The sequence below is a fragment of the Ornithodoros turicata genome, chromosome 2 (assembly GCF_037126465.1).
Source record: "Ornithodoros turicata isolate Travis chromosome 2, ASM3712646v1, whole genome shotgun sequence".
NCBI classification, from domain to species: Eukaryota; Metazoa; Arthropoda; class Arachnida; order Ixodida; family Argasidae; genus Ornithodoros; species Ornithodoros turicata.
Window position 1 is genome coordinate 73,468,746 of NC_088202.1, and position 71,376 is coordinate 73,540,121.

General features: G+C 44.3%; 2 protein-coding genes across 6 annotated transcripts; one reads left to right on the forward strand and one right to left on the reverse strand.

The window, feature by feature from the left end:
* Positions 1-7,137: 7,137 nt before the first annotated feature.
* Positions 7,138-51,030, reverse strand: LOC135385563 (SWI/SNF complex subunit SMARCC2-like). Of its 5 annotated transcripts, none has more exons than XM_064614953.1 (26): positions 50,882-51,030; positions 50,260-50,379; positions 50,040-50,125; positions 49,720-49,843; positions 49,533-49,656; positions 48,276-48,345; positions 45,481-45,556; positions 45,310-45,393; positions 45,204-45,245; positions 45,042-45,136; positions 44,834-44,949; positions 41,934-42,025; positions 40,668-40,810; positions 40,448-40,519; positions 40,238-40,351; positions 39,985-40,141; positions 35,103-35,246; positions 34,316-34,523; positions 34,067-34,189; positions 33,848-34,003; positions 33,085-33,176; positions 32,778-33,002; positions 29,069-29,203; positions 28,584-29,004; positions 12,468-12,584; positions 7,138-7,537 (listed from the first exon to the last, which is right to left on the reverse strand). In XM_064614953.1, exons 1-26 carry the CDS (start codon positions 50,996-50,998, stop codon positions 7,434-7,436), a joined length of 3,357 nt encoding a protein of 1,118 aa, XP_064471023.1. In that variant the 5' UTR covers positions 50,999-51,030; the 3' UTR covers positions 7,138-7,433. The 5 variants fall into 5 exon arrangements, with proteins under 5 accessions (XP_064471023.1, XP_064471021.1, XP_064471022.1 ...); XM_064614951.1 differs by having other exon boundaries at positions 12,468-12,581; positions 44,834-44,958; positions 50,882-51,029; XM_064614952.1 differs by having other exon boundaries at positions 7,138-7,534; positions 44,834-44,958; positions 50,882-51,029.
* Positions 51,031-51,357: 327 nt separating this feature from the next.
* Positions 51,358-58,159, forward strand: LOC135385564 (coatomer subunit zeta-1-like). Its single transcript, XM_064614955.1, has 7 exons — positions 51,358-51,411; positions 51,657-51,725; positions 53,192-53,273; positions 53,386-53,477; positions 54,696-54,829; positions 55,171-55,261; positions 58,037-58,159. Exons 1-7 carry the CDS (start codon positions 51,367-51,369, stop codon positions 58,082-58,084), a joined length of 561 nt encoding a protein of 186 aa, XP_064471025.1. The 5' UTR covers positions 51,358-51,366; the 3' UTR covers positions 58,085-58,159.
* The last annotated feature ends 13,217 nt before the right edge of the window (positions 58,160-71,376 follow it).

The following is a 71,376-nucleotide window of genomic DNA, read 5'->3' on the forward strand; positions in this document are numbered from 1 at the left end:
ACCCTACTGGAAAGGCACTGTGCCCTGCGTACAAGAAGGTTCTTTGATATCCCTATGTTGCCTATTGCTTTATATGAACGTGTACACCCATCGGTTACCATTGCGCATGATACAGCGGTACCAGTTTTTGAACCATCTGTATAAAAAGCTCTGTGTTCACCAAGACTTCATTTTAGGGACTCGAACTCCTGCTTCCTCCACTTCGTCAATGTGCAATTAAAATGTGGAGGAGACTGCCACGGCGGAATACGTGAGCTAGCCTGTACTACCGTGGAATCGCAATGAGGAAGTTGTAAGCCTCACATCCCTGAAGGACACGCATGCTGAATGGAGGGACAACGTTGTGTTTATTTAGGAAAAGCTGTTTGTTGGATGTGTCTTCGACACAGGGAATGGCTGGGTTATGGGTGTATCCCTTTACCCTCAAGAAGTATTGGATGGACAGGTAGAACCTCCTCTTTTCTAGTGACCATTCGTTGCTTTCAACATACAGGCTTTCCACTGGTGATGTGCGGAAAGCCCCAAGAGCCAGACGCAGGCCTAACTGATGCACCGGATCAAGGGCCCTAAGCACAGATTGGCGAGCTGAACCATAAACAACACACCCGTAATCAAGTTTGGACCGGATTGTTGAGGCATAGACTCTGTTAAGGGGTCTGGCGGTCCGCACCCCACGATCTGTGGGACAAGATTTTTAAGATATTCATAGATTTTGTGCATTTGACTTTTAGGTGTTTGATGTGGGCCAGAAATGTAAGCTTCGTGTCAAAGATGACTCCGAGGAACTTGTGCTGGTCTTTTACCTGGAGGTCACACCCATTTAACTTAAGTGAGAGTGAGGGAAATAATCCTCGAACCCTTGAAAAAAGAACGGAGATAGTTTTCTCGGTTGAGAAGCTGAACCCATTTTGAGTTGCCCATCTACTCAGCTTGTTTATAGCGACCTGCAGCTGCCTCTCACACACTGTTAAATTCGCCGAGGAGCAACACATTTGAATGTCGTCTACGTATAAAGAGTACGTTATGGAAGGTGGGATAACTTGTGCGACAGAATTTATTTTCACAAGGAACAGGGTGACACTGAGAACGGAGCCCTGTGGGACTCCATTTTCTTGCATAAATGGACGAGAGAGAAGTTTGCCAAGGCGGACTCTAAATGATCTATCCTGCAGAAAGTTAGCGATACATCTCAGAAGGCGACCACGTATTCCAAGGGAATAAAGATCTTGCAGGATACCATACCGCCACGTGGTATCATAAGCTTTTTCAAGATCAAACAAAACTGATGCACAGTGGCGCCTTCTGACAAAAGCTTCCCGAATGGTTGTTTCCAAACGAATGAGATGATCGGTTGTTGAGCATCCAATTCAAAACCCACACTGAAATTGCGACAAGCAGTTATTCTCCTCCAGATAGTGCACAAGACGGTTGTTAACAATTCGTTCAAATGTCTTTCCAATGCAGCTCGTGAGGGCGATCGGCATGTAACTACTTGGCGTTGAGGAATCCTTTCCAGGTTTCAGGATTGGGATGATGGTAGCAGTCTTCCAAGCAGATGGCATTGTGCTCTTGGACCAAACTTTGTTAAAGAACTCGAGTAGAGAAATTTTAGACTGTTCTGATAAGTGTTGTAGCATTCAGTAGGTGACCCTGTCTGGTCCTGGGGATGTGACGTTTCGAAATGATAAAGGTCTGAGAAGCTCCACCATTGTAAAGGGCTGGTTATACAAAAGCTCTTCACCACCATTCATTGGAATTACTCGTTTTTCTGCGTTGGATTTTATTGTTCTGAATTCCCTGGAATAATGTGATGAGCTTGAGACATTTTCAAAGTGTTCTCCGAGAGCATTGGCCTGTTCTTCTAGGCTGTTGTTTGATTGGCCATTAATACGTACAAGAGGGATGCAGTAACCGATATGCTGTCCCTTGATCTTTCGGATCCTATCCCAAACAATTTTGGATGGGGTATGACCAGCTAAGGATGACACGAAACCGCGCCAAGATGTCCGCTTTGCTTGTTTGCGTGTCCATCTTGCTTTGACCCTCGCTTTTTTTAAAAAACAGGAGGTTATTTGCGGTTGGATATCTTCGGAATACCCCCCAAGCACGGTTTTGAAGTTTGCGCGTCTCCTCACATTCGGCCGTCCACCAAGGCTTTGGGCGCTTGGGCAGGCGGCCAGAAGACTGTGAAATGCTTTCAGTTGCTGCTTGTATGATAACATTTGTGATGAGGTCGTTAGCATTCTCAATTGCTACATGGTTCAATGGGATCAGACTGAGGTCGCACTTCTCACTAAAACAACTCCAGTCAGCGTCCTGGAGTCCCCATCTCGGAGGACGTGTTGTGAGTGTATTAGCTACTGGAAGATATTTCAAGATCACTGGGAAGTGGTCGCTTCCAAAGGGGTTTGCCTCAACTGTCCATTCTACATCCTGGAAAAGTGATGGGCTGCAGAAGGACAGGTCTAAAGCAGAGAAAGTCTGAGTTGGAGTATGTGTTCAAGAGGCAAATCATAGATGATGAGAGGACTGCTTCCAGCATCTGTCCCCTGCAGTCGACCCTTATGCTGCCCCAAAGAGGATTATGGGCATTAAAATCACCTAAAAGTAGAAAAGGCTGTGGCAACTGACTATATAAACTTTCTATGTCTATTTGTGTGACAGTTGCTGCTGGTGGCAAGTAAACTGAGCATACTGTCACAACTTTATCGAGACAGACCTGCACAGCCACAGCCTCCAACTCTGTCACTAATTGTACTTGCTTAGTTGGAAAAGATCCTCGTGTGACGATCGCTACGCCGCCACATGCACGTGCTGCGCCTGTTAGATCTCTTCTGAAGACGTTATGTCTGCGAAGTGGGTTCAAAGTGTTCGTGTTTAGATAAGTCTCCTGCAGACAGAAACATGCCGCATTGTATCGGTCGAAAAGATCATTGACGTCATCCAGATTTGACAGCATTCCACGGCAGTACCACTGAATGAAACTTCCCATCATAATAAATGAAATAAAGATGGGGAGCGCAGTACAAAGAAAGATAGAGACATTAAAAACTCTACTGTGCAGCTTGGGAACCGAGAATTGCATTTAGGGGGCTTGAACTCTCCGCAGTTGTTGTTTCTGCTGTTCATTTGCTTTCGCGCCCCTGCCTCTACCACTTGTCCTCTCAGGTTTCTCTTTCGCTTGGGAGAAAGTGCTTGGAAGACTCGATGACGACTTCTGCGATGCGCGGTCATCATCATCGACCTCCATGTTTACTGTGCTTGTCTGGGAGGGATCCTTGGTAACCCCATCCCAAACTGAAAGGGAGCCACCAGCCTCTGAAGAGGTTGTGGCTGCATTATGAGGGCTGGCTTTTAGGCCAACCGAAGCAACCAGAGAGAACACTTGTGTCTCTCTCTGTTCTGGTTCGGGAGTGTGGAGCGGAGGCCCAGGAGTCTGGGTCTCCACGGATACTCTAAGTAGTGCCACTCCCCTACGCACCACCTCAGAAAACATTCCTTTCTTTTGAAAGTTCAGCTGTGCTTTCGCTGCCTTATATGTCAGTTTTTGTTCGGTACTGATTCTGAGTATATCTTTTTCGTCTTTCCAGCGTGGGCATGACCTCGAATATGTTGGATGGCCGCCTTGACAATTTACACAGTGAAATTCTTTGTTACATGACTCCGGTGGGTGGTCATTACCGGCACACTTTGGGCAAACTTGTTGTCCACGACACATCTGGGAGCTATGGCCGAAACGTTGGCATTTAAAGCATCGTCTGGGGTTTGGAATGAATGGTCGTACATGACAGTTAATGTAGCCAGCCTTGATCTCTGGCGGGAGTGTGTGTAACTGAAAGGAGAGTATTACGTGCTTTGTTTGGACTTCCTTACCATCCCTTCTCATCACAATGCGCTTTGCACATACGACCCCTTGATCCTTCAATCCTTCCTCGATCTCTGCTTCAGAACAAGAAAGGAGTTCATCCTCGGAGATCACGCCTTTCACTATGGTGCGGTGTGTTGTGACCGTAACTTTGATGTCACCAACCTGTTTCACTGCTTGGAGTGCGGTACTCTGTTGTTTTGTGTGGACTTCAACCTGAAGATCCCCAAGTGTTTAGCTTTTTAGCATTGTAAGCCTAGAAGCCTGTTGCCTAGAAGTTTCTCAAGTTCCTTTGCTACTAGAAATGGTGATACTTTCGCAAGTGGTTTGGATTCGTTGTCAGATTTTATCACAAGTACTTTGGGGAACCAGGGTTCCGGGTTTAAACCTACGACATCAAGTCTAATTCTATCGGTGCGACCCCTTTTCAAGGGTCGATCATGATTTTTTGTGCTGGCTGAATCCGTAAAGATATGTATGTAATTCAGTGCAGTGGGGTGCCGCCCACCACCGAGCCCAACCAGGGGAACGTACGGTCTGCACGTTAACACTTCCCCTGCACTATACCCTACTGCAGCTTCTGGAGAGTGAAAGACTGCTCAAGGTTGACCCTTGCCGCCAAAGAAGGTGAAAAGAGGAAAAGGAGAGAAGGAAGGAGACCAAGGAAGAGAAAGTAATGAAAAGGGAGATGGCGACTAGCTGAATAATCCTGGCCGGGCCTCCCAGGACCACCCGACTATGGGAAGCAGGGGCCAATAAGCGGTGTATTGCTTTCCCGGAGGGGCCCCGAAGAGTCCGAAACAACCTCCGGGTCCACTCAACCGCCAGGATTCCCTTTTCCCCAGACACGGGAAAGCCACGCACAGCTATACGTGGGGGTCTCCCTCCTGCGGCGACCCAACCGTTGGTGCAGGAGGGGGCTACTGCGGCTGCTGCCGGGCGATGGGGGCGCCAAGTTCCCGACGCCTGGGTACTGCACTCTGCAGCGGCTCTCCAGTGTTCGGATTGTTCGCTTGGTATGGTCAGAACGAAAAGCAAACTTTCCTAGAGAGTGTTGTTATCTAGTTTGTAGGACTGTAACGTAAAGTTATTGTCTGTCCAAAGGGGACTACCTCCATAGGTGACTCTCCTGCTTGATGACAATACACACGCGGTGGAGGGGCCAAAAAGAGAGCCTGTGTCTCATATAGTGAAAGGCGAAACCTCATTTACTATCGCGCGGTCTGTATTGGTCATGGATTATGGCCGAAAGTTGATCCCTCAACAAGTTGGGTGTGCTGTCAAAAGTAGATGCCTTTTTGTTTAATTAGTGTGTGCAGCATTCATTTGCTATAGCAATCAATCACTATCAATTTCAAATTGATTTCAACACAAGAATAGCATAACATCCAAAATGGATGTCTAGATGTTCTGGGATGGGAAAACAGTAGGAATCTGGCAGTCGCATGGATGTACTTTCTACGTAAACGGGCTCTCTGTGAAGCCCCCATGGATATCGTAACATCCAAATTGCGATATCGCCAGGATGTACCTGAGATGCATATGGTTTGCTGCTGTACAGTGCTGGTGTGGTGACGTTTGGGACTAGTAAACGCATGTCATGTACTACGTGCAGCCAAAGAGCTTCGGCTACTCCCCCCCCCCCCCAACCTGAAAATGTACTTCACTGGCTTTGCACTGGGCTTTCAGTGGTGAGTCTCTCACCCTGATGGAAGGACATCACGTTCCACGTGGCCTTCTGACGCCACCCACGCAAACGTTGTCCACCTGCGCACTGCTGTAGAGGCCCAAGAAGGCCGAAACAGCTGTACAGTGCTGGTGTGGCGACGTTTGGGACTTGTAAACTCAGAGTATACGTGATCATTACAGGATTTTTTATACGAGGGTGACTCTAAGCAATGACTGGTTCCAACGCTACTACCTCAAATTTCCCCCGAAGCTCCTAACTACAACGTTAACCAATCTTAGGCAATTAGTCATACAGCAATCACTCTCTTCGACAGAATGTCCGCCTGGCCGTATTACCCACCTGAAACGGCATCAGGCGCGGATCTAGGGGGGGGGGGAGGCTCCAGACTTGAACATAGGGTTCAAAGGACCAATCCCAGCATGCACGTTGCACTTGTCCATAGCAGACAGCCCCCCCCCCCCTCGGGAAAGTCCTAGATCCGCCCCTGAACGGTATCTATGATGCTCTCATAGCTTTTCAATAAAAAATACCTGCATCGAATAAAACAAACAAAAGCACCCTGTAAAGGCAGCACAGTATGATTCAGGTCTATGATTAGACAGTCCCATGTAATGGAGTTTATTCACTGACGTCACCTCGCCGCCATACTGTAGGTCCCTCTAAGTTATGTTCCCGCATTCGTTCGCTGCCATATGCTTTTTGGATGACTATTAACGTCGAAAACATAGAAATTACTTGGATATGCTACAAATCACACAGCACAATAATTTTGAAATGCCAAATACACGGTGACTGCGATATGGGTAATGACCTGGATGGGACCTACAATATGGCGGCCGATGGCAGCACATCTGCTTGCTAGCAACAGTGGCAGTCTCCTACGGATGACGTCATGTGAATAAACCCTATACGCTACGAGTTCGTCTGCACAGGGAAGGGGAGACTGGGTAAAGCTGGAGAAACCACGTGACAAAGTGTCTGTGGTGCACGTGCGCTTCACCTTGAAATACTGCTGAGGGAAACTGGGCAGCTGCGAGGACAGCTCACCTTAGTCACAAAATAGGCTTCGCTTCTGAGTAGCGACACTGTGTTCCAAGAGCGAACAGGAGGCCACTTTGTTTCCATGCCACGCTAACGCCACCTAACAGCGCTCACGATGCCTATCAAGCGCGCTCCAAAATGTTGTTCCTGCTGCGAGCAGCTCACCATGGTAGATACTTTGGTAGCCTTGAAACCTCCTCTTGACAATCTGGACAAAACAGATAATGCCGCACGACAATCACAAAGAATTCCCTCATCTATGGCGAGCATTATGTTAGCTGTCTCTGCTGCTCAACTGATGCTGATGCCGGTGAGGAGTGGAAACATGGCTTCACTGCTCGCCTGTGGAGCTCAGTGTCTCTACTCTGAACCAAAGCTTAGTGACTCCAGACCTACAAACATAGCGTATTACAAAACCTTAACCAACCTGCGTCAAAAGTGTCACTGACAAGTTTTTGTCACAGATCATCTTTACTACATACTACAGAAGCTGAACAGCAGTATGTGTCAATGCGCTGCATGTCGCTAGAAAACACAGGAATGTTGCACAATACTTTATTAATACAACAGTACACCAATTATGATATGACATGAAAAGAACTCTGTGTAGAATTTACGCCAAAAGTCACCAGAGAGGAAGTATAGTGACAACAATAATGCTAACAAAGTTATTATGAATATGTTAGAAAAACGGTGCAATGGCATGCTGCAGGGGGTCGCCACTGTGGACACACAGCTGAAGATGAAACAATTTACACAAAATGGAGGATGAGTCAATATGGACATGAACTGGTGACTTTGCTGCTGGAGCAGAACAGTGACCTCAGCCAGCTGGAGCTACTGGCATCCCATTCCTGGTGGTGTTGGTGCAGCAGCTTGAATAGGAGCAGGAGGAGCTTGGCCATGTTCTATGGCTGTGGAAGCCGGTGGCTCACATTCTGCTGCACAGAAAAGGGATCCAGTTTGAGTGAGGTATGAATAACCTTTATCAGCATATCTACAGCTTAGTTTTACAAACAGTGTTAAAGGGACAGTCGCATCCGTTCCAGTCGATCACGAAACTAGAGTGTCATTTCATTTATCCTGGGGCCCTATCCTCATCAAAGTAATCGACCTCGATTGCTTTGTGTCTCGCCTGTCATTGGTCGTCACGCTTTCTTCACATAACAACCAATGACAGGCAAAGACAAAGTAATCGAGGTCGATTACTTTGACAAGAACAGGGCCCCTGGACCACTGACCATGGTATCGAAAATTCCAGGCAAAACAGTGGCGTAGTTTGAGTGTTATTCGATGGAATACACAACAAGAACAACCGACGGATATTGGGGGTATGCCTGAATTCTCTCTGGAAAAACGAGAAAACGTCACTCTCTAAGGACAAATGAGGGCGCGACCTTGAGAAAAGCAGTCGTCTTATAGAGTTACGGGGCGTCTGGATGGCGCCTTTGCTCCTCTGTGCGCTGCACTCTCTCTCCGCTTAGGGAGAGATGTCACGCCGTCGGAGCCTCTGTGGCCGCTGAAGCAGTGCTGATCTTTAAAATTTGCATAATGTAAAAACCCCCGAGACTAGGGAACACGAATGAACAGACACAACACGAAGTGTCAAACACAGCTGAAAATTTTACTTCACAAAACAAGAAATATATACAAACAGAAGGGAAGGAAACACCAGTTGAGAACAAAACAGGAGGTCATTTCGGGGGAACGAGCAGTCTGTTCAAGGCCGGACCGAGGATTACGGAAGGTTTGCTGACACAGTTCCCACAAGAAGTTATGAAAAGGGTCTCTCTCAAAAGCCTTCTGTGAGGGTCCAATTTGGATACCTTTACAATTGTTTCATCCCATAGAGAGAAGCAATCTGAGCATTCTTCCAAATGTTTTGCAATTTCAGAGTTTGAAGCTTTATTTTTTACTTTTAATGAATGCTCTCTCAAACGATCATTTAAGCAACGTTTTGTCTGGCCAATATAACAGAAACCACAAGCTAAGGGGATCTGGTCATAGAAACTTTACGGAGAGAGGCTAGAAGGAAAGCCGGGGAGGAGGATCGGATGAGAGCAAAGCACTTGAACGGGGCTCTTCCCTCTCTCAATGTATTTGCTCGGAGGCAGCCATATTGAATCAGCCGAGGAAACGTCGTGTATTTCCAGCCCGTGAAAGCAGCCACAGTTCCAAAAACTGTTGCAACATGTGCTCGGTTGCTCCTCTGCTTCCGTCAGCTACATATTTTGTCAGTGTCCGCCCCTATCCAGGCTTGTAGTCAAGGCTGGTTGAGTCAGCGGCGGAGACGCCGTCCCCATGTGGCGTCCGTGTCGTGTCTGTTTCTTCGTGTGTGTGTGTACGTGTTTTCATATATCTTACGGTTTGATGGGTTACTGTTGGTGTTACTGTTCCAAAAACATTTTTGGCGTTATGTTTGCTGTATATGCTTACTGGATTCCTTTGTTTGCATGAGCCGCGGCAACAGTAGCTGATTCAATATGGCGCTCCCCTCGCCCGTACGACCCAGTTTCTGAGGTTTCCTTCTAGCATACTCAAGATACTTAAGATTTCTATGGATCTGGTAAACCTGGGATGGTGGCTGGTATCTGGTGGCCCGTTTGCATAAAAGTTGAGTACGAGTTCCGGACTCATTCTCAATAGCTTTGGCAGCGCTTTTTGCACGAGCAGCGAGCCCATACTCACTGCACAGCCAAGGTTATTGAGATTGAGTCTGAGACTCGTGCTAAACTTTTATGCAAATGGGACCATTGTTGTGTGTGCTGATGTCATGGAGTTATAGGACTGGGACGAGCAGGTAAGCGAGGGATGCACCCTCGAGATCCAATATTGCGCTTCGGGGAATGGAGTCATCAAAATACAAAAATGAAACGAAGTCACTCAAATGTCATCGCACAAAAGGAATAGCCATTACCCGAATCCAATACTGGACGATAATTTTTGTTTCCGTTTCTGTTTCCGGTAATGGAGGACCGCAGTGTGCGTTTCTCCCTACCATCTCCAATTTCGGTAATATACCGTTTCTGTTACCATTACCATTCCCTGCTCTGGACTATACAGGGTGTTTCACGAAAAATGAGCCAAAGTGTTTAAAAAAAATGGTTCATCACACACCAAAAAGACGGACTGCGTAGTGTTACCTGTGGTGTGAGGATACTCAAACTATTTTTTGTTTTTTAATTAACTAACTAATTAAGTGAAATTAATTAGTCAGTTTTTTAAATGATAAGGATTAGAGCCAAAATCTCAATGAGAATGTTGTACTGGGCGATACAATGACACGAAACCCATTGATTGCAACTTTGTACCTCTAACGGATCATTTTTTACCGGCTCCAAAGACTACAAAGACTTCAGGTTGGCAAAAAACCAACACAGGATCTCTCACAAACGCACGAGGGTCGACGGATCACAGCGATCTCGAGAGTCCTGTTATTGAACAAAGACTAAGTCACAGTTCTCATTGACATTTTGGCTTGACATTGACTCCTCACGCGTCTGCGACAGGTCCCGCGTCGATTTTTTGCCAACCCAAAAGTTAGACTTTGGAGCCAGGAAAAAAGGATCCGTTAGAGGTACAAAGTTGCAATCAACAGGTTTCATGCCATCGTATCGCCCGCTACAACTTTCTCATTGACATTTTGGCTAAACTGACTACTCAATTTCACTTAATTAATTATAAAACAATAGTAGTTTTAATGTCCTCATACCACTGGTAACACTATGCAGTTCGTCTTTTTGGTGTGTGATGAACCTTTATTTTTTAAAACGTTGGCTCATTTTTCGTGAAACTGCTTGTATATCTTGCCCACACCAAGCTATCAACTTTTTCACTTTAGGTCATAGCCCTGGTCCTGCTCTGCTTGTTCTGCGGAGACGAGCTCGCTTGCAATGACTCCAATAGACGACTTCAGAATATTCCAGGAAGCTTAGCGCCTGTTTGAACTATGGGAATTTGCTTATCAGAAAGGAGGAGGTCTCCAAACTGTTTTGATTTCTCCTCTCTCTGCCCATTGTCCACGAGGTGCAGGGTTGTTAAGTAACTGAGTACTTGTATTTAGATACTTTTTGTGTATCTTTAGTAAAATATTGGATACATTGTTATGAACGTACTTGTAACTATAACTGAGTTACTTTTAGAGGTATCTTTAACTCTTTTTTGAGTACATTTTTGAGTACTTTTGAATGAGGAAATGACAGACAGTAGGCATAAACAGCGTGAGTTAAGTGGGGACACGAGTGATGCAGCGCGCAACCCAGTGAAGCTCGATAAGCTGTAGACAATCCAGTTCGTCGAACCCACCCAATCAGCGCAGCCACTGCTTATTCACTTGCAACCGAAGCACTTCAAATTTGTTTCCAAAAAAGGGAAACGGTAACCTTGAATTGAAGTGTGTGCTCTGTGTACTCGATGCCTTGAAGACTCTTCATGCAGTATCACAGAAGGATGCAGAAACGACAACATTGAAGGAGCCTTGCAGCCAGAGGTGGGGAAATTACTTTTAGTTTGTAATGCATTACCATTACTCATTACTTTTTCAGAAGTAATGCATTACATTACTGACTACCTTTTTGTGCTTAGTAATGCATTACTAATGCCATTACTGTCATCAAGTAATGGCATTATTCTCCCAGAAGCGTCTAATAAGGCCCTGCTCACTAACCACATAACCATAAGGCCCTGCATTATAGGTATCAGTTACTCGAGTAATCCTCAAATAAGCACTAGTGAATTTGTGCATACATGCATAAAGTATAAAGAAGATTTATTGTAGTGCAGAGATAGTAAGTGCTCAGTGAAAGACAAAAACAACCCATCACATGTTACTTGTCAGTTGTTACAGATGCAGAGGCTTCTTTTTTCTCTTTTTTTTCCGTTCATTCTTCTTTGACCGAAAAGCGGAAAATAATGATGATGATGATGATTGGAGTTTTAATGGGATACGGTCAACTAAGGTCAGAAAAGCGTTAGAGGAGAAAAAGGGTGATGACGGAGAATACCACGCACTTGGTTCTCCTCCTGGTCATTGTGCAAGATGGGTTGGAAAAACCAGTAATTTTCCATGCCTCGACACAGTGAATTTTTAAGTGTTTGCATTAGACAGTGCCAGAACATTCAGTCCAAGTAATGAGTAATGCCACGACACATTACTCGGTCAAAATGTGATGCATTACCATCACCTGTTCCCAAATTGCAATGCACTACCATTACTCATTACCCAAATGTAATGCATTACCGGTAATACATTAGTTTGTAATGCATTACTCCGCACCTTTGCTTGCAGTCTTTCTCCAAGTACTCAAGCCTGTATTTTTGATGTACAACACTAGACAGCCAAGCAGTGCCACAGTTGAGGGAGGCTTTTAGTTGGGGCAGCTTGTGACTATGAATCTCCGACCCCTCATGAATGGTAGTAATTTTGAAATGGCTGTGCTCCTTCGAGCAAACAAAAGATACAAAAATGCCAGTAAATACAGATCAAGATCTATGATAAGCTGATAATTAATTTCACAATGAGCTATCGACTTATCATAGCTTTCCAATGCCGCATTGGCCCGCATTGCTTGCCAGTCCAGTACTACGCACTATCAGTCATGTGCTATAAGTCAGTGCTTGTCAGTGCTATCTAGTCAGTGTACACCCAATCCACAGAAATAGGCAGCAGACTGGAAGGAAAAGTGGTAGCAGTTGGACAAATTAATTCAATTGGTAAAATGTAGAAAATAACTCTAAAAGTACTGAGTATATTTTTTGAGGCAGCTGTAATTCAGCTACTCATGACAGTAATATCCCAGGATGCAACAGGTATACAAGGAGCACTGGGATTTCCTGAAATTGTCTATTGGCACGGTTAAAGAATGCACTTACCAGGACCAGGAGTGGCATTTGGTGGACATGGGTTGTGCGGTGGTTGCTGCTCCACTGTGGCAGGGTTGGAGGGTGCCGAAGACATGGCCAGTCCTCCATTCATTGCAGGAAGTCCTGCTGCCCCATAGACACGTAACAGAGTAGGGAGTGGAAGAGACAAGGACAGTGCAAAGTGGTTAGGACATTACAAAGGGTTCCAATACAAGAGGTTGACAGCACACATCACGAGACAACATGGCATTTTTTAGTGACCATCTTTGCAAAATTTTATGACTTCCCATAGCGGAGAACGTTGCATAAATGTGTCAGTGGAACTGAAACTCATGGGTGAGCCAAACAAGTGTTTGGTCTACAAACACACATCTAAAACAGACAATGACACACAGTGAGAACAAAGGACTGAGTAACGATGCTGCCCTTGCAGCGAACATGTCAATAGATCAATAGAACATAATTTGTAGGCCTAATTATGGCAAAAATTTTTTGCAACAAGACCTAAAATGCTGCAAACATGGTTGACATTACTTCCAAGCGTCAGCTTAGCTAAAATGTCATGTTGAATGCCATAACGCATGACTTGTGCATTTTCAGTACAGTGTGCGGCCAGAAAGGCTTGCATGGCGTCTCCACATTCAGCTTCAGATCGCCGAGTAGGAAAAAAGTATTGTAAGCTAAGCTTGAGGCATGTTCTCATAGCAAACAATTACTGGTTCAGGGTACTGACACCCCTGTGGCACAGCAGCTGGGCTTGTTTACTGGTTTGGGAGTGACTATTACTCTAGCACGCAGTTACTATTAAGAGGTGCATGTGGTTCATTATACACAAAATGATTGGTCTTAAAATGTAATGGGCGATGCGCAGGTTGTCAATATAGTATCAAACAAATCTGGTACTGACAAAGCTATTGTGACACGTACTGTAGAAGGAAAATGGAATAAACAACAACTGTAATCATGCCAAGGTACTATTAGTCATCAAATGCTTCAGTTCTTGGAAGTGCTATTTAATAATATTTCAGATGTATTTTCATACATTTTTGGCCAGGCCAAACACAGCAAAGTAGTCATGGTCAGCAATTTTACACGACTTGGTAGTACACTTGTTTTTGTGTATCATGGCAATCAAGTATGAAATAAACTGAAGACTGCATTGCTTTACTTTCTTGGTGGGTCCTAATTGACTACTTGCTAAGCTATAAAATTATGTGTTAATTTATGTGTTAATGCTGTGCATGTTTGACATGAAACAAGGCTGAGCAAGGATTCTAAACTTGTGTGCAACCAGGCACTTTCCCCAATAAAATACTAATTTGCACACCAGTGCATCGCCGCACAACATAATCAGCCACAACCACGGCACAGTCACAAACATCACATGTTAAAAGAGTTCTGGAAGGGATGGCAGGGCAGGGAGAACCCTAGGGCAATGGGGAAAAGATAAATAGCAAGGTTAATACACATATATTACACATATATTAAATAAAGACTATAACAGCAATCGCATTGATAAAAAAAGAGATGCGCTTCAAGAATGAATTGTACAAAAGTACTGTTAGAAGAAGCATGATCGTACGACAGAGTGACAAGTTGTAAATGGCAATGTGTAGGTTACATTTGTAATAAGAAAGCATGCAGGGCAAAATAAATTACGAAGTGCAATCATTTGGAAGGAAGCAAAGCACATCACAATCAAAGCTGAATCAACACAGCAAATTTAAAACAGAAAATTAAGTGCATGCATGTGCATCCATACAGATTTGGGCACATATAACTTAAGGAAATTATTACTGCATTTTGTTGCAAAGTAAGAAAGTAAGTCTCAAGCTGGAGATTACTTCAAAAAATTCACCCAAAAGCTGAGATGCAACAGCTACTGTAAAACCCTTTATGTATGCGAGCTCCTAATTTTCGCGAACAGAAAATTTGTGAATTTTAAGGTCACGTGGAAATTTAGATGAAAGCTAAGCTGCAATAGGAAACTTCTTCACAGGTGGTTGCACAAGTTATTAGCATTTGAATTACTTTGCGGCACAAGCATGTGTAGTGCCGCTTAAATGAGGTAGGGCAACCTCGGGCTTATGAAGAACGAAGCAAACGAAACAAACAACAAATAATCCTCAAAATATATACTGGCCACAAATATGTGCCGTGCCCGATTCACGAGAAATTACAGGGTTTTGCAGCTTCGCGAGATTCCGATACGGCTCATCCGGTACTTCACAAGGCACTCCAAGCATAACAACAGGATAGGACTGTGGATAATATCGACTAGGGGTGTGCGAATATTCGAGTTCTCGAATTCGAATCGAATATCAAACGTTCGAACTATTCGATTCGCGAATCGAATATCCAATATTCAATTTTTCGAATATTCGAGTATTCTACGAATGCGTATACGAAGAGGGGAGTCAAGTCCTGTAGATCACATAAACTTCAGTGTCGGCTTCTGTATTTTGTTTATATTCTACGAATGTGAACGACACAACCCGAAAGTGGGCTTCACCTGATGCTTCCGTGCATGAGGTGAAGCCTGCTTTACGAAATTGCCCTTGCTGCAGGACCAACACAGGCCGGATTGTGTTTAGTTTAAGATAACGTTATCCAAACTTAGTTTTGTAGACATCGTGTGTGGAAGGGATGGCGCCCCTCCCACATACAGTTTAGCGGTACCGACGGGGGACTTTAATTTGATGCTTGTGAGGTTGCCTTTAAAAAGTTAGGACTCTTGAGTAATGACTACAGCCCACAAACAAGAAGGGTGTTTTAAAGATGTCCTTTATGTAAAAAATTTCAGCAGTGCCACTTCCTCGGGTGAGAGCACAGAAACTAAAAGGTGTTCATGGCAAAGCTGAGGCAGGATGCCAATTCGTTTGTTTCACAAATGGCCTGTGGTTGTGTGAAACAATTACAGCCTCATCCGTATAACATGCTACTGCCTGACATAAAATTTTGAAATTAAGGTAACCACTCCAGTGATCGGCAGCACTTGAAGTACCAAGTAACCCAGTAGTACTTTAAGTACATTTTAAATCGTGTACTTTGTACTGTACTTAAAGTACTTTTTTCCGAGTACTTTCCCATCAAGTACTCAAGTACCCAAACTTGGACTCCAGACAAAAAATCACAAAAGAGTATAAAAAATGCATCCTACTAAAAGCGCTAAAATAACGGCAAGAAAACGTCATTTTAGCGCTTTTAGTGGGATGCAGTACCAAGAGTCCCGGTCTGACCCTTGTACCAAAAAGGTTTTTTGTGCTGTTAAAGAGCATATTTGCAGAAGCAAATTTATTGTTGAGAAGCTTGAAATGTTGAAAAAGTATCGACGCTTTTGATTATGTAAAACGAATGGAATGCAAAGACACGCCCACATTATGACACTGCGACCTGCAGCACAATGACTTGGTCAATTGTCATTTCAATTCTCCTAATGCAGGGTTATATGCCTTTTTTATATTGTTCAATTCATTGGCAATTAATAATCATTTGATATCACAATATGTGACTGCATTACATGATGAACACTCTGAAAGACACACGTTTTTATTTTTACATTTTACGTTTTCTTAATTGGTCACATGGATTATATTGCTGCAGATCACAGTCCTATAAAAATGATGGCTTACATTGTGCTTCATCCTTTTTTACTTTCTTCATATTCTTTTTTTTAACATGTTGTATTTCAAAAAGCAGCATGGAATGCCCAGAAATATATAATCTCCGTTGGCTTTTACTTTTTCCCCTTGAAATTTCCCAGCCTGTTATAGCAGAAAATTAGTACCGGAACACCACACTAGGGCAGGTGATCTTAGATCAGTCAGGGTATAATACATAATCACAGCACAGCTGACGGATTACCTCTCAACGTGTACCTGCAAATTATGTCATCTGATTAAGTTCATATTCACCAGTTAGCACTTAACAACCTAGGACTTTATGGCTTTAGAGGATTTGTCAAGAAGGCTCACTAAGGTTCTGCCAAAAAACCAAGACATAGATACTAAAGTGATAGTGAAATGCAAAATGATACAAATTAAATTTGCAATGTACTTGATGAATACTTGAAGTACTTTGCCTAGTACTTTGTACTGTACTTGAAGTACTAATGACCCCAGGTACTTGGTACTTTACTTTAAGTATAATTTTGAGGTACTTTGCCCATCACTGCTACTGCAGTAAGTGTAGGCTCACCTGAAAAGCAGGAAGCACTCTGATGTAAAATTAAAGAGTAGTAGGGGCTTTAAACAGAAGAATTGCATGTCTCTCTGGTGACAGTTAATGCCAGAAAAGTTACACTAAAGCCATGGGCCACAAAATGGAAACTTTTAGTGTGAAAGTCGCATATTGTAAATTTTGCACGAATACTCGATGCTCGATTCTGTATTCGAAATTTTTTCTCCCATTCGATTTGACATTCGATTAGACTTAAAATATTCTGATTCGCACACCCCTAATATCGACCAACCTAGGGGTCTCTAACGTGCACCAGAAACCTCCTACACACAGTGTTTACCTTCCCCCCAAAGTTGCTGTTCCACTGATGATTTCTAGTGTAGTTCTATGCATGCATATATGAAGAATGTCTTAAACGCCTTCATGTAACACACTACACTGCTCTTGGTAATCTTGGTCTAGTATTGGTAACATTTCTTAATGGCACACTGTGAAACAAGCATGGGCAGGGAGGCAGTGAAATGAGCTATTTACTTCAAATAGGACACCTCGTTGGGCCTGTTGGTAATGAATACTGGAGTAAAGGAGTGCTTTGGTGCGTGCTTCGTTGGTTCCTGTCTCGTTTTTAGCACTTTTACTCCAGTATTTCTTCAAGCTTAACAGCAGTAATATTAACACTGTAAAACAGTAATCGTCATGGGCATGCTGCGTGTGCGCTCGAGGGTTTCGTCGTCCTTGCTTTTTGGTGGCGCGGGGACATCCTAGTTTGCTTGCTTGTAAGTCTTGCTGACCGCATGGTCATTAAAGTTTGTTCCGACTAAGACGTGACCGTAACAAGTCCTCTTCCTTGATGGGTCATAGCTCATGGTAACTCACTGCTGCTAGTTTCTGCTAGTTACTGGTGCCAAAACCCGCGAGACCTGACATCAACAAGCAGTCTACAGCGATGGAACATGTCAAGCAGACACGCATATCAAGGAGGCAAAATGTCACCAAGGTGGTCGGCGAAGTATCAGCAGCTATCATAAGCGAGAGGCCAGATCGCATGTTGCTCGAGAATTTGCCAGAAAGGTTGCGGTAAGCCACGAAGAACTCAGTCTGCTGAACAAAGAGTTTGGAGATTATCTGGGAGGCGATGATCTGCAGCCGAAGTTGGACAGTGCACTGGAATACGAGGACAAGGCCATCACAGCTATGGCAAATCTGCGGACAATGATCTCGACCCTTGGAAGTACTACTTCAGCTACAGTTACGCCAATGACTACCCAGCAAGTTTCGTCGTCCCCACATGCGACTAACGTGGCAAGGTCGAATGGCATTCGACTTCCCAAACTACAGCTTATGAGATTTTTTGGGACGTTTTGGGGACAATTTAAGGGCGCTATCCACGACGACGTCCCTCTCTATGGCGGAGAAGTTCCACTACCTACATTAATTACTTGATCATCCAGCGGCTGCAGCAATTTCTGGTGTTCAAGCAATGGAGGAATGCTACGCAGATGCCATCGAGCTACTTACCGAGCACATCAGGGTCAAGAAGAGGATAGAACAGGAGCATTTGTCGAAGCTCCGAATGCTACTGCACGTGAAGTCATCACGGGATGTACACTGGCTGAAAAAGCTATACGATCATGTACAGGCCTGCGCTTGTTGACTGAGAGCACTGGGCATGTCCGACAGACATATGCGTCAATGATGTCTGAAATCCTGCTGTCAAGCTTGCCCGCAGGTACCGTTATCGGTTACCAACGTCATAAGAAGGGACCTCGGTTGCATGGTGCAACAAGTAACGCGGACACAACAGAGTCACCTAGTCCTTCTGATGCTGGAGGAGAAAAGACCGACGAGATGAAAAACATTATCGACTTCATCCGCATACAGATCGAGACGATGGAAGAAGTCACTCTTCACGAGAAAAGCAGAGACAACCGTGACGAGCAAAACAGGGACGCCAACCAAGCAGCTCGTCCACCATCGTCCCATGTGTTCTACAACGACAGCAGGAAGGGCACAGGTGAATGTATCTTCTGCGATTCTCGGCAACATAACACAGTCCACTGTAGCGGCTCAACGTCGCTAGGCGTGTGGAAAAAGCAGGCTCACGAAGGACCGACAATGTTTCAGATGCACCAAGAAAGGGCATCTTCCACGGGAGTGTCACTCCAGAACAATGTGCGGCATCTACAGTGGAAGGCATGCAACTGCATTATGTGATCCTGACTGGCGAAATTCGTCCAAGGATGAAGAGAAAAGAGAGACCACTACTATGACTAACTTATTATCGACGAGCACCGTTACGTCGATCAGTGACCAGGAGGTGATGCTTCAGACTTTCCCGAGCATTCGCCATCAACGACAAACACAACTTTTATTTTCGCGGCATCTTAGATGGCTGGAGCCAAAGGACATTTATGCGCGAGGATCTCTCAAAGCTGCTCAAACTTGAAGTGGTGGGCACTAGCAAGATACGTTTAACATGTTTGCCATCACTTCATCTGGAAACGTGAAGAAACGTAACGTCGTCAGGGTACATGTGAGAAGCCAGCATAGTACCACCGAATCAACCCTGGAAGCTGTTGCGGTACCCTTCATCTGCAACAACTTGAAGGCAGCAGTTGTCAAGGCCGATCTCGTCAAGCAGCTTCACCTGGGCGGATTATGCCATGGACCCAAAAGGGCCGTCAATCAACGGCATAAGTGTGCTCATTGGCTCAGACCAAATGTGACGCCTGCTTACTGGCCAAGTGAGAAGGCGCAAGACAGACGAGCGCCTGGTAGCCATGAAATCAATTTTCGGATGGGCACTGCAAGGTCCCACTTCAACGAAGATCACCTTTTGTGAAGATGCTGTGCGCATCGTCTCAGCATTGACAGTGGCAATGAAAAAACGGCTAGGAAGCAAGCGAGCTGGTGAAGATGATGCATGTATTGAGACTTCGTGTTTGTGTCTGTCCTTCCATGTTCTCTAGTCTCGGGGTTTTACATTATGCAGCACTGACAGTGGATTCAACGAAGAGTGAGATGTGCCTGACAAAGTTTTGGGGCCTCGAAGCAATCGGGATCACAGACGTTTGCAAACCTACTAAAGAATGTGACGATGAGGTCTTAAAGCATTTCACTGACACAATCAGACAGAATAATGGTCACTATATTGTTTCTTCACCGTGGAAGGAAACCTCTGAGCATCTAACCAGATAACCATGAGGTCACAGCCAAAAGACTGATGCATTTGACAAGAGTGCTGCTAAGAGACAACGTAGTCGACGGCTATGACTCGGCGATCCGAACGTACCTCACGGACGGACATGCCGAGAAGGTTCCTCATGAGGCAGCTATATCCCAACACCCAGTGTACTACGTGCCGCACTGAGGTGTTGTACGGGAAAGTTCCAGGACAACGAGGCTATGCATCGTATTCGATGCGTCGTCGCATGCTGAGGGGTAGACCTCACTCAACGAACATCTAGAAAAGGGCCCTAAGATGAACTGTGATCTGTTATCTGTCCTCTTGCACTTCCGTACACTCCGCATCGCTCTCAGCGCAGACATACGGAAGGCATTTCTGCAGATTGAAGTCAATGAAGAGGATTGTGACATCCTACGATTCCAGTGGTTTGAGCAGAAACCGGAAGCTGGCAAACCGCTCCCTCAGGCCTAGGAACGGAGGATGATGCACATTCCCTTCAGGACAATGGTCAGTTCGTTTCTGCTAGGTGCGACCGTTGGACATAACCTCAGCACCACCAGTCAGGAGGATCAGGATATCGCACAGAAGTTGAAAACATCGTTTGACTGGGGCTGACAACGATTGCAAAGCTGAAAATGTTTACAAAACAGCTTCCAGCTTCTCAAAGAAGCAAGAATGGAACTACAAAAATGCGCCTCCAACTCACCTGTACTGGAGGACCTGTTTCTAAGGGACAACGACAATACGATTAAAGCACAGTCTGCTTAACGACAATGATGCAACAAAGGTCCTTGCCCTCATGTGGAACTAGAATGATGACGGCCTAAGGTTCCAGGTTGCACCGTGCAGGAAGTCGTCGCAACTTCAGCGAACACTAAGCGCGTTGTCTTACAAGTATGCTCGCGGCTGTTCGATTCATTAGGGCTTCTAGCCCTATATATGATTCGTACCAAGATCATCTTCCACACGGTATGGGAACTCTGTGCTGGAACTCACCGCTTCTGGAGTCTACATCGCAAGAGTGGAGCAAGTGGTGCAACGAAGTGCTACGACTCGGTCGCATGTCTGTGGATCGCTATATAATACATGGAGCAGCAGGTGCACAAGAGGTTGCAACGACACACATTCACGGATGCTAGCCCTTTAGCATATGGGGCTTGTATTTATCTATGGGCTGTGGCGATAACAAAGGTGCCTTATCTGGTGACGCGACTTGAAACAGACGAGGACACGCCAAAGTGCCAAGCGATGCGAGGGGGGTGGAGCGGCGTTCCTGGAAGCTTTAAGAGATGTGTAAGCGACGGCACCAGGCCTTTCTCCTGACTATCAGCCAGACCGAGCGGAGCTGGGGCTCTCTTTCTTGCAACTGGTATGTAATAAATGGCTTTTTGTTGTGTGCTTCTCCCCTGTTGATGAGCGAACGAGGATGGCCCCGAGAGTGGGATAGCCTGTGTTACGGCAGGGAACAAGTTGCTCCCACAGGGCGGAGGACCACGATGGCAAGATCAGCATGTCGTTGCTGCTCTCCGAAGTATGAGTAACGCCACTGAAGAAGCTCTCCCTTCCCAGGCTAGAGCTAATGGCTGCTGTGATAGGAGCGTGACTTGCGAAATTTACAGAAGATGCCTCGTCGCAGCTTAACCTTGCAACAACGCTATGGAGCAATTCGACCATAGCGTTAACCTGGTTGAGGAAGGAGTAACCCAACCAAATGGAAACCATTCTTCTGCAATGGGGTTGAAGAAATACAGGCACTCACGAACGCCGGAGGATGGTTCCATTTGTCCAGGCACGATGAACCAGTCTGCCTTTTACTTCATAAACGTACTTCATAAATATGGATGACGACGATGGTATTCCACAACACGAAGCGAAGCTGGTTCACAGTGTGTTTACCAAATGTCTTGTGAAGAGGAGAAACAGTGAAAGGAGCTTCAGTGCATCTGGCCATGTACACCTCAAGAATGAAGAGCCACTTCCTATCCACCATCCAATGTTGCTATCCTTTTCCTCCACAATAATGTTTAGCAGGGAAGAGTGCAGCGTGTAGAGATGCCTGTGCCGTAAATGTGACTGATTGAACTCGCGGAAGGTTTGTGGTATCTGGGAAGCATGTTCCTTGTGGCTGTTTGCACTTAAGCTGCAACAGCCTTCAGGAATTCCAAATTGGGTAACAGGCTGACCCGACCTGGGATTGGCTCCTTTTTCCTTTTTTTAAGAGCACAGGCCAGGCCAAAAAACAGTGGAACACATATCAATCTCAAACAGAGGTGGGGAAGTTACTTTTATTTTGTAGTGTACTACCGTTACTCACTACTTTTTCAAAAGGTAACGTGTTACTCGTTACTGCTGCGGTGGTAGGTAACGCGTTAGTAACGCCTTTACTTCTGATAAGTAATGCCATTACTTCTGCATTACTTCACCAGGAATCCTTATAACATGTACCACATTTTGGTTGAGTCACATAAGGGCATTCCACAAATCAATACAAGCAATGTTAGGCACAAACAACGGCCACATGAACACAACTTACGGGTAGGGTTTAGTATTACAATGCAGAAGTAGTTAGTGTTAAAAATATTAATTTCCGAACTTTGCCCGTTTGGCTGACAGGACGTCTTTTGCTGTGACGTGACCTTTTATCTCACACAGTACGAATCAAAACAGCCTGTCCCTTGGTACTTTGTCACTTGTTCAAGGGGTAGAGGCTATTTTTCTGTCGCTTTCGCCCCATTCGTCCAAAAAAAATACGATGGGAGAGAAAAATAAAGGTGGTGAACAAAGGTGAGATCTCAACAAGTGTAGGTCAATAATCCTTCTGTGGCGTTCTTCCTGGGTGTCGATGTGAACTTCTTGTCATTGTTAAAGACGAATAGAAAAATTCAGGGACTTTTCCTGGTTCTGTAGGCACGGTCCTCAGCTCAAGCTTTCAAGTTTAGACAGTGCAGCAATGTCGCCGAATACACAGTAACGTATAACGCCGTTACGCGTTAGTAAAAATGTAATGACGTTACGCTACTCATTACTTTTCTCCCAAATGTAACATGTTACCATATTTCACTACTCGAATGTAACACATTACTGGTAACGCACTACTTTGGAACGCTTTACTCCCCACCTCTGATCTCTAGCACACATTCGAGAATGTAAAATAACGATATCGCTAAATAAAGAAAAACTGTCTATTTTGATGCTATACTGACTGTGTTCACAACATGAATATGGTGTGTTCAAAATACTGCACTTGTATTGTAATACTACGTAACTGCCTACAGGGCCTTTCAACACAACATGAAACAATGGGTGTAGCATGACTTTAAACATGCATGCAGGCATCATGCTCATTCACTAAGGTTAGACATGCAATGAAACATTCGGATTTAAGTAGTGGGAAGCTGTGTCTTACTGCCACCTCAACCTTTCAGGACAGCAGTGCAGAGAGAGAGAGAGAAAGGAAAGAAAGGCAGCCATTATTAATAAAGCCAGTGCACAACAGCACAATCAAATTACGCAGGTTGTTTCACCCAACGTGTTACAAAAGACAGTGAACAGCATATCATCCTGCCATATTTCAGCCACAGTGAAATATTCTTGAGCTTTAGCTTTCACTCAATGATTTCGTACGCCGACACTCAAGAAGTTGCCAAGTGCACATTGTCGTGCAATAAATAAGTGTGTCATTTACTCATTTCATTTTAGGTTTGCATATTTAAGTTGGCAAATGCACTATGCAAAAATTAGGTGATTTTTTGCTTCTAGCTCACAAGCAGACCAGAGTGCAAGAAAAGGTTTCACAACAGCACAGTTCTATCTTGTTCTTTGTTTTTTTTTTCTGCAGGCAGTTCTGCTCTCCAGACATCACACTGTCAGGGCATAGACAGGTTTCTGAAGTGCTTGAGTGGCAAAGAGGTAAAGGTGGTGGCTTCAACCAAATTTTTATGATGACTCGATGAACACGGCAATAAGAGATGGTGCAGACGACACATGAACCTGCTTCTTGCACAAAAGGCAACATTGCGGGTGTGGAAGAAAACAAAATTGAACTTCTCCAACTAAGGCAAACATCTTGGCATCTTGCCCCTGTTACCCAACACTTATTATGGTTTCGACTTGGTGGTGCTAAACGATGGACGCGGGGGAGGTGGCTGGGTGACTGACCTGAGGGAAGTACCAAAGTACAGGAAACAGGAGACTGGAGCTCTCGTAACCGCCTGGAAGGGCAGTTTGGACTCGACTTTCTTTCAAGTAAGCAGCACGCTCTTGTTCTAGTTTTACACAATAATTTTGTACCCTGTTAATGGTCATAATTACAGTTGTTCAGTTTGTGACACCTGAGAGTCGTGCAAATTCTTTGCTAGCGATATTTTACACAATCACAATTCTGAACAAAGTATTTAGAGCCGAGACTCGGGACAAAGTTATTGAGTGCTGAAACCCAGGACCACAGATGGAATACTCTCTAGAGGAATCACGAGCACGTCATCGGAAGGTTTCGACCTGGGGCGACAGAAGCTGAAGCGTGCTGCACAGCGAGGACGGAACGAGGTGGCCTTCACACCCGAGAAAGCCGATATCACTGTGGAGGAGAGAGCCAGGTTTACGGAAAGACTAGAAGCTAGCAACAGTAAGATTGACAATATTAAGGAAGGGATGGAGCTGCCTCTTCCCAATGAGGAAATTGAACAGGAATATGGAGATGCCAAAGATGAAGATCAAGCATTACATCTGCTTGCTAAGCTGAGGTGCGCAGTTAAGAAGCTGAGTATACAGGGTGTTCAAAATTAAGCTTTCACTAGCACTTTATAAATAGGCGAACAAAAGAAAACTGGTGCCATTTTTTCTGTTCCTTGAGTAAGAAACAGGTGCTACATAATTAGCAGCAACTGTTTCTTACACAAGCAGCGTAAAGTTATCATCCGGTTTCCTGTCATCGCTGTGTTTGCATAGCGCTCGTGAAAGCTTAATTTTGAACACCCTGTATATGCACAAACGGGATGACTCCACAGAATGTTTTGGGCGGTCAACTGCGCCTGCAATTACATTGTCTTGGCTCAGGAACACTACGTTTCTGGAAGCCCCCCCAACGAACCCCCTTGGGATTTTTGCCGCCGTTTCTGATTTGGTAAAGGTGCTATTCCAAGAACTTTGGAAACTCAAGAGTCGATTGTGACCAGGAAGTTCAAATTGATTTGTGCACAAGATAGAGGGCCTGGTGCAATGGTGTTCTGGAATTAAGCCTGCTGGATGTGCCAAAGAGCATTGTTCTTACTGCTGAGCATACCTGACACACAATGCAGATCCATATGTTTACCGATGCAAGTCCACACGAGAAAACGTGTGGCTCCTAGAAAAAGGCTGACAGGCTGCATTGCTTGGAGCAAGGCTAATGAAATGCGTGGCAAGGATCATCACTGGTTGACCAGCTCACTTATACATCCTATGGTCTGACTCTACAGTAGCACTGTGCTGGATTAAATTAACCACTTCGTAAGCAAATGGGGGATGCAAATCCAATCACAAACAGACCCACTGAAATGGTGACATTGCCTGGGTCACTGCAATTCAGCAGCATGAACATTATGCTTGTTTTGCAAAAAATGTTAGTGTGTTTATCGATGCAGGTAATAAAAACTTGTCAAAACTGAAAATTGCGTATTTGGATGCTGGTCCATGACACCTCTAAAGCAGACTTGTCTAAAACAATGAGACATTCTCCGTTGCTGGAATGGGCGATCACGCGCATCAAGTTGTTGGACTTTGGCTTCTCACCTTGAGTCTCATCTATGTCATTACGCTAAAAAACATACTTGGCCAAATAGGTTCATCTACAGCTTCAGCCTGAAAAATTTTGCCAGTCAATTTATGAAAGATTTCTTCTCCCACGTGGGAAGTTTCTCGGTACTATTTAGTCCAGAAACATTGCCGCATAGAGTTATGTGGCAGCGTTTCCCGCTGCACAGGGAAAGGAATTTCCAACGACTGATGGTGCTAAGGTAGCTTCGCTCTTAACATGATTTCTTGTGCATCAGTTCTAAAGTTTCCAACTAAAAAAATTATTTGCTTCTAAAGTTGAATGACACCACTGCTGTTCCTGTGCTTTTTCAACATCTTTCTTATGTAGCATGACGTATTAGAGGCACATGAAGTATCATGCTGTACACGACATGTCACCATGCTACATAATGTGCAGTATGTATGCATCTGTTTCTTTTACTACTGGTCGACACCACAATCAAGGTTGTCATTTTAGCCATTGCGTTTGAGAATGTCATCTCTGATCTTCACGTTTCTTTCAGAACTACAGGATCAGGCTCTAGCACGATCTCTAACAGTTAAACAAACATTACAGAGATGAGTAAGTTAGCTGAATATCTTTTGCTTACTTTCGTTAACTATTGTGTGCTATGTTGGGTAGATAACCAAGGAAAACCTGCACGCAGAAATGAGGGCACAGATGATATTGAGGCAGATAAACTGGCTTGGCTCGACTTGACTAATCTTGGATTGTGTTGGGTGTGTGGCTGTCGTTTCCAACATGTTGTTTGGGGTTACCAGATAGAGGCTAAGGCTTGTGAGAATCATGGTTCGTTTGCTGAAGCAAAAATGGCTGAAGACGTTTTGGTGCAAGAAAAGCAATACGGTGCAGGATGGCAAGGATGGCAAAGCACTTCCCCCCCTGCATGTATCAACCTCATGGCAGACCCACATACCCATCCACGTTTGAAACCTGAAGTAACACCCAAATACCACAAAATAAAAGTTCAAGTTCTTATGCAATGCCCGAAGAAAATGTCAGATTGAAGAAAATTCGTGGAAATCTTTGCCTGTCTGGTCTAATGGCTGCTTAAAGTGAAGAAGAAAAAAGAACAAACACAAAACAAAAAACAATCATGCATTGCATGTAATTTGGAGATTGTGCTAAGCAACTGAGCTTTTCTGGAGTGGTATTCTCTTTATGTATGTAGGTGAAAAAAAATTGCAAAAAATCAGGAACAGAAAGGGCACCTTCGTCCCTTTGGAAGGAAAAAAGGAAAAGCAAACCACCAGATCCTCTTTGCATCATTCTGCAGGAAGCAAAAATGCCCCTCATGACATGGGCCCTTATTTTCAAAAGCAGGTGCTCCTTTGGGCCTTTAGCCAGATGCATGTTTTTGTATCTATAGCTTTGCACATCTTTCTGTAACACCTAGAGCAATTGTTTTCTACTGATGTGTAACAACAATTCAACAACAGTTCAGTCTGGTGTGTGGACGGTGTTAAGAAACATGGTCTTGCAAGTCGCATTGAGAAGTCACATAATGAACACAATATATAGTTTGCCTCAAGAACAATCTTCACGTTTAACCACCCAAGTACAGAAAGGAGCAAAGCTCAAAATCATTTCTTAGTGGTTTTTGATGCACAAAGAGTGGGTAGGATGGCTACTACTGACCAGTGTAGTACGTAGCGCCGTTATTAGTAGAGGCGCTACCGTATCCGTAACTGTTTTCGGTAGCGGAGTAGAGATCGCGCTACTTTTTGAAATTGGTAATGAAAGTAGTAGTTCCGTTACAATTTTGTGGTAGCGCAATCTTTGAGCGCTACTGCTACTTTCCTAGCTCAGGTTCGCGACAACTCGACTTCGACTAAAAATCAAGCCTCCACTCTGCATGCCTTCTAACAAGCTTCCGAACGGGGGGCACAGAGGTCATTATCTTACAAAGCGAGGCTGTGCCCTCCACGTGTTCCCTGTTTGGGATTAACCTCCTTGAAGATTCCGTGTTTGGTTGGAGTTGTCCGCAAACTGAGGTCACTCCTACTGCATTGTGGAGCTGTCCCTGCTATGAGTCATGGAGCTGCTACTTTTAACACAGGGTTAGGTACTCTTGCCACATGACATTGCACTAGGCTTAGGTGCTTGAGAGTTGCAACTGAGTGACGGCCATTTCCTGTCCGCCGCAATGGAGGGACCATGGCCTGCTACAGCAAGCAACTTTGAGTATGAGGAGGAGAAAGAACACGGTAGCGTGGTGTTCAGATGTTTACTATGGAAAAGCTTATCTGTACGTCAAGGAAGTCAACGTCCCATTTGAAAAGCACATCAAGGTATGATTACTAACTTCTCTTTCCAGGCAAGCACAGTTCTTTTTGTAACAAAGCTGTAGAGCTTTTTAGCAGTAGGCTTGCTTTGTGCTTTATTTGCTTTAGGGGAAGAGAAAAAGACACGCGGGATATCGACCAAAGCGGCTTTTTGTAAATCTGTAAAAATAGTTTTCTAAATTATAGCCTTGACGACCCCTACACTGTTACGTGTTGTTTTTCCTCTTAGCAAACGCGTTACTAGTGACACTTTCAGGTTACTTACTTTTTCTTTCCTCAAAAGTAGCGCACAGAGTATCACGTTACCTTTTACAGGTAACGGTAGCGGTATTCTGCTACGTTTAGAAATGTGTAACGATATCGAGATTTTGTTACTTTTTGCTCAGGTAGCGCGTATCAGTGTTACGCTACCTTTTTCAGGTAGCGGGTACAACACTGCTACTGACCCTTCAACTCACTTGCAACGCGCCTTGAAAATAACCAAAGTACCACCACAGCATAAAACTGATCTAATTTACCCATGATCAGTCAAAATTGTATCCACTGAAAAGGATCTGTATCCACTGATTGTGAGTGACTGATACGCAGGACATTATCACAAACAGCAACACAATGCACAGAAACCACGACCAAGTTATCACAAAGCTTGCAACACACACAGCCTTAGCGCAGGAACTCACCTGCAGCATGCTGGCTAGGCATTGCAGAAGCCATCTGTGGGGGATTCTGGGGGGGACGGAATCCCCCTTCGGCTCCTGCAGGAGGAGTTGCTGTGGCAGATGGGAATCCACCGCCCCCCCCACTCATGGGAACATAGGCAGCCGCAAAGGGGGGACGGCTAGGCATGCCACCATGCTGAGCGTAGGGATTGGGAGGGTAGTATGGGGGGCCTCGTGGGGGCTGCCGGGCCTGACCTGCATCTTCTGAGCCCCCAGTGGGGTGGGACCCCTGAGTCCCTCCTCCCTGTGGATGCTGCTGGCCCCCTTGCTGTGCCATCATCATAGCATGTGCTTGTTGTCGGGCACGGAACTCAGCTGCCCTCAGCTGTTCCAAATGGAATTGTTGCCGCTCCTGTATCAGTTGCTGCCGCTGGTACTCAAGCTATGAAAGCAAAAGTTTGTTTACATACCTATGTATACTGTTAATTAAATGCAGAGTGTCTTACAGTTTCTCGCTCCCTGTCCATTATTGCTTCCAGTTCCTCAAAGTGTCTCAACTTAATTTCTAGCTTCTTCATTTGAGTTTCAACAAGAAGGGCTACCAGTGACTTGATCTTCCTTTCTTCAACTGCAGCAAGGTGCTGAGAAAGGAAAGAGGTAAACAAGTCAGACAACTGATTGTGATGCTTCTAAACATGATACCAAACATGCTCAAATTAATAGTGCAGTAACAATGTAATAGCTAATACAATGCAAAACAAGCTAAGAAAGCTACATAGTGTACCACCAGCTTTGTTGAAAATGAGTTGATGCATTATGAGTAAAGTGATGTATAGGAGTGATGTAAAATGAGCTTTTTGATGCGATTAGTGGTTTTAAAAGAAGCCCAATTTATCACCTGAACTTGAAGCAGACTAGCTTCAAAGGACCTCCTTCCTAAACAGCACACCCCCTCACAACTCCAATAATGCAACATGTTCAGAAGGAAACGGTATTACTGAGCGCAGGAAGAAGCAATACCATATTCTTCAATGCCATTTATCTTTATGGTGTACATCTCAAAGAATTTGAAAAGAAATCTGTTTCCAAATAAAAAAAAACACTGTTGCATACTCATTGTGCCATCTACACCACAGGTTCCCAAACTATGTTCCATGACCTGATTTCCCCCGTGTTCCGTGAGCAGCCCTTCAACTCCACTCGTCTCAATAACAGAACTCGCATGGGGATATTGCTAATCTATGGCTTCCTCTATTCAGTTATAATGAAATACTGCGTACCTCACCAGGCAAAAGGATACTGAAAAATTTCGAATGGCTCAACACGCCTAAAATGTTACCATTTGACTGTTACAGTAGACTATGGTTGGTTAATCTGGACACTGTCAGTTCACCTGATTTTTCACTTCACTCCAACATGTTCAACTTTCCCAGCAACCCCCATATAACTTGACTCGACCCGACATGGACATGTACACAATGTGCTCTACAGTGTTCTTATGGAAAAGAGATGCCTTGAAAATGCATTTTGAAACACCAAAAAACAGCCATTTGCACAACGGAAGTGTGTGTGCAGTATCAGACGACAATACCGGACAGTATACAGGGTGGTGTTTCACCTAAAGCGTAATTTTCACCAATTTTTTCAACTATTTCTGTTGCGATACTGCGCATAGTTTTTCTTGGGTCTGTGGTTATACGTGGAGGATATCATATTTCTATAAAAAAAAGTGAGGTTCGCTTGGCAATTTTCGAAGTTCAATTGAAAAAATTAATTTCCTGCAATTGAAAATTGTCCAAAGCCTTTCAATGATTTCAGTTGGTTCAGCTCAATGGTTTCAGTTTCCAGAAGGTAATTACCGAAAGTCCCACAATAATCCGGCAAGTACTTCGCCAGTTAGAATTTGTTATAACGTTAGGTGAAACACCCTGTGCACTAAGATCCTTGTTTCCAGGTTCATGTTTCTCATATTTCAAATACGGGAAGAAAATCGCAAAATAGGGTGAAATGGTGCGACAACAGGTGAATAGATACATTTAAAACATATTTTTGAGAGTCAAACATAGATACTGCTTAAGGTGCTCAGAGACGATTGCGAAGCCAGGATGTTTACCACATTGCAGCCTTCAAATTCCCAGACTTTTCAAGGTATTCATTGTATATTTCAAACAAATTCCCTGACCAAACTGAAAGGGTACTTGGTGCCTGCTGCTACAGATCCCTCATAAAACAGATAATTTACTGAGTATTAGTACAGCCAGAAGTTTTCGGGAAATATTTTTTTCTACATTCGGGGGGTAAAAATCGGGTAATTGAACGTGTGCACTAAATTCGTGCAAATTCGGGTGAGAAAACTCCTGATATGCTAAATTCGGGGAGAAATCTGGCTCAGTTACTCAAACTAACTGTAGTGGTTTGGTACAAACGGCAATGTAACTGCATTTGCTACCAAACAAGTAAGTTAATGCATTCCTACAGACATCCCAGTGAGGGGAATTTGCCGGGTAAAAATCGGGTTTCACCCTAAAGGGTGAACCTTCAATTCGGGGCGCAAATTCGGGGAAGAATCGGGTAAAACCCTAAAACTTCAGGCTCTAAGTATTAGTGAGGCTGGCCCACCTTTTTTCCCTCTGAGCTTTTCTTATAGGCGAACTGCTACTCGAAGCAATCTTGCTGCTGCATGGCCGCTCAACCACTGATCAGCACTGACAATTTGCTGCGCATCGCCACGGCACTTGTCTCCAATTTTCCCCCGACTTCAGCTCCTTTTTTGCAAATTCCCCGACTTCTCCAGTCACATCAAAATTCCCTGACAATTCCCAGTTTTCGAGCTTGGTAGGCACTCTTGCAGCACTTGGAATTCTACTGCGTCCATATTAGCAGCTGAATTTGTGCTTTGACAAGTTAGTTTTTGCGCATCATTGATTTTTTTAGCTTAAACCACAAGGCTGTCTATACACGGTGTTTTTGTTTATTTGTTACAGAATTTTTATTTAAAAAACTAGCAGCGCAAAATAGATGCAGTTCCAGCAGTTGGATTATACGGCCAGGCAGACATCCTCTAGGACAGCGTGTGCAACTGCTGGACAACTAACTAGCTAAAACTCATTAACTTATTAATTAGATGTCTTCTGAAAAATGAGGGATAGTAGAATTGGAGCCAGTCATTATTCGAATCCAGCATCCTTATTAAACACCCTGAGAAGCGAGATATAAATTGCCAAATTCCACTATCCAAATGAGCCGAAACCAGAACTACGCAGTACTCGAGCGCAGTACTCGAGCGCAGTACTCGAGCGCAGAAAGAGCGACAGGAAATCCCGGTGAGAGGGCACGTGCTTTGGAGCTGATTGGGGGTAGGCGCTAATCTGAGACCGCTCTCCGACACAGATAAGGTGAAGGCCGCGTCGTTGCTGCGCTTGAAAACCGCATAGCTCGAGTTTCGGCTCATCTGCATAGCAAAATTTGACATTTTATATCTCAAAGTACATTCACTTAACAGGGTGTTTAATAAGGAGAGTGGATTTGAGTAACGACTGGCTCCAATTTTGCAATCTCACATATCCCAGAATACATCTATTTAATGAAATAAAGTTAAAATCCAGGTGGGTCGGTGATCCATATTAAAAGCAATAAAAACCACCCTCTCCTGTCGAACATTCCATTCCAGGGAAGGGGAGAGGGTTGTTGTATTATAAAAGGGGGGATGTTTCACGAATAAAAGTCTTTGGTTGGCAGTACAGTGCTGTGTTTATCTGTCCTTCGTCCTTTTTTGTTGTCCCCTCGCACTGGCGGTTTTTATTATTTATTGAAGTTTAGCTACTTAGTCGTCCAGAAATTGCAAAAGCTGCGCTACAGGATGTTCACCTGACTGGCGGCTTTTAATATTTAATGAAGTTTAGCTAATTAGTCGTCCAGAAATTGCAAAAGCTGCGCTACAGGATGTTCACCTGACTGTATAACCCACCTGCTAAAACGGCCTCTATTTTGCTCTGCTAGTTTTTTTAAATAAAGATTCTGTAATAAATAAAAGAAAACGCCCTGTATAATTTATACACTGAATCATTCGGTAGTGCAGATGCACTGCCAGCTGCACCAACATCACAATGCTTTATGTAATACAAATCACTTATTTAATTCAATGTAGTTTAATGGCCCCATCAAGCTCAAGCTAACGGAATACAACTGCATTAGCAAACTAAAACACTGCCAGACCTTGGCTTTGACAGCTGCAGCTCCAAGAGCTGCAGCAGCTGCAGTAGAGAGCTGGGCATCCTTGACTAGCCGATCTCTATCTGTCTCTGGAGCCTTGGGATCATCTGTCTCCATTGCTTCTGCATCCCCTTCCCTGACCCCATCCTCAGACTTGGTCTTATTCTTGTCTTCCGTCTGCTCTGTTGCAGCTCCAGGTGCAGTGTCCATGGAGGCAGCTGAGTTCTCCTATAGTAGGAGCAACAAATATTAAGCTACGTAAAAATCATGCAAAGGGATTAGCACAATGTACATGGCAAGGCATGCTCACCTCAGAGTTGCTAGGTTTCTCCACCTTAACTTCTGCAGAAAGGGGTGCTTCTGTGCTTTCTTTACCTTCTTCTACTTTCTCAGATTCCTCATCTATGGAGCACGTCAAACATTCAATCAAACAGTGTTTTCCATTGCTATAAACTCATTCATAAAAGAACAAAAGGTGGAACTTCGATCATTGGACCTGGCTAGGATTGGGCATTGCCACTATGTGCAATACAGTTGCCGACCAATTTTTCAGACCTCAAGGAGCAATAAGGTCAGACTGCATTATCTAGCAGTCTTATTTTATACAAAAAAACTCATTTTCATAAGCCTTTATTTGGAGCAGCCAGAAGGGCTTCAAAAGTGGTCAATGTACGTCTGTGGCGAGGAAACTGATGGCAAATTTCTGTGAATGTAGCTTCATTAGGGCACAAGGTGGCATGTGCAGACCACTCCTGCTCACCCTACTCCTGTGTAATAGGTCAGCAAGTTCTAGTTTGTCATTTTGTTTGTGCAACTGAAGATACTGTTGATGTTGCTAAATGCATTGATGACGCACGATCCACGACCACGATCTACGATGTCCTCTGCGAACAGTGATGCTGAAACAACAGAGACTCCACGCGTCCCTACGCTCATCCGGAAATTCACTACCCAGATGACAGAGGGTTGGGGCACTTACTACCTGGCACATTTTTAGGTTATTCCCAGATTTTTCTACACAAGTTCACATAATACAGCACACAAGAAAACGGCCGAAGAAAAAAAATTATCACCTTCAGCGTTTTCCTTTTCTGTAGTACCAGCAATCCCAGTCATACCAAGTCCCGCCTTCGGGTTCATGTTACCCTCAGCTGCAGCAGTCTCCACATTCTTTATATGTGCATCCAGGAGAGCAGATGGCACTTCATCCTTGATCTTGGCAAATTCCTCTGCAGGAATACGCGCAATATGTTGTCTTCCTGTTCCCCATTCCGCTCATATGCAGACCTTACCCATAGCAGCTTTAGCAGCTGAAGATGCCACCCTTGGATCAACGACAGAAGCGAGGAAAGCCACAGTTGACATAATTGGGTTGCCAGCTTTAGAGAATGGGATGGGCTGATATGCTAGAGGTCCTGCAGATCAAGGAACAGTATTTTTGCACGCAAGTTTACGCAGTGAGTAACCGCAACAGTCATTTTCTGTTCGACAGGCTCCTTACACAGCTTTCACTAGTATGTCTCAAGCATCACGTAACTGACCTAGGGCTCCTCCTCCAGTACCAGGATCATCCAGATAAGGATCTTCTATGGGCAGACGCAGGAAGTGAAGGATGCATTCATCCTGAGTTCTGCTGCCCACGTGCTCACAGACCTTGTTCCAGTCATCCTTGTACATTTCTAGGGCTTCTAACAGCAACAATGTTTCTTGCTCCTGCCACTCACGAGACACTGTAGCAGCTGCCTTGTTCTGAAGACAAATGACACGCTCACTAAGAAGTTACATCTGAAGGGGCCTCCGTGAACAGTGAATAGCGTCAAACAATGTTGTGCACTCTAAAATGTAAAACAAAAATGATGTACAAGCACAAATGTCTGCAACACATCACTGGAAAGGGCTTACTAATAGAGGTCTGCTAGTCTGCTAAAGATTGTTGTAGAAGCCACCACGTAATAGTAATTAACAGTCACAGGAAAAGTAGTCCCAAAAGGCCCATGCAGAGCATGCACGTTCCACACTTCAGTACATCAGCAACATGAAACGCAAAAAGTTCTACGCAGCTGGTCGGTTTCAGGAACATGGGCCACGGTATAAACATTACACACAGCTGCATCTTGTGTTACCCGAGATCAAAGATGGTGCCAACATAGGCGGTCAAAAAAACGTTTCGACACTGTTCTCGTACCTTGAACAACGAATTTAAAAAAAGTTCTAATCTTCTGCGCGGATATTGAATACATACAACAAAATTTGTTGCTATCTAAATATTTCAATATTTGTGGGAGGTTACATTTCATCAGCAAGCAATTTGAAGGCACAGAGACAAACCTTCATGTAGGCGTTCTTCTTGGCATATTGATCCATCTTGAGACCCAGCATATCTCCTATCGTGGCCTTTGCTCCTTCTTCAACCTTGCCTTCTGGTACCTCCTTGGCCTTATCCAGGTTCAGCATTTGCTGGGCCGCTGAAGGCTGACCAAAAGATCACCCACTGTTAGTTGGCTCGAGTACCATATAATTAGGGAGTGACTTTCTCGGGTTAAACCCAATTCCGCCCGGTTATTCCCCCCCCCCCCCCCGAACTGACCTCCGACCAATTCGGGTTAAACCCCGATTTCTCCCCGAATTCCAGTCACTATGAAATCCTCAAGTGACGTTTCCACTGAAGATGAAGAAACGAAGGTCGCCAAGTGTAACACATGTAAGAATGGATCATTTACGTTCCCAGCAATACACCCATGTTTGTCAACACTGTCTATGCCTTCGGGCATTACCACTGGAAGGTCACGATCCCGCAAAAACAACAACAACAACAACAAAAAAAAAAAAAGAGAGATTAGGAAAGGACTTAATAGACCAGAGGAGAAACAAAAACGCCCGATAACACCCGAAGGCACAATTATCATCCGATTTCTCCCCGAATTACAGATGTAAAAATAGCGCCCGATTTTTACTCCCCGAATCTGAGGAAGGCATTTAACCCGAAAAAGGCACTCCCTACGTATAATCCACTACAGACCATCTGCAGTGACCCCACAAATTATAATGGGGACCATAGCCTCAGTGGCAAAAGCACACACGGGGACAAGAACACAAATCAGACGAACCACAGGCACTTACTTTCAACATGCCAACAAGCCTCTCTCTCTCTAATGGCGACCATTTACTGAAGAATCATCATTTTTGCATGAAAACTATATTTGCATTTGGGGGTAAATCTGACCCGAAACAAGATTCATGATGAGTCGTCGATTGCGGTTCCCATTTGTTTTCTTCACTCCTATCACATCAGGGGCCAACTCCTCGTAGCAACCCCCCACAAAGGATGAAGAAGTCCTGCAACGCAGTGCGTCACATGGCACAAGCCTAGTTCTTTCCAAAAAGGAATGCACCCTTAAGCGTTCTCTTAGTCTGGGCCTTGCGACCTCTTTAAAAAAAAAAGCCTTCTTCTGTTACAACGTCTACGCTCCGATTCTGCAAAACCACACCCTGACCTGCTGCAAGAATATCCACACCTTCAAAGAATTGAGAGTACTCTATATAGAAAACAAAACTAGTCAGCCTAAGCGGGTCATTCCTACGTCATGATGAGCTCATGGAATCACAATTGTGGTTCCATGGGCGTACACGAAGAAGTAGAAAGTAGTATATGACGGGGGAGCCAAAAATAACAAGACTTTTTTAACTTTTTTTTTCTTTCAAAATTCGTATATTTCTCAGAACATTTCCGAAATTTAATCACCCTCCAAGTACCTTCCCCGAGATGTAATATACTTGTCACACCAATTTTTTCCATCATTCAAGACAGTTCTGGAACTTTTGCAACGTGATAGCACAGTCCTTCAATACTCTTTCTGGTCAGGAAACCCTGCTCGAATACAATAGACTAGGTCACTTAGAGACAATTGTTCCCACTTGGGGTGATCGCGTCGTTCGGGGGGAGACACTCTCGTGGAGCAGACGACGTTTATGCAGCATTGCATGTTTTCAGGGAATATTTGATGAGCTACTTTTTAATGTTAATTTTGTGTTCATAGCAGAAATAGTTAATTCTCGAAATGATTCATAATTTGAGTGGACACATTTGAGTTCAGTCAACGTAAATTTACAGATTTGCTGCGTATATTGCAACTTCCGTTGTTGTCTTTCTTTGACACGGACAATTTTACTTTTGCTCTCACTCTGGGCTCTCCATGGTGGTCAAGAAACATATTATTGCATTTTGTTGCACAGTCACTCAATCCAGTAATATATTGTAAGTTAACAACGCTTTCCGTAGTTATTGCGTGAGGGCAAAACTTTCCAAACGCGTGATTTTCTTGTTTTCCTCGTAGCAGTTTGTTGTAACTTGAACAGAGGTAAAATGACGAGGTGATTCTATTTCACCGCAGACAGATAAAACTTTAGAAGTAGTACGTATAGAAATCCTGTATTTTAATCATCTAAAATGAGAGCTTATATTGTTTTTTTTTATGTGGTGCAGTGCCATGCACATGGTTTAACGTATTGTAGAGAGCAATTTTTACACACTTTGGGAAGAGATGACTGGAAAACTCGTTGTGAGAGATAACAACAAAAAGAGCAGGTAGAATGATTGGTGCCTCCTGAATGTAGTTTGGACGAATACTCTGTACGGGGGAAACGATATGTTCCTTTGCCGATTCCAACAGGATTCAAGCCGGGTTATCAAATTAACACGATATAATTTGCTCTTGCTGAAGTGTGGCCTGATAGCGCTTTCAAACTATAGAATTTGACTGACAAGATTCAGATGTCAAACTCAACGGCTACACTATCATCGTGTTGTAGATAGCCTCGCATGTGAGTCAGGTCAGATGCAGGACATTTCACAGAACTAACTATTTAAAATGTGGAATGGAGTTCTACTTAGGGGGTCAGAAGGAAATTTTGGGATTGCCCAAAAACTACGTTTACGGGAACAACACGGTGGTATCCGGTAACAAAAAAATAATAATAATAATAACGATAAAATAAAATAAAATAAATAAATAAAAACGAAAAGAGATAAGCAGGGGGAAAGAGACAAAATCTCTTGTGTTAGCCTTTCTTTTCAAATTCAGGATGAAAACAAGGAAACTGTATATTTAGCACTATACACGGCCATGAATGGACTCTAGAGTCTGTAGTTTATGGTCCGCGGAAGCTTCTGACGCCTTGAAAATGCATTACAGAAAGAGAGAGAGAGAAAAAAAGGAAAAATGAAGAGATAAAAGAGAAAAACATCACCCCTCCCTCTGCCTGCTTCCGGTGCAGCAAAAACTAATAGGTATGAGCGGACTTCGTTTACTAAACCGACTTGGCATTACATCTCCCCCCCCATGTTGTACCACAAGACAAGTTATTGTATAAATATGTTGAATGAGGTATATTTGAAAATCTTACGGTTCTTAGTGTTGATGCTACTCCTGTCACACAGTGACCAACTTGAAGGAGCTCAACAAACCACGCTCATCGCAGTACATCTACAATAAGGCTATTAGCAAATGTTTCCCGTAGACCAAGTCATCTTTGTTTTTTACACGAAGAAAAAATACTTCCATTCAGTTCTTGTCAAGTTAAGGTTCCCCTTCCAAGAGGAATATATAGCCATATAGCCATCATGAAATGCTGCACGTTCGAATCAGACAAAGTCTCCTTTATGTGTGTAGATCATTCTTACATACGAACAGAGTGCAAAGATTGCAGTAAACTTCAAGGATATTTAAAAAAGCACCTCTGCTTACGCACTCAAAACGCAAACACAAAGAAAGAAAAAGTGTACACTTCCAAACACCCATAGAAACACTCTGCAAGCCATATGCGCAGGCACCGGCGGACAAGAAAGTCTCCCCCCAAACGATCGCCGCGCCACTACTCGCCGCTCTGCCGCCGAACTGAAGTTCTCGCGCGAGTTTCCTGACCAGAAAGAGTATTGAGTGACCGTGGTGATAGCCTTCACAGTGGTGTGATTGGACTTTGCCGTTTTGGAGCAAAAATCACAGCAGAAACAATGCCTGTTTGAGCAGCTAAAAGCAGTTTCGGAGCAGATCGATAAACCAACATTTCTACTAATGATTCTTTCAGTTTTCTTCGTGGCGATTCATAAGCGTGTGACATTTGACAGCCGTAACTCCAACAGTGGCTAGTGGCTGCAAATGTGCGTCCTATGCGTGAGATCGCAAAATTAAAGGGTTTTACAATGCATTCTTGCAAAACAATATAGCTGACCAGTAGTGCATGAGAGAGGTATTTGATTTGCACCAGCTCTAGAAGCCCTTGCACACCTCTCTCTATTCCATAGAACAACGACTGATGTTGATGTCACTCTGCAATGCAGTGGGTGAAGACCAGTCAGGTTGCCCGGGGCATCAACTGGCTCGACTGAAGCAGCTGGATGGCGTTTGATCAGCAGGGAGTACAGCCCACGGCAGACAAGTTTTCAATGGCAAATGACTGCTTTTGGATTCGCTACATCAACCCACTTCTCAGAGGTCATGCCAATCTGCACATTCAGGATTTTTCGAGCCGTTTATCTAAATTAAATAATGTAGTCAGACGAAGACACTACTCAGCAGAAATATTTTGCATTTTTGATTCCTCCAGGCAGACTGCTTGATAAACTAACAGGGTTTCGAACAATCCTAAACGCCATTTCCCTGTTCCTTCAAAGTGACACTCTGGAGCTGTCGATCGACTTTGAGGTTAGCGTTATATTCATCCATAAGTTATGTGCAGATGCCATATGCAAAATTTGCTCCAGCAGAGTGTCGTGTCCACATCTGCTCTTGGTTTTATGGTGACTTAAGCACGTGGTGCCGAACCTTGATGGACGTCACAAGGGTGCATGATGAAGGGCAGTTTTGAGATGCAGAAAATCTCATTGGCAAGTTTTGTCTCAAATCCGTGGCTCCTCTGTGTGGCTGGACAAAAACTGGGACTGAGTCAGCGAGATCATTGGCTATAAAATTCAGCTACAAATGACCGACTGGAAGCTTAATCAAAATATTTTGCCCCATGACTCTGACCTTCATAACATAGCACGTGACAGAGGTTGTTCGGCTTTGTTTCAAGCACGAACTGCCACTTTGGATACGTGTAACTCTATGCTGGACACAGTGCTGACACATCAAAGCATCTTCCCCATTTGTTCCGAGCCAACAGGAACAAAATATCTTACATAATTGAATTTAAGACTTAGATGACCATGTACCTGTTGAGTCCTTGGAGGGTTGAGAGGTTGCAAGCCTGAAGGAGTATCAGCCAAGACATGGAAATGAGATGTGGAAGGAGGGCCCATTGGAGTAGGTCGGCTGTCAGCATCCACCTGATAGTTTACTAGCCCCCACTGCTCCAGAAATGCATGCACCCTAAAAGAAGTCAGTTCCTTTCCTTTAACTCTGCAGATAACTCCTTCGGATACAGAGTAGTTTCAAGGCCCAGCCTACTCGTTCACCTACGCTTACCTCATAATAGCACAGACGTCACCAGCTAGATTACGGCGGCAAGCGGTCACTGTCAGGTATTCCGTGGGGTTCAACCGGTAGGTGTCGATCATGAAGTTGCGGTAGGCTATGTACCTGTAAAGTGGCAAAATACGCCTGTACTATAAGAAACAACGCTTTCGCCCTGCAGAGCAGGTCAACAGAGGCCATTGGATAAATGGGTAGACCTACACTTCGGGAGTTTTTGATTTGTTCTTAGCATTGAAGAACTCTGGTAGCGCCCTCCTTTCTATGGCATGAATACTGTCATTGAAATGAGCAGAGATTAGTACACAACAGGCTCGTATGAAGTTTAGAACATCTGTGAAATCATAAAAACTTCAGTATTCCATTATTTTCTTTTCTTTATCCTGTGACACCTAAGCCATGTGCTAAACAGTTAAGATCCAACCTGTTGTAATCGAACCAAGCAGCATAGCTTGGGATGATGATGTGATTGGCTTGCTCCGTCACATTATCGTCTTGAGCGTCTGTTTTGTCACTTCGACCAATTCCATTTGGAGTGCTTGGTCTTGATGCCTTCTCTTTTTCTGTCTGTTTGGAAACAGGAGATACAATCCTGTAGAGCTGTGCGAATATTCGAAATTTTGAATATAAAACAAATATCTGATGCTATTCTAATGCTATTCGCAACCTCTTTTCAGTATTCAAAATTTTCGAACAACTTTCGAATAGTGCTGAAGCAAAGTATCACTGTATTGTCACCATTCTGCAAGTCGGCTTCGCCTCATTACGTATACCAGTTAGGTGAAGCCCACTTTGTATTACTGGCATTGTTCTTTTGATGTGCGGCTCCATTCTGCAAGTTGGCTTAAAGGGGTTGAGACAGGTCATCCCACGTTATCCATGATGAACGTAAAAGACGCTTCTTTGCACCAGCGTGAATCTGCATTGAAAGTTTCACAGCGAAGAGAGTAATAGAAGCGGAGGAAATGGGCACCGCGAATACCGAAACTCGTGCGGCTCTGACATCATAGCTCATGCTGCTGCCAGCGAGGCAGCGCACGAGAAGTCACGTGCTTACGGCTGCCAATGGGAATGGACGCAACTCTGAGCTCTCCGACGCCGGCGTTTTGTTCGGGAGTGTGTTCGAGGGCTTGTGTCCCGCTAAGTAAGACACGTAGAAGAAGAATTCCGTTTTTCTTCAGTATTCTGCCGTGCAGTACAACGCGTCCATGATGTAAAGAACCATGTCTATGAAAGTGTCCCAACCCCTTTAACCTCATTACACTGGTGCGCTAGGTGAAGCCCGCTTTACACGGTTACTGTTTGCACTGTTTATTCTGTTAGTACAGCCTACAACTTCTGTGACCTCGTGGTCAACACTGTGCCCTAGGCATTGCAGGTTTCGTAAATGTACTCCCAACTGCCAGAGTTACATTCACTAACAGATGGAAATATGTGCAGTTTCTAAAGAAAGTACAGGACATTCACAATGTAAACATAGAAATGAGGACATGCACACAAAGCAGACTGCATGGAACATGCTAACTAACTCTCCCGTGCAAGACACAAGCAATACAAAGCTTTTTAAAGAATATCTGTTTTCCAACTGTGTTCTACTCTACATATAACTATAGCACTGCCTCCCTGAGAGAATTAGTTTAACATACACCGCAACATGCCAATATGCATCAAAGCTGATGGCAATGCTCACTTTTTCATCCTGGTCATTACTATCCAGATCCATGAGGGTCCCGCCTTTCACAGGCTGTAATTCACTGTCCTTGCTGCTACGCTGATTAGGGTCTGAAAGGCACAAAGACAGCATGCTTCAGGGTTTGTGCTTAAGTCATGTCGGTATTTTGAGTATTCACTACACCTAGGGCCCTCAGTTTTCGGGTTTTACTTTTTTCGAAAATCGGGGGGGGGGGGGGGGGGGGGGTAAATATCGGGTTGAAAATCAGGACCTGCCAAACAGGGTATAATCGGGTGATAGAGAAGTGATGTATTTTTGGGTGAAAAAAAAAACTTTTATGTGTTGAAATTAATTAATAATTGGGGGTTTACATAGCTAGACAACTGAGATCATGAGCGACGCCACAGCGGTCAGTCTGTGGAGTGTTGAAATTAAGTGAAAGAATATTTATTAAGAGACTGGTTGATAATTCACTGCATAACCACAAAGGCTTGCACTGGCCCCTGTTTATAAAAAGAATAAGTTGCATGTTCAGTAAAGCATCACCCATCGATGAGCGTTGAGAGCATGCTCGCGCTCGCGTTGGTATGCCTCGTATTTTGTTGGCTGTTGCTGCATCCTCTTTACTACTCCGCGTAATTTGCTGATACAAGATACTCGCTAGAAGATTTGAAAGTTGGCTTCACCTAACACTTCCGTGTATTGTGGGCAAACCCACTTCAAGGAATGCCGAGCGTTGCTTAACTCTTTGTTTCTTCGCTGTTTAGCGTGTTTTTTCCTGATTCCTTTGCTATCTTTGGTAACAGCACAAGAAAGGGTCTCGTCGACGTCCACGGAAAGCACTAACTGTACAAAACCCCAACACTGAAGTTTTCAACTTACTTATTGACACAACTTTCATGTAGCAGACTACATTTCTTCGGGTGTTGAAAATAGACCAAAAGCCAGGGGTCATGATGTTTATTACCGCGTAACACTGGCTTGCACAACAAATGTTCTTGTTTATCTTTGTTTTTATTTGTTGTGCAAGTCAGTGTTACGCAGTAATAAACGATTCTTCGGGTGTGAAAAACACAGGGCATTTTTGGTGCGAAACCGGGGTATTACTTTGGTTGGCATTGCCATTCTGCAAGGTGGCTTCACCTCATTATTGAAACGGATCTTGAGGGACAAGGGAAGCTGTCATGGCCCCATTAATCTAACTTATCACTAAACTAACCAAGTTGATTATGTCTTAGATTAGTTTAGTGAAGTTCAGTTAGATTAATAGGGCCATGGCCACTTCGATAATGAAGTTGGGAGTGCAAGGCAAGCTGCACAGCTGCACTAATCTAACCTAATATATCATTAAACAAAGTGCATGATGTCATAGGTTAAAGATGGCTAACACAAAAGATGGCCCGTAACACAAATAAATGAATCGAAAAGTTCCGCTAAATCTACAAACGAGCAACACTAAGCATTCGTTGAAGTGAGCTTGACCGCAATACACAGAAGTGTTAGGTGAAGCCAACTTTCAAATGGTAACGCCTACCAAAGGAACATTTCTCACGCTAGAAATCGGACCTGCATGCAAGCGTCCACAAATCCAAACCCGACGTGTTTTGTTTACTTCACCAGCAAGACGCGGCGCGGTCGGGAGCAAGTCGGGAGCGGTCGCGCGGTTGTCGTAGTTCGCGCGTGTTCGCCTTGGTTTGCACTTCCGCAAGCCCGGTTTACGGGTTTTATCGGGTTAAACCCGAACTATTTTTATGTAAATCGGGGGGTAAAAACGGGCTTTATCGGGTTTTACCCAAAAACTGAGGGCCCTAACTACACTTCATATACCCATGTTCGTCTAAAGCCTGCACATGCACTCATAAAACAACATATCGGAAGAACCCCATTACCTTAACCCTTCAAACTTGTTACTTTAAAAAATGTAATTTATAGTCAATTAGAATAATCAATTGCTTGAAATATGTAATACCACATGGAAGCTGCTACAGGCACCAAAGCAACACCATGTAAACTTGAGAAAAGTACTCTTAGCTCCATCAAATTCCTGATGTTCATTTCAGACACCAGTTGGCAGTATTTCAGTTTTGTTTTTAAGCACAGTAGAATCTCGATGATACGATCACGTCTGAAGTAAATGAAAAGGAGACATGTGCAGTGCCTGACTCTATGTCCTTAGTTCCCTAAGCATGTTTTTCATGCTTCCGTGCAATCTTTAAAACATTTTTTAATGGCCCTGAGAATGCACAGCTTCACGAAATCACCAATAGTTGTAGTAGCACGTTGGGCCAAAAGGAGAGCGTCACCGAGGGCAGTTCACAAAATGTAGCACTCTCTTCACAAAACAGCATACTCTTTAATTGACTATGCTGCATGCCAGTCTCCAGTAACATAAAATTTTGATCGAACCACTGCAGGAAAATAAACACATATATTTATGCTACAGTAATTTTGTTATGAAATATGTGTCTGGGGTGGCGCTGCAATTGCATCCGTTACCACACAATGTGCAAGGGGTTTTCGGTCACACACAGTAATCGTAGATTCAAACCAATTTAAACATCTGCTTTCCACCTACAAGCTCAAAATTTCATCGTAATAAAGTTGACCTGCCACACACGCTACACTGTTGCCCCCACTGATATCCTTTATCATTCGTTCCAGTTACATACAGCCAAATCTAGCAGAATTGAGCAAGCACCGTGAAACGATATCTGGCGACACGTACGGAAGTAGATGCAAGATGATGTATGTACAGGAAGTAGATGCAAAATTTTGTAACCGCAACACAGCTTTTTTGTCGCTTTAGTCCAGGTGCTGCCACTGAATTTGTTGCTTTGCAGCGTGTTATGGGATTCAGGCTTTAGTCTTTGATCAATGACCTTCAATCAATGTACATTAAAACTGTCTACTTCACTGACTTCCTTTTGGCAGAGAGATCTCTTGCACACTGGGTTCGGGGGAAGGCTCCTCCATGTCCTTGGTCAGGTTGTCAGATTCATCGTCACGGAATGATCGCTTCTTTCCAATCGCCGGGCTACGACCCCTGCAGTAAACGTTGCAGTAACTAACCACAGCAATGCATTTTAAGCTCCTCTCCCTCAGCCAAAGCCAAAGATGCCTCCTCACCCCTTGCGCTTCCTCTTGTCTAGAAGGGGAGATGGAGACCGCTTTCGTTTCTTCACGCCCTTCCGGTCTCGCTTCTCTCCTTCACCAGAGAGCAGCTGCCAAAAAACAACAAGTTTTGAGAAAACCATATTAGTTTCCCAAGTGCTGCGCAGATTGACTCACCTCTTCCAGGGTGTACTTTCCCCTGGGTGACCTTCGGCGGCCCTTAATGTCAAAAAGAAATTTTAATTTCACTCCAGATTCCACACACACACACCGAAACGCTCACCATGGCATCCGTTTCAACCTCATAATCCTCTTCATTCATCCACTCATTGTATTCATCAAGATCAACCAGCCATTTTGCATTAACCTAGAAGAAGGGAAGAAGAGGAGCACGTTATGGTTTCTAAGTAGGGAGCTATTAAGAAAAGAAATAATTGCCCTGCAGTGCACTTGCCTCATAAGGGCCAGTGTGAGTTTGAGGAGAATCGGGTTCCATGTCAACCTCTAGTCCATTCACCCAAGTGTCGAAACTGTAGGCAAGAGCAAGACATTGTAGATAAAAAAACAGTATCTGATGTACGCATACAAATCACTTTTTATTAGGGCTGTGCGAATAGTGATTTTTTAGCTTGAATCGAATACGAACCAAATATTGAAAGCTACCGAATTGAATAAGAATACAGATCGAATAATCCAGTAGACAAAAAACTTTTTATTTTTAATAACGAAAATTAAGTACACTTAAGTTTCTTGTGAACAGGCATTACCTGCTTCCGTGCAGAAACAACACGCTCTTGTGACGGGCAACAATTTGTGACCATGTTGGTGCAAACGGAAAGCAATTCAAGCAACCTGCAGTCGCTGGTACACAAATATATATTTCAGCTACTATTTTCTCTGGAGTGCACTTCTGCATTCTGAGCATCTGCTCAGAATCTGCTCTACTGCATTCTGCACTCCTGCTGCCAACTTATTGCCAACTTGTACACCACAAAGTGAGGATTGTATTACTGGCGTTGTAGTGGTAATTCCAAGTGCTGTTCAACTTGCCGACGTTCAACTGCGCATCAGAATATGGTGGGGCAGTCTAACGGAAGAAAGACTGATACTGTATTTACTTGAAGATCCAAAACACAGCGCGAGAAGACACGACGGAAGAAGAGAGGACAGGACAGGCGCTGAACGGAACAGGTCATCCCACGAGTTGAGTGGGATGACCTGTAATGTAACATCCAATAGGCAGCTGTTTCGCAGCGCCTGTCCTGTCCTCTCTTCTTCCGTCGTGTCTTCTCGCGCTGTGTTTTGGATCTTCATGTATAGTCACCAACGTGCCCAACAGCGAGTCCTCTTGTATTTACTTGCGGGTGAGACGCATATTTTTTACCCAAAAACGTTGAGACATGAAGGGGGTGCATTCAATACGCGGGGGCAAATTGGATACCAACAATTGAGGTTATCCCGTTTTATTCCGGGATATCCGCAGTGATCTCTCCGGAATCGAATGGCTTGATTCTGCCTCATTGTCGTGATTTATTCATTCGGAGCTATTTCCCAAGAATCGAACGACGCAATTTCCGCCTCATCGGCGCAGTTTATTCCGAGATATCAGCTCTCTGGTATCAAATGTCACAATTGTCCCTAATCGTCACAATTCTCCCACATGAAATCATTTTCTGTTCTATGAAGGAGAGATTAAACACTCCTCGGTGTCCGTTGCATTCATTGTTTCCCACTGTGGCGCCAGGCACTCCTTCTCGTTGATAAACAGCTCTGGAGTGCACAATACGAGCAGTGCATAAGACAGTCTGGCCATACCAGTCATTTGGTGGTCAAGCTGGGGTGCATTCAATACGCGAGTGCTTCCCAGTATACAAGCAAATATGGTACCTTATTTGAACGAGATATTCGAAAAAAGATCAAATATCTTCTAGTATCACTATTCGATTCAACAACCGAACCAAATAGAGAACTATTAGACTTGATATTAAAAAATTTCTATTTGTACAGCCCTACTTTTTATTATGCCTTGTTTGATGTCAACTTTCCAGGCAAATAAATGCTTGTACAATTTCTTGAGATATCTTGTTTTCTTGTAAAATATTGAGCATGTCCTCAAAGTATCAGACTGTAAGTCCAACAACAACTGAAGTTTTCGGGAAATATTTTCCCCACAATTCAGGGGGTAAAAATTAGGGAAATTAACATGCGCTCTAAACCCCTGCAAATTAGGCGGGAAAATTTCTAGTATGCTACATTCGGGGGAGAAATCGGGCTCAGTTACTCAAACAAACTGTACTGGTACGGTACAAACGATGATGTAACTGTGTTTGTCGCCAAACAAGCTAGTGTGCATTCCTCCAGACGTACCAGTGAGGGCAATTTGCCGGGTAAAAATCGGGTTTCACCCTACAGAGGCAACCTTCAATTCAGGGTGCAAATTTGGAGAAGAAACGGGTTAAACCCTACAACTCCAGGCTATAATTATCAATGATGCACTACTGGAGAGTAAAAACTACTGTAGGGAGGTAAAAATCGGGTTTTATTTCAGGAGCCATAAAACTGGGTAAAATCAGGCGACGTCAGGTAGAAAAATAGACAAAGAGAGAGCGCTGCACAGATTTTAGATGAACACAAGGTACGAAACAGTCATGTTGAGTGCGCAGTGCTGAGCATTCTATAGTTCCCATATTGGTGACTGAATTGACGCTTTGGCAAGTTAGCTTGTGTTTTTTTTTGTGTTTTACCTAAAGTGGCGACGCAGATCGGGGGGGGGGGGGGGGGGGGGGTAAAAACTGGGGGTTTTGCTGGGTTAGACCCCAAAACACAAAGCCCTACTAATGCACTATGAGCCCACAAGTGTCATACCTTCCCTTTGTTCACAAATGCTCAGATCCAGATGTTTTACTCTACACCAGGAGTTCTCAAACTTTGTGGGCTCAGGGAACCCCTGCTCATTTGCAAGCACACTGGAGGAACCCTCCACCCAGCTCGCCAGGTCCCTCTTTTGAAAGAACACAAGTGGGACCACACAAAACAAATAATAGAGCACACAGTTGTTTTTACCCCACCGAACAAACAATTGAATATAACTGGGACAACCCCAGTGGGGATTTAGCCACGTCTGTAAAGTGCTAGAGTGCGCATTCCTTGTACATCACACATGTGGTAACTGTCCGCGAAACCCTTGCCGTGGAACCCACTTTGAGAACCCCTGCTCTACACAGCACAACCACATAAGATATTACTCACCTGTCGGGAAAATACCACCAGTGGATAAGAGCGCTCCTTTCTCGCTTCACAACCAAACGCACATATTCCTCTGGAACAGGAAAACCCAATATGAGCTCACAGCAGTTTTCTTGTTCGTACAGTGAAACCTTATTAAGTGGAATGTAGGTTGAAACCATGCCAAACCAGTGGAAGCCTCCAAACGGCACAGTATATTGTGACATTAAATTGTATCACAAAATAATTATGCACGTATTTTTCACATATTCACATTCCAATATGTTTTGGTGAAATCGGACACCTCTTTAAAACGGAAAATAACAAAGGTTCTCATCTCATGCTCATTCCCATTGCATTTACTGCGCTATCACACAAGCAGTAAAGAAAACCTCGTTAATTCGACCCTGACGGGAACGCGAAATTTGGTCGAAGTATCCGAAGCTCGAATTGAAGAAGAGGCGGAAAAATGAAAGAGGTCAATGTCAGTTTTGTGTGTTCGTCTGCTGTCGCTCGCTCTTGAAACGCGCATCTGAAAACATGCTATAGACCGCACGCACACACTCTGCAAAACTGTCTTCAGTTTCGCTTCCGCCATGTTACACGGGCAGGACATGTTGCTGGCAAAATCGGCGTCCGATAATGTTGTTGTCCACTTGCAAGAAGTCATTGAAACTCTCCAAGTGCACGTTATATAACGAACACTTGTTGCACCGACAGATTCCAAACAAAAGCCCGGTGAAACATAAAACAAAAATAAATTCAGAGAAAAAAAAAACAAGAAAGGAGACGTTTCCATCTTGCTCGGAACTCACCAGAACTGCGACCTAATGGATTGAGTTTTAGGTTTCAGTGCATCGTACGCTGTCTTAACATATGTAAGCGATAGCGTACAATTTACTAAAACTTGCGATCATCGGTACTGTTCTGTCACCATCTGCCACCTGAGCTTTAGGGCAAACTTTAAAAAACATTAACACATTCAACACCCGCCACCCGAATGTAATGTGTAATGTACCCCCCAACCCAAACTGACCCAAACCTAAGGTTGCCCAACCTAAAAACCCGGCTCTACGGCTGACGCGTAGGGTACCCCAAATGATACCCATTGAGATCTAGTGCTTTCCTTGTGCATTCTTGGCAACGGGCGAGAGGGAACAAGCGAAAAGCACGGCAGGAAGGTGCGAAGGTGTGCGTAGGCTATCATAGGTAAACAATTATTTTTCCATATTATTCCGATATTTCCGACCACTTGATTCTTCTAAAAAGCGTGCATCCTACCTGACGTATCTGTGGATGGCATGGGTGGGTAAACAATGTGCGTAGCATCATCTGGTGACTCCGCTATTGTTCCCTGATGCCTTTTGATAATGTCCTTCAGTCGAGACATTACCTGTTTTTCCACCTGCAATTCACATGCAACAGTCACAATACATACAGAAAGTGAAAACAAGTTTGTGGAACATACTTCTGGTGAGACATATATGTGTGGAAGGGAAAGACATTTGTTCTGCACAAGTGTTTTTTCCACGGTCATAAACATTTCCACATTCCGATCCATTCTTGAAGGTGACTGGAAGTCGAACCTGCGCCTGTGTTTGGAAAAGAAGGTATTGAGGTATCATTTGCATGCGTACATTCAGGCCATGTTAAATGGTGTGATAGGCGACAAGCACAAACAGAGAGTAATGTAATCCCTGACATACCGTAAGTCACCCCACACAATCACCTCTTGTGCAGAGAACGAACATTATATGCCATTGCAAGTGTATCAACATGCTTACTTACCATCCTTGTTCGCTCTTAAATTTGTACACTGCAGCAAGAATGTGACACAGAGAACCACCGGGCTTGAAATCAATAAAACATTTCATCTGCAACCGGTAAATATAACCAGTAAGTAATTACACAGCTTGCAAAAACATGCAAAAGATGTACAAACTGTCATCCTATGACTATATGGGGCAGCTGCCAGGCTGAACAACATCATAAATACGAATTAACTTACAGGCAATCTCGTCAAAGGTGGCTTGCTGACACTTTTCCCAAAAGCATCCTCTTGAAACTGTATTAATTGAATCACCAGGCTTGCCAGACCCTTGTTCGTCGGTGGCTCTGCCTGTGTGTACTGAAGGTAGAACAAAAACAACAAATGTGAGTTCTGACCACACTCAGCTGTGCAGTAATAAAGCAGAGCAGTGACAGCTCAAGAGGTAACATCGTCTAAAGTGAAGGAGGACGTGGAGAACGTTCGTGTTATAAAGTACCGACCACCAAGCGTGCACGTTCAGTGATGTTAATGAAGAAGATCCGCGTGTATTATGAAGAATTAACGCGTCAGAACGAGACACACTAAGTCGTTACTAGGCAATTATGTGCATCAATATTAGGCTTAACAAGAGTGACCAAAACGTCACGTAACTTCACACAATGCATTAACAAAGCACGCAGAGGGCTTACGATATATCCACCGGGAGCTCCGCTAACACGCGAACAACGTTAATGCCTCATATGCATAACGCGCTACGGGACGCAACAGCAAAGTGGGACCGACGCCGGTTGGTCATTCATGCAACGCGACATTTGAATTTGCTGCATCGTACGGGGATCAAGCTCAATGCAATTCTCACCTTTTTGCAATTTTTGTGCAGCCATTGACGCACGCCATCAAACTGTTGAATTGTTTCTGGGGACTCGTAAAATTTAATGTTAGGACCTCCGTCCCTTTTTCTTTGAACGACTGCCATACTTATTCACAACAACGAAGCCCACTTTAACTTAGTAGGCATGTCCAAGCTTTCGGAACCTTCTCTGTGCGGCAGAGGGCGTTGATAATATTCCAAATTGTTGGAAGTATCGTGTATTGTTTTCAATCCCGTGTTTTCAATATCCATCGCGCACATGATGGCAATATTCTGTTACACATAAAAGCACATGTCACAAACAGACAGTGTAGGTTTTAACCGTTTTAACGCTCTGCACCTATGCTCTGCACTGCACAACGCACGCCGCGACACACGCACACGTCTTGCAAGTTTGCAGGCTTGCAATCGTAGTCGGCTAGATAGCCGACCATAATAGCATAATAGCCATAGAGTAGGTCGTGATAATAGCCATGTCGCTTGTTTACACGTCATTCAAAATGGAGTCGATGTTGCTTGTAAGTACAGCTCACATATAAGAAAGTTGATAAGAACGTTTGATTTAACTGATTGACTGTAAGCAATCAATCAGCAATTTACTCCTATACCCTGTACAATGGATTTTGCAAAGGAATGTGGCGATGCAGCATATATTAGCTATCTCGATGTCTGAAGCATAACTCGTTCGCGATTCCCAAGACGCTTTCCGATTATTGGGGTTTGTTTTGCCTTGCCGTATTTCATTCACCTTACACATTTACAGGAACCGACGCTCTACACGGTGAAAGCAATCGCTATTTTGGACAACGATGGAAACAGGATACTGGCTAAGGTATGTAACGAGAACGAGCTGTGCTCCTTACTACGTGTCAGTTGAAAGAAAATGTTTTGATTTGTTCACTTTGGACTTTTCCTTTATCTCCATAACCTCACCTGATGTTTCACACTCTTATGATAAATTAAAAAAGCAAGTCAATAACGATGGAAACTTCGTATAAAGTATTGACATTGAGGCAGGTCGCTTTCTTCTGGTGCTAACAACACAGTTTTCGTTTTATGTCGTGATATGTTACAGACTGGTTTAAAAATAGAAAAACGTATGTGTCATTCCCTCAACAGTAATCACAAGTTCATAGTGCTATATCGTGATAGGCAGTGCTCTTTACAAGGGCTACACATATTCTTCCACCTGTGCAGCTATGGTTATGGGTTCCGTTCTTAAATCAAGCAATAAGCACCACTGGGGCAAGTTGATGCAACCTGTGTACTCCGTACCTTACTGAATGTTTACGCCTTTATGCGGGGAAAGGTAACTGTAATGGTAACAGAAAGAGTATATTACTGAAATTGGAGATGATAACAGTAACGGAAAGGCATACCACGGTCCTCCATTACCGGAGACAGAAATGAAAACAAAATGATAGTGCGGTATTGAATTCGGGTAATGGCTATTCCTGTTGTGCGATGAGATTGAGTGACTTCTCATTCTATTTTTGTATTTTGATAACTTTGTTACCTGTAATATATACCCTAAATACTACACGAGAGCATGGGAAGTGCAGCATTGGATCTCGAGGGTGCATCCCTCACTTACTCATCTCCATCCTCATAACTCATGACATGAGCAGTATGCGACCTACGCAACAGACTCCATACACACTACTTCACGACATAGCGGAAGCCTCCATTTCTCTTTGTTTTCCTTTCACTATGGCTATGGCAGTATTGTGTACTACTGAGAGCGCCCGTCTATGAATGCAACATTGCGTCGAGGTCTGTTCACGCCCATCTTGAGTTGCTGGAGTTTGAGCACGGGTATGAAGACGTGTTTCCACTATTTTTTTTCATCCTGCAAGATGTGTGCATCCCGCTGATGTGAAACAATTACTTGTGTAGTGTGTACTCGTGACACTGAAGCAGCACTTGGGTAAAATGGGGGGCTGGCAGAGCTGAACGGGCTGTCCTCTTGCAGCTCCATAACAGCCATTCCATTACCAGAAACAGTAACCGAAACAAAATTTAAAGACTGCTATCAGGAACGGATAACGGAAACTAAAGTACAGCATTACCGAAAATGGAATTACAATATGTTTGTTACCCTTCCCTGCCTGTATGTGCCTGCATCACCAAAAAAGTGCAACGCAACTCTAATTTGCACTTATCTGGAGCTCCTAAAAGCTTCTTGTGTTTACAAAGATGTGTAAAAGCTAATAAATGACTTATAAACACGGAAACATTTCTATTAGTTGCAAGGAAACCAATAAGCCACGTAACATAGCATAGCATTTCTTTTTGCAGTACTACGACAACACATTTCCATCGACTAAAGAACAGAAGGCATTTGAGAAAAATCTTTTCAACAAAACGCATCGAGCTAATGGTATGGTATTTGCATGCACGCATCAAGCATGTCTCTTGCAACGACACTGCACTGTGCACTGCAGGAGAAGCAAGTGATTGCTTCATACAGGGGTCTTCCTTTATCATTTCAGCTGAAATAATCATGCTGGAAGGATTGACGTGTGTCTACCGCAGCAACGTCGACTTGTTTTTCTACATCATGGGCAGCAGCCACGAGAATGAAGTAAGGTTTGCACTTTCGTGCTCGTTGTTACCTAAAAGGCTGTTGGGATAGATATGTTTACAAGTACCAAACGTTGCCACACCAGCACTGGACAACAGTTTCAGCCTTCTTGGACCTCTTCAGCAGTGTGCAGGTGGGCAACGTTTGAGTGGGTGGTATCAGAAGGTCACATGGAATGTGATATCCTCCCATCAGGGTGAGAGACTCACCATTGCAGTGCTTGTGTAGCAACGCTTGGGACTTGCAACACACATGTTCTACGTGCAGGCAAAGAGCTTCGGCTACTTTTCCCTCCTGTATATGTGAGATAGATAGCGGGGTTCCAAACGCAAAATACTTCAGGAACACTGTCGTTTCTTTTTTTGAAGTAGAAGTTACGTCTTCTGGTAGTTTGCGTGGCTGACATTTAAAGGGGCACTGTGTAAGGTAAGGGGCAAAGGGGTTGCTGTGAAGGTAACAGTACCTTGTATTCCGTGAGGAGAAATTTTTGTACTTTAGTGCTGCTTCATTCATTAATTCATTTTATTTTATTTTATTGTGCCCAACACATAACTTAACAGGAAATGATAGAGACAGAGGAGCCAGAAGGAAACACACGCTTGAAGGCTCCTTCCTGAAAAGTGCATTAATTACAACAAGAGCACAAATCATAAATCATAATACAAGAAAATACAGTCGAGGGAAAAAAAAATGGTGTGTTGTACATGACAGGAAACATAAGCATCAGGAACCGTTAACAAGCAAAATATTTTTCACCTATCTCCTACAAGACGAATAAGAACATATATTTTTTATATCAGGTGGCAACAGGTTCCAATCACATACCCCACGAAATGAAAACGATAGCCTACCATTGTTTGTACTTATCTTTGGTAGATTCAACATTCCACCTGCAATTCAAGAAATTTCATGTAATGTTTTGGAGTAGGGCTAGACTACTTACATTTGAATTAATTTTAGTTAATTAGTAAAGGTAATTATTTACATGAACTAAAAATCACAGAAGGAAATTCTATGCTCCCAAACCTCATGGACCTCTCCAGCGGTGAGAACGCCACTAAATTTTTTGTTTGCTCATTTAGTTCATGGTTACATGACAAGAATTATCACTCCCCAGACCTTTAAACCATAGCTAAAAATATGCTCTTAGTTATGCAAGTCATTGCAAAGGCTAAAAATGGTTGTCAAGCCATACTGAACCTTTACTCTCTTTAACAGCTGATCCTGTGTAGTGTGCTGAACTGCCTGTATGATGCTGTCAACCAGATCCTGAGGAAAAATGTAGAGAAGAAAACGCTACTAGACAATTTAGATATCATCATGCTCGCTGTGGACGAAATTTGTGATGGAGGGTAAGATGCTTTTAAGATTTTCTATCGCAGTGTTGTGCGTCGAGGAATCTTCTTTCGAGCAATGGAAGTTTAGGTGATGCACAGTTATGTCTCACTATTTGGTGATGGAAAGGAAGCTATCAGAAAAAGAAAGTAAAGAGAACCATCTGGAAGCTTTTGTGTTGACTGCACGGTTTGACTTTCAAATAAATGATGTAGCCGATAAATTAAAACTGCATATTTCTATCTGCTTGACGTTAGAGCAGTAGTGTACATGGCTTAGTATGCATGTATGTTACAGCTGTTCACAATAAAAACATGCAGAGTTCGCATCGTTCATTATTACAACTTATCGGTTTCAGTATTATCCTTGAGGCTGACCCAACAGCAGTGGTGCAGAAGGTAGCTCTTCGGACAGACGACATTCCGCTTGGGGAACAGACAGTAGCTCAGGTTAGTATCACCAAATGTATCATTTACTTTACACAATTGGTCATTTTTCCAGTAGTTTCTGTACAGCCTATGATGTTTAGGACAAATTATAAAATTGTAACTGACACCTCAATACCGTATTTACTCGCATAAGTTGCGCACTTTTTTTACAAAAAAATGTCACAAATGTTGGGGGTGCGCACATTACACGAGTCATTAAAAAGACGACTTGAAAAACGTGTGCAAAATCTGTTAAAAGATGTGAAAAGATCTCGATGATACGAATCTCACGGGGTAGCGGAAAACATTCGTGTGATCCGAAATTGGTATCAAAAGAATTACACCAAAATAAAAATTTAGGCAATAAGACAGTGACTGTTCATTTTCCATTACTGTCAGTGAAAGAGGTCGGTCATAACGATTTTTTTTCTCTTCGTTTTTGGCCAATGCTACCGAAATACGCAAGATGATTCAAAAGGCCCAGCACGTGCTTTCCACATTTTTTCTAAAGCGAGCTTCTCCTAGAGCACGCATGCGTTAGGTGAAACCGTCTTGCGGAATGCTGACATGTAATGTTGCCAGAAGTTTTCCTGGTATGTTCCCTCCACGTGTTCTGTTCGTTGTTCTCCTAAGCCAGTGCGATGTCACACAGCTTCGTGGTTTATTGGTGCGAGTGGGGTAAAAAGGTGGAAACAGAGATAAGGTTCCCTGCTGTGTAATCCCTTTGATCTTATCTCCTCCATCAAAGGGAGAGTCATTGCTTGCATTGCATTGCACTGTACTATGCATCTGTACCATCGAGGTTGTTAAAAATACCAGCCTTAAATAAATACCAGTTGCGGGATAACACGATGATGTCGCGCACGAAAGTAGGAGTGCGCAAATTACGCGAATTTTTATTTTCACAACTTTTTTAGTGAAAAAGTGGGAGTGCACATATTATGCGAGTAAATACGGTATCTAACTTCAGTAAAATTATAAGGTTTTTTGTGCAACCCATGGCTGACAGCATCCTCTCTACAGGTTATTTTCTCGTCTGTGGTATGCATCTTTTTCGGTTTTGTAATTTTATCATACTTTCATTCATTGATGTTGCTTATTATTCATTAAGGGGGTACGTGGGGATCAACTCATGAAAAGTGACAAGAAAACAGATTTTCTGGTCTTCCATTTGATCCCAAAGTATTTTTGCTCAAATCCACCCCAAAGTGCCCCAAAACTCGTTTTTTCTGAGGCATGGTAGCAAGCACTATCGCGAAAATGACGAAAAATCATTGTAATCAAACAGCTGTATCTCTGAAACGACATCACTGAGCGATGCCATCTCCGCACCAAACAAGAGTACATTTAGTCCTCTTCAAAATTCCCACGCATCCGAACTTCTCCAGTGAGTAGCGCTCTGACAAAGAGGGAAAGTTCCAAGGCCCTGAAGGGAGAAATCCGTGCCACATGATCTGTGCGCGCGATGAGATTATTATTATTATTTTTTTTTCTGGTTAATTCATTTTGAGGGCATATCAACGTCTGCAAATTTTCATCATAAGCTATTAAGAAACAAAAAGTTTGTGTTGATCCCCACGTCTCCCCTTAATTTGGTATACAGTAAAACCTAATTAATTCGGATCACATGGGATCCACGAAAATGTCCAAATTATCCGAATGTCGAAATATCGAACGGACAACAAAATGCAGGCTCTGCAAAATCGACACTGCAAATCGAATCTGAATCATTTCTTCAGATGACGAATTGAATTCGAATAATCAGAAAAGGCCCAATTCGAATAATTTTGAATACATTATGGTGAAATATTTTGTGCTGTGTGCTCATTTGATGATGTTCTGCTCCAAACTTGTGAGCCTTTTCACCCAGCATAACATATCGTGAGAGAAGGGTCCCTCTGTGTTGTGTATGCACAGAGTGCATTAGTGGGATGAACTGCATTGAGAGTTAGTCAACATGTCCCATGCAGCCTGCTTTATGTGTATCTCCTCATTTCTATGTTTACATTGTGAATTTCCTGTACTTTTTTTTAGAAACTGCACATATTTCCATCTGTTACAGAACATAACTCTGAAAGTTGGGAGTACATTTATTGGAACGTGCTGTACCCAGAGTACAGTGTTGACTGTGAGCTCACAGATGACGGAGACTTTAGTGGCAGAATATTGTACACAATCTAAAGCGGACTTCACGTAGCGGCGAAGCCGACTTGCAGAATTGTGCCATACACCAAAAGAACAATGGCGGTGACGTGAAGTGGGCTTCACCTAACTCTTGGATGTAATGAGGCGATGCCCACTTGCAGAATGGCGATAGCGATACCTTGCTTCAGTCGTATTCGAAAAATATTCGAAAATTTAGAATACCGAAAACAGGTTGCGAATAGCATCAGATATTCGTTTCATATTCGAAATTTCGAATATTCGCACAGCTCTATTTAATGGATTTGTCAATGTATATGTGATAATACCTGACCCAAGCTTCGTGACAACTACAATTATGAAGAACACCATAGTGTTCAGTTTATGAATAAGTTTTATTCACTGGAAGGTTCCTTAATGTGCACTGAAACTGTGCACACCCTACTTAATATTCCCTACAAATGACAATATGTCTAAGCAACTTGTTCCATGCCACCAAGTGTCCTGTGTCCTTGGTTGGGTTGAAACCCACAAGCTTGGGTCTGTATGTGGACACGTTATTACTGATCCACTGAGTCTGGTGTACGAATGTAGAGTTACAGTAGTTAGTTCATCTCTTCCAAATGCCTATAGTGAATCTACTTTACCTTGCAGGTGCTCCAGTCTGCCAAAGAACAGCTGAAGTGGTCTTTACTGAAGTAATGTATTCATGCTTTGTGTAAATGGGGATCAAGTTGTACAGAACAGTGCGCTAAATAAATATGCTTTCTTACACGAGGCCAGAACTTCACTATGTATCTCTAATGGCCAGTACTCAAACATCATTGTGACAAGCTCTATTAGGAATCGTAAATCAGTTTTCTGTCCAATTCGTAGCTATAATTTAATTTGCATATCTGCTAACCTCTACAAGGGCTGATTATCTCATTCCTGGGTACTATAATATGCAGTGAAATGGCAATTGGATGAAACATGTGGCAAGTACAAGTGCACTTGAACTTGCAAGTACACTGCATGACTTGCGTTATGAAACGGTCCCCTCCTGCAGGGCCGCCATCTACAGCGGGGGCAGGGGGAGCAATTGCCCCCCCTGAGCCTGCCGAAAGGGGCGCCAAAAAGACAGTTCGGGCAGCAAGAATGTGTGTGTGTGGGGGGGGGGGCGTGTTTCCCACTTCTCCCACCAGAGACGAAAATTAGACGCTGGCCCTCCCCTCCTGTCCTGCCCTGCCACGAACCAACTCAGCCAGGTGAGTTTCATACAGGTCAATCTGGATCGTGAATTTTGCACAATTTAGTTTTCCTTTAATAAAATAGGCGATGTCAAGTTGCCGGTGGTGAGTAAATCAAAGAGGATATTAAACGGTAGGAACAACTTATTTATTTACACATGGTAAACAAGACTTTCGTGCACGAGACTGCACTTCTTCAGGCTACAAAAATATAAGCATGGTACAGGCACATATATACAGTTGAAGGGGGAGTTCTGGCATGAGAGGGTAACAGGTTGATGGAAAGGATGCAAACACAGATAAAAATCAAAAGAACATAAATACAAAAGCAGGGGTATCAGAAACGAAACTTAACGCGAGCCCAAGGGCTTATAAAGGAACATCCCCTTTGGCCAATTCACATGTCTAAAACGCACATGCTCTAACCCAGAAGATTTTGAGGCATGCGCTGAAGAAATGTCCAACGATTTTAGAAAACGAAACTACCCTCCCAACCTTAAAAATAGGGCCTGATTTTTTCGGGTTTTATTTTTGGCCAAATTCGGGGGGTAAATATCGGGTGATATTTTTCATTCGAAAATTCGGGTGTATTCGGGTTAAATCCCGTTACGGCATATTCTGTCGTCAGGAATTCGGGTGTATTCGGGTGATTTTTTTTTTGTTTAATAAAAATTTGTCTTAACATGGAACTAATGTTTAGCAATGTTATCAAACTTTATTTTAATGCGCGCTTATGAGTGTGCCACGCGACCCGGATGTTTTCGGGTAGATACGGGTTGAACCCAAATTTTACAGATTTCGTTCGGGGGGTAAATATTGGGCAGATACGGGTTTAACCCTAAAAAGTCAGGCCCTACTTATAAACAATGCTCTCTCCGCGTGCAAATCTCTAGATCGGGATAAATTACTTTCACATGAACCGCGGCAGCAACAAAACCCCTTATCCTTCGTTACCGCCTATAACAAAGTACTGAGTGGCGCAGGGTCCATCTTCACCCGCCATCTCAACATACTTCACAGCGACGAAAAACTTAAAATAATTTTTCCTGCTCCCCCCAATATCACATTCCGTCGATCACCTAACATTCGTAACTTACTAGTTTCATCCCGTCTATCCCGACCAAATCCTGGGTGTTCCCCTTGTGGTAACAAACGCTGCCAAACATGTCATTTCATTAGCCCATGTACATTTATCTCGAGCACCTCAAACTCTTTTATTTTTCGAAATCCGACAGGGATTGCACTGCAACTCTTTTAACGTATGTTACCTCATTATGTGCACTAAATGTTGTATTCAGTATATTGGAGAAACCTCGAACACCATGAGGGAAAGGTTTTACGGCCATAAATCCGATATTGTTAATAACCATCCTACACCCGTTTCTACACATTTTAACCTTCCTGGACACGCTTTAGGTACAGACCTCAAAATCGTTATCCTTGAATCAGGTTATAACAGTGACATGAAGCGCAAAAATCGCGAATCCTTTTTAATTGTGAAATTCCAGTCTCTGAAGCCTCATGGTTTGAACATCCACGCAGGCCCACTACAATTATTGAACCCGTAAATATAATTTTTCAAATAAAAAAAGATAATGATAAACACACACACAGAACTCTCCAATTTCCACAATTTCTTCGTTTGTCTCTCTCCTGAGACCACCTCAGTCTTCACTTTCTCACGGTCCACTGGTCACTTTTGTACTCCGCACCTGTGTCCTCATTCCGTCGCCATAACCCCCCCCCCCCCCCTTTTTATCCTTAATTCCTGGAACGTCACCAACAAGTGTTCTCGTTGCCTGTGTATAAGCCCTTGGGCTCGCGTTATGTTTCGTTTCTGATACCCCTGCTTTTGTATTTATGTTCTTTTGATTTTTTATCTGTGTTTGCATCCTTTCCATCAACCTGTTACCTCACGCCAGAACTCCCCCTTCAACTGTATATATGTGCCTGTACCATGTTTATATTTTTGTAACCTGAAGAAGTGCAGTCTCGTGCACGAAAGTCTTGTTTACCATGTGTAAATAAATAAGTTGTTCCTACCGTTTAATATCACTCTTTGATTGAATAAAATAGTTAAATTACAGTGCAGTCCCGTTAATTCGAACTCTCTTAATTCGAATTTCCAGATAATTGGAACTCACGCTCGGGTCCCATCAAAGTCATCTGTATTCGAATGGGGAAAAAACGCCTGGTAATGCGAACACGCGAACGTGCACAACAACTTTTTCGAAAGATTTCTCGGCCGCGGCAGACTACGCTCCGTCCCGGCAGCGCGGCGATCGTCGCGCTGCGTGTGCGTCAGTGGCACGTTCACTTATTAGACGGTAAACTTATTTAATATTACCTAGAAGATCGTTTCTAAAAAGGGCGATATTTATGCTGGAGGAAAGCAGAGCAAGGAATGAATCACTGTAAAGGCCCGTTCCGACATACAGCGCTTTGCTCCAGAGCACTGGAAAACAGCGCTGTTTTTCCCTCCTCTCCCGGCAGCGACTCGATGGAAAACAGCGCTTGGCGAAGTTGAGCTTCGGTGAACTTTCCCATCTCAGTCTCCCAGCGATAGGCTCCCTGAACCAATGAGAACGCGGCGCCGCGATCACGTGACGGGGCTGCCTTTTTTTTTTTTTTTTTTTTCGGAAATACGTACGATCACGTGAGATCACCAAGTACACCGCTGGGACAAGCGCTGCAAGTGCGAACCCCACAGTGGAAATACAGCGCTGTTTTGGAGTGCTGTGGAGTAAAGCGCTGTATGTCGGAACGGGCCAAGATCAAGACTGTTCCCGTTGACTAAAACACCAAAAACACTAGCATTCCCAAAAACACTAGCACAGCACCAAAATAAGCCAGAAATGCCGCTCTATCAAAAAAAGCACATACAGGCAACCACCCACCCCACCCCATTAATATCGTCCGAAAATCCCTGCAGCGCACCATGACGCGTCCCCGTGAAGCCAGTGCTCGCTGCCAGCGCATCATGCCCTTATTCAGAGCGACTACCTTCAATTCGAACTCAGCTTCATTCGAATCGGTCTTAGGTCCCCTTCGAGTTCGAATTAACGGGATTGCGCTGTAATAATAGCGACATAAGTCATCACAAGTTGTGCCTATGCGTGACCTGAAACTAAACGAAAGAAAGACATACAGAAGTTTCGCTATTTTTTTATTTTTATTTTTATTTTTTTTTTTGCGGTGTCTAGAGCTGACAACCTTCAGGAGAGAAGAAGGACGGTGGCTATTGGCACTCAGTTTTCAAAGGCAAAGAGGAATATTTTATTAAAGGAATTTTATTGCTTCATATTTTATCAAAGGGGAAGGAGTGCGCTTCAGCACTGTGAATCATTAATCGGATCTTCAAAAAAGGTTTCAAGTTCTTTTGAAAAGCTTGCCACCAAGATGTCTCCCGGGTAAGCGCGTGGCGGAGAGCACGAGCATCAACATCACGAGACTAGCATCTAACTAGCCCGCTCGCGACTTTTGGTGGCGGGCGCGCTTCAGAACTGTGAGACATTAAACGGACCTTCAATAAAGCTGAAAGAGGGTGGATTCATGTTCATTTGAAAAACTGGCCCTCAAGATATCGCCCAAATTACCGCGTAGCTGAGAGCACGAGGGTCAACATCATCAGCGCAGCACATGACTAGCCGATCCCGAGTTTTAGTGGCGGACGCGCTTCAGGACTATGAAACATTAAGTGGGCTTTCAATAAAGCTGAAATATTGTGGATTCGTGTTAATTTGAAACTAGCCACCATCTTAGCTGGCCACCAAGATGTTGCACACAAAAGCCTGTGCGGAAAGCACAACCGCAAACATCACTGACGCACCATATCTGAGTCTGACTACCTTGTCCGAGCCCGTCGCGACATTTTTGGTGGCGGAAGCGCTTTTTCAACAACTTCATTTTGAGATGATGAATGGGAATTTAATCGACAGGAGGATACTCTCACCCAATGTTGTTGGGTGATGTGGGGAATGAAGGGATATTGAACAAAGCTCAAAGAGACTGACTTCAATTTCTTCTGAAAATCTGGCCACCAACATGTCGCCCAGGTAAGGCTGTATCGGAAAGCACGAGCACCAACATCACTAGCGCATCATCTCACTATCCGAAACAGCTAGGTCGCGACTTTAGGTGGCAGCCGCGATCCTGCACTGTGTATCATTAAACGGATCTTGAAGAAAGCCCAAAGGACCGTTTCAATTGCTTTCGAAATCTGTCCACCAAGATGACTCCCAGATAAGGCTGTATCGGGAAGCACAAGAACCAACATCACTAGCGCATCATCTCACTATCCGAAACAGCTAGGTCGCGACTTTAGGTGGCAGCCGCGATCCTGCACTGTGAATCATTAAACGGATCTTGAAGAAAGCCCAAAGGACCGGTTTCAATTGCTTTCGAAATCTGTCCACCAAGATGTCTCCCAGATAAGGCTGTATCGGGAAGCACAAGAACCAACATCACTAGCGCATCATCTCACTATCCGAAACAGCTAGGTCGCGACTTTAGGTGGCAGCCGCGATCCTGCACTGTGAATCATTAAACGGATCTTGAAGAAAGCCCAAAGGACCGGTTTCAATTGCTTCCGAAATCTGTCCACCAAGATGACTCCCAGATAAGGCTGTATCGGGAACCACAAGAACCAACATCACTAGCGCATCATCTCACTATCCGAAACAGCTAGGTCGCGACTTTAGGTGGCAGCCGCGATCCTGCACTGTGAATCATTAAACGGATCTTGAAGAAAGCCCAAAGGACCGGTTTCAATTGCTTTCGAAATCTGTCCACCAAGATGTCTCCCAGATAAGGCTGTATCGGGAAGCACAAGAACCAACATCACTAGCGCATCATCTCACTATCCGAAACAGCTACGTCGCGACTTTAGGTGGCAGCCGCGATCCTGCACTGAGAATCATTAAACGGATCTTGAAGAAAGCCCAAAGGACCGGTTTCAATTGCTTTCGAAATCTGTCCACCAAGATGTCTCCCAGATAAGGCTGTATCGGGAAGCACAAGAACCAACATCACTAGCGCATCATCTCACTATCCGAAACAGCTAGGTCGCGACTTTAGGTGGCAGCCGCGATCCTGCACTGAGAATCATTAAACGGATCTTGAAGAAAGCCCAAGGACCGGTTTCAATTGCTTTCGAAATCTGTCCACCAAGATGTCTCCCAGATAAGGCTGTATCGGGAAGCACAAGAACCAACATCACTAGCGCATCATCTCACTATCCGAAACAGCTAGGTCGCGACTTTAGGTGGCAGCCGCGATCCTGCACTGAGAATCATTAAACGGATCTTGAAGAAAGCCCAAAGGACCGGTTTCAATTGCTTTCGAAATCTGTCCACCAAGATGTCTCCCAGATAAGGCTGTATCGGGAAGCACAAGAACCAACATCACTAGCGCATCATCTCACTATCCGAAAACAGCTAGGTCGCGACTTTAGGTGGCAGCCGCGATCCTGCACTGAGAATCATTAAACGGATCTTGAAGAAAGCCCAAAGGACCGGTTTCAATTGCTTTCGAAATCTGTCACCAAGATGTCTCCCAGATAAGGCTGTATCGGGAAGCACAAGAACCAACATCACTAGCGCATCATCTCACTATCCGAAACAGCTAGGTCGCGACTTTAGGTGGCAGCCGCGATCCTGCACTGAGAATCATTAAACGGATCTTGAAGAAAGCCCAAAGGACCGGTTTCAATTGCTTTCGAAATCTGTCCACCAAGATGTCTCCCAGATAAGGCTGTATCGGGAAGCACAAGAACCAACATCACTAGCGCATCATCTCACTATCCGAAACAGCTATATAGGTCGCGACTTTAGGAGGCAGGCGCGATCCTGCACTGTGAATCATTAAACGGACCCTTGAAGAAAGTCGAAAGGACCGCCTTCAATTGCTTTTGAAAATCTGGCCACCAATATGTCGCCCAGATAAGGCTGTATCGGAATGAATAAAACCGGAGCACAAAACACGGACAAGAACACACATAGACGACACTTGCTAGTGTCGTCTATGTGTGTTCTTGTCCGTGTTTTGTACTCCGGTTTTATTCAGTCATGTACCAACAGGCCCATTCTGCCATTTTGCTGTATCGGAAAGCACATGCACCAACATCACTAGCGCATCATCTCACTATCCGAAACAGCTAGGTCGCGACTTTTGGTGGGAGGCGCGCCTCTGCACTCTGAATCATTAATCAGATCTTAAAGAAAGCCCAAAGGACCGCCTTCAATTGCTTTTGAAAATCTAGCCACCAAGATGTCGCCCAGATAAGGCTGTATCGGAAAGCACAAGCACCAACATCACTAGCGCATCATCTCACTATCCGAAACAGCTAGGTCACGTCTTTCGGTGGGAGGCGCGCTTCTGCACTCTGAATCATTAAACGGATCTTGAAGAAACCCCAAAGAGACCGACTTCAATTTCGTTTGGAAATCTGGCCACCAAGATGTCGCCCAGATAAGCCTGTATCGGAAAGCACAAGCACCAACATCACTAGCGCATCATCTCACTATCCGAAACCACTAGGTCACGTCTTTCGGTGGGAGGCGCGCTTCTGCACTCTGAATCATTAAACGGATCTTGAAGAAACCCCAAAGAGACCGACTTCAATTTTGTTTGGAAATCTGGCCACCAAGATGTCGCCCAGATCAGGCTGTGTCGGAAAGCACAAGCACCAACATCACTCGCGCATCATCTCACTATCCGAAACAGCTAGGTCACGTCTTTCGGTGGGAGGCGCGCTTCTGCACTCTGAATCATTAAACGGATCTTGAAGAAACCCCAAAGAGACCGACTTCAATTTCGTTTGGATATCTGGCCACCAAGATGTCGCCCAGATAAGGCTGTATCGGAAAGCACAAGCACCAACATCACTCGCGCATCATCTCACTATCCGAAACAGCTAGGTCACGTCTTTCGGTGGGAGGCGCGCTTCTGCACTCTGAATCATTAAACGGATCTTGAAGAAACCCCAAGAGACCGACTTCAATTTCGTTTGGAATTCTGGCCACCAAGATGTCGCCCAGATAAGGCTGTATCGGAAAGCACAAGCACCAACATCACTAGCGCATCATCTCACTATCCGAAACAGCTAGGTCACGTCTTTCGGTGGGAGGCGCGCTTCTGCACTCTGAATCATTAAACGGATCTTGAAGAAACCCCAAAGAGACCGACTTCAATTTCGTTTGGAAATCTGGCCACCAAGATGTCGCCCAGATAAGGCTGTATCGGAAAGCACAAGCACCAACATCACTAGCGCATCATCTCACTATCCGAAACAGCTAGGTCACGTCTCTCGGTGGGAGGCGCGCTTCTGCACTCTGAATCATTAAACGGATCTTGAAGAAACCTCAAAGAGACCGACTTCAATTTCGTTTGGAAATCTGGCCACCAAGATGTCGCCCAGATAAGGCTGTATCGAAAGCACAAGCACCAACATCATTAGCGCATCATCTCACTATCCGAAACAGCTAGGTCACGTCTCTCGGTGGGAGGCGCGCTTCTGCACTCTGAATCATTAAACGGATCTTGAAGAAACCCCAAAGAGACCGACTTCAATTTCGTTTGGAAATCTGGCCGCCAAGTTGTCGCCCAGATAAGGCTGTATCGGAAAGCACAAGCACCAACATCACTAGCGCATCATCTCACTATCCGAAACAGCTAGGTCGCGACTTTTGGTGGGAGGCGCGCTTCTGCACTCTGAATCATTAAACAAATCCTAAAGAAAGCCCAAAGGACCGACTTCAATTTCGTTGGAAATCTGGCCACCAAGATGTCGCCCAGATAAGGCTGTATCGGAAAGCACAAGCACCAACATCACTAGCGCATCATCTCCACTACCCGAAACAGCTAGGTCACGTCTTTCGGTGGGAGGCGCGCTTCCGCACTCTGAATCATAAACGAATCTTAAAGAAAGCCAAAGGACCGACTTCAATTTCGTTTGGAAATCTGGCCACCAAGATGTCGCTCAGATAAGGCTGTATCGGAAAGCACAAGCACCAACATCACTAGCGCATCATCTCACTATCCGAAACAGCTAGGTCACGTCTTTCGGTGGGAGGCGCGCTTCTGCACTCTGAATCATTAAACGGATCTTAAAGAAAGCCCAAAGGAGCGCCTTCAATTTCTTTCGGAAATCTGGTCACCAAGGTCTCGCCCGGTTAAGGCTGTATTTGAAAGCGCACCAACGTCACTAGCGCATCATCTCAGTATCCGAAACAGCTAGGTCGCGACTTTAGGTGGCAGGAGCGATTCTGCACTTGAAGAAAGCCTAAAGGACCGCCTTCAATTTCTTTTGGAAATCTGGCCACCAAGGTGTCGCCAGATAAGGCTGTTTTTGAAAGCACAAGCACCAACATCACTAGCGCATCATCTCACTATCCGAAACAGCTAGGTCGCGACTTTATGTGGCAGGCGCGATTCTGCACTGCGAATCATTAAAGGGATCTTGAAGAAGCCCAAAGGACAGCTTCAATTGCTTTTGAAAATCTGGCCACCAAGATGTCGCCCAGATAAGGCTGTATCGGAAAGCACAAGCACAAACATCACTAGCGCATCCTCTCACTATCCGAAACAGTTAGGTCGCGATTTTCGGTGGGTGATGTGCTTCAGCACTCTGAATCATTAACGGATCTTGAAGAAAGCCCAAAGAGACCGTGTTCAATTACTTTGGGAAATCTGGTCACCAAGGTGTCGCCCAGATAAGGCCGTATTTGAAAGCACAAGCACCAACATCACTAGCGCATCATCTCACTATCCGAAACAGCTAGGCCGCGACCTTATGTGGCAGGCCCGATTCTGCACTGCGAATCATTAAAAGGGACCTTGAAGAAAGCCAAATGATCGGCTTCAATTGCTTTTGAAAATCTGACCACCAAGATGTCGCCCAGATAAAGCTGTATCGGAAAACACAAGCACCAACATCACAAGCGCATCATCTCACTATCCGAAACAGCTAGGTCGCGACTTTGGATGGGGGGCGCGCTTCTGCACTCTGAATCACTAAACGGATCTTGAAGAAAGCCCAAAGAGACCGACTTCAATTACTTTTGGAAATCTGGCCACCAAGGTGTCGCCCAGATAAGTGAATCATTAAACGGATCTTGAAGAGAGCCCAAAGGACCGGCTTCAATTGCTTTTCAAATCTGGTCACCAAGATGTCGCCCAGATAAGGCTGTATCGGAAAGAACAAGCACCAACATCACTAGCGCATCATCTCACTATCCGAAACAGCTAGGTCGCGACTTTATGTGGCAGGCGCGATTCCTGCACTGCGAATCATTAAAGGGATCTTGAAGAAGCCCAAGGACAAGCTTCAATTGCTTTTGAAAATCTGGCCACCAAGATGTCGCCCAGATAAGGCTGTATCGGAAAGCACAAGCACCACATCATCTCAGTATCCGAAACAACTAGGTCGCGACTTTATGTGGCAGGCGGGATTCTGCACTGTGAATCATTAAAGGGACCTTGAAGAAAGCCCAAAGGACCGGCTTCAATTGCTTTTGAAAATCTGACCACCAAGATGTCGCCCAGATGAAGCTCTATCGGAAAGCACAAGCACCAACATCACTAGCGCATCCTCTCACTATCCGAAACAGTTAGGTCGCGATTTTCGGTGGGTGATGCGCTTCAGCACCCTGAATCATTAAACGGATCTTGCAGAAATCCCAAAGAGACCGGCTTCAATTACTTTGGGAAATCTGTCCACCAAGATGTCTCCCAGATAAGGCTGTATCGGAAAGCACAAGCACAACATCACTAGCGCATCATCTCACTATCCGAAGCAGCTAGGTCGAGACTTTCGGTGGGAGGCGCACTTCTGCACTCTGAATCACTAAACGGATCTTGAAGAAGCCCAAGAGACCGACTTCAATTACTTTTTGGAAATCTGGCCACCAAGGTGTCGCCCAGATAAGTGAATCATTAAACGGATCTTGAGAGAGCCCAAAGGACCGGCTTCAATTGCTTTTGAAAATCTGGTCACAAGATGTCGCCCAGATATAAGGCTGTATCGGAAAGAACAAGCACCAACATCACAAGCGCATCATCTCACTATCCGAAACAGCTAGGTCGCGACTTTCGATGGAAGGCGCGCTTCTGCACTCTGAATCATTAAACGGATCTTGAAGAAAGCCCAAATGATCGGCTTCAATTGCTTTTGAAAATCTGACCACCAAGATGTCGCCCAGATAAAGCTGTATCGGAAAGCACAAGCACCAACATCACTAGCGTATCCTCTCACTATCCGAAACAGCTAGGTCGCGACTTTCGGTGGGTGATGCGCTTCTGCACTTTGAATCATTAAACGGATCTTCAAGAAAGCCCAAAGAGACCGCTTCAATTTCTGCGGGAAATCTGGTCACCAAGGTGTCGCCCAGATAAGGCTGTATTTGAAAGCACAAGCACCAACATCACTAGCTCATCATCTCACTATCCGAAACAGCTAGGCCGCGACTTTATGTGGCAGGCCCGATTCTGCACTGTGAATCATTAGACGGACCTTGAAGAAAGCCAAAGGACCGGCTTCAATTGCATTTGAAAATCTGGTCACCAAGATGTCACCAGATAAGGCTGTATCGGAAACACAAGCACCAACATCACAAGCGCATCATCTCACTATCCGAAACAGCTAGGTCGCGACTTTGGATGGGAGGCGCGCTTCTGCACTCTGAATCACTAAACGGATCTTGAAGAAAGCCCAAAGAGACCGACTTCAATTACTTTTGGAAATCTGGCCACCAAGGTGTCGCCCAGATAAGGTGAATCATTAAACGGATCTTGAAGAGAGCCCAAAGGACCGGCTTCAATTGCTTTTGAAATCTGGTCACCAAGATGTCGCCCAGATATAAGGCTGTATCGGAAAGAACAAGCACCAACATCACAAGCGCATCATCTCACTATCCGAAACAGCTAGGTCGCGACTTTCGATGGAAGGCGCGCTTCTGCACTCTGAATCATTAAACGGATCTTGAAGAAAGCCCAAAGAGACCGGCCTCAATATCTTTCGGAACATCCGGCCACCAAGATGTCGCCCAGATAAGGCTTTATCGGAAAGCACAAGTACCAACATCACTAGCGCATCATCTCACTATCCGAAGCAGCTAGGTCGAGACTTTCGGTGGGAGGCGCACTTCTGCACTCTGAATCAGGTAAACGGATCTTGAAGAAAGCCCAAAGAGACCGACTTCAATTACTTTTGGAAATCTGGCCACCAAGGTGTCGCCCAGATAAGTGAATCATTTAACGGATCTTGAAGAGAGCTCAAAGGACCGGCTTCAATTGCTTTTGAAAATCTGGTCACCAAGATGTCGCCCAGATAAGGCTGTATCGGAAAGAAACAAGCACCAACATCACAAGCGCATCATCTCACTATCCGAAAACAGCTAGGTCGCGACTTTCGATGGGAGGCGCGCTTCTGCACTCTGAATCATTAAACGGATCTTGAAGAAAGCCCAAAGAGACCGGCTTCAGTTTCTTTCGGAAATCTGGTCACCTAGGTGTCGCCCATATAAGGCTGTATTTGAAAGCACAAGCACCAACATCACTAGCGCATCATCTCAGTATCCGAAACAGCTAGGTCGCGACTTTCGGTGGCAGGCGCGATCCTGCACTGATGAATCATTAAACGGATCTTAAAGAAGCCCAAAGAGACCGACTTCAATTGCTTTTGAAAATCTGGCCACCACGATGTCGCCTAGATAAGGCTGTATCGGAAGCCACAAGCACCAAAATCAGTAGCGCATCATCTCACTATCCGAAACAGCTAGGTCGCGACTTTCGATGGGAGGCGCGCTTCTGCACTCTGAATCATTAAACGGATCTTGAAGAAAAGCCCAAAGAGACCGGCTTCAATTTCTTTCGGAATCTGGTCACCAAGGTGTCGCCCCAGATAAGGCTGTATTTGAAAGCACAAGCACCAACATCACTAGCGCATCATCTCACTATCCGAAGCAGCTAGGTCGAGACTTTCGGTGGGAGGCGCACTTCTGCACTCTGAATCACTAAACGGATCTTGAAGAAAGCCCAAAGAGACCGACTTCAATTACTTTTGGAAATCTGGCCACCAAGGTGTCGCAGATAAGTGAATCATTAACGGATCCCCCCTTTGAAGAGAGGCCCAAAGACCGGCTACAATTGCCTTTTGAAAATCTGGTCACCAAGATGTCGCCCCAGTTAAGGCTGTATCGGAAAGAACAATGCACCAACACCACAAGCGCATCATCTCACTATCCGAAACAGCTAGGTCGCGACTCTTTCGATGGGAGGCGCGCTCTGCCACTCTGAATCATTAAACGGATCTTGAAGAAAGCCCCAAAGAGACGGCTTCAGTTTCTTTCGGAAATCTGGTCACCGAGGTGTCGCCCATATAAGGCTGTATTTGAAAGCACAAGCACCAACATGACTAGCGCATCATCTCAGTATCCGAAACAGCTAGGTCGCGACTTTCGGTGGCAGGCGCGATCCTCCACTGTGACTCATTAAACGGATCTTAAGAAAGCCCAAAGAGACCGACTTCAATTACTTTTGGAAATCTGGCCACCAAGGTGTCGCCCAGATAAGTGAATCATTAAACGGAATCTTGAAGGAGCTCAAAGGACCGGCTTCAATTGCTTTTGAAAATCTGGTCACCAGATGTCGCCAGATAAGGCTTGTATCGGAAAAGAACAAGCACCAACATCACAAGCGCATCATCTCACTATCCGAAACAGCTAGGTCGCGACTTTCGATGGGAGGCGCGCTTCTGCACTCTGAATC

Bases quoted from the DNA above. Each gene is read 5' to 3' on its own strand.
- LOC135385563 (XM_064614950.1), bottom strand. From the start codon at position 50,998: ATGGCAGTCGTTCAAAGAAAAAGGGACGGAGGTCCTAACATTAAATTT. The intron at 34,524-35,102 runs GTTTGTCTCTGT...ATTTGTCTTCAG, and splicing joins AGAAGAACGCCTACATGAAG to AACAAGGCAGCTGCTACAGT. The intron at 33,003-33,084 runs GTGAGCATGCCT...CTCCTACTATAG, and splicing joins AGAAACCTAGCAACTCTGAG to GAGAACTCAGCTGCCTCCAT.
- LOC135385564 (XM_064614955.1), top strand. From the start codon at position 51,367: ATGTCGCTTGTTTACACGTCATTCAAAATGGAGTCGATGTTGCTT. The intron at 51,726-53,191 runs GTATGTAACGAG...TTCTTTTTGCAG, and splicing joins GAAACAGGATACTGGCTAAG to TACTACGACAACACATTTCC. The intron at 55,262-58,036 runs GTTAGTATCACC...TTTACCTTGCAG, and splicing joins GGGAACAGACAGTAGCTCAG to GTGCTCCAGTCTGCCAAAGA.